At 37.8% G+C, this 51,084-nt stretch overlaps 2 protein-coding genes and 1 long non-coding RNA gene across 6 annotated transcripts; 2 read left to right on the top strand and 1 right to left on the bottom strand.

Annotated features, from left to right (window-relative positions):
- The first annotated feature begins 3,920 nt into the window (after positions 1-3,920).
- On the top strand, positions 3,921-25,663 carry LOC129767864 (uncharacterized). 2 transcript variants are annotated; one of them, XR_008741589.1, is made up of 4 exons: positions 3,921-4,178; positions 5,019-5,550; positions 25,148-25,376; positions 25,430-25,663. It is a non-coding gene; the product is annotated as an uncharacterized LOC129767864 (long non-coding RNA). The 2 variants fall into 2 exon arrangements; XR_008741588.1 differs by lacking the exons at positions 3,921-4,178; positions 5,019-5,550 and adding an exon at positions 24,843-25,044.
- Positions 25,664-28,472: 2,809 nt separating this feature from the next.
- On the bottom strand, positions 28,473-29,256 carry LOC129769474 (DNA-directed RNA polymerases I, II, and III subunit RPABC3). Its single transcript, XM_055771771.1, has 2 exons — positions 28,831-29,256; positions 28,473-28,773 (listed from the first exon to the last, which is right to left on the bottom strand). The coding sequence occupies exons 1-2, from the start codon at positions 29,039-29,041 to the stop codon at positions 28,532-28,534; spliced, it is 453 nt and encodes a 150-aa protein (XP_055627746.1). The 5' UTR covers positions 29,042-29,256; the 3' UTR covers positions 28,473-28,531.
- An 11,664-nt stretch (positions 29,257-40,920) lies between these two features.
- Positions 40,921-42,821, top strand: LOC129767367 (COP9 signalosome complex subunit 7). 3 transcript variants are annotated; one of them, XM_055768158.1, is made up of 5 exons: positions 40,921-41,025; positions 41,088-41,283; positions 41,343-41,816; positions 41,874-42,018; positions 42,573-42,821. In XM_055768158.1, exons 2-5 carry the CDS (start codon positions 41,089-41,091, stop codon positions 42,575-42,577), a joined length of 819 nt encoding a protein of 272 aa, XP_055624133.1. In that variant the 5' UTR covers positions 40,921-41,025; position 41,088; the 3' UTR covers positions 42,578-42,821. The 3 variants fall into 3 exon arrangements, with proteins under 3 accessions (XP_055624133.1, XP_055624130.1, XP_055624131.1); XM_055768155.1 differs by lacking the exon at positions 42,573-42,821 and adding an exon at positions 42,324-42,495; XM_055768156.1 differs by lacking the exon at positions 42,573-42,821 and adding an exon at positions 42,324-42,495 and having other exon boundaries at positions 40,923-41,009.
- The last annotated feature ends 8,263 nt before the right edge of the window (positions 42,822-51,084 follow it).

The following is a 51,084-nucleotide window of genomic DNA, read 5'->3' as shown; positions in this document are numbered from 1 at the left end:
CTTACGAGTTATTTTTCTATGGAAAAATTTTACTTTTGCGAAAAAATTGATTTTTTCATTTTTGTAATTATTGATTCAGTTAGTTTTTCATAGTTTTCTCGGTTAAAGATAGGAGCGCTATAATTTTTTATATTTTTCATGGAAAGCTGAGGATTATTTACCTAGCATATCTCGATATCAGAGATGCTATAATTCTCATTTTTAAGTTATAACTTTGTAAATTTAACATGTTTTAAGTCTTCGATCAATATTCCCGCTTCTAGAATCCAAACTTCCCGCAAGTGTGAAATTTTTTCAAATTTTGCTTATTGGCTTCCATTTAATATATCGATCATCTAAATCGGTTCAGTAGTTAAAATGTTATGATTTTTTGCAGAATGTTATTTTTGGACAAAGGGGGGAAAATGATTTTTCGAACCACCGGTTAACTTTGAAAAATCATATCTAAAAAACGAAAAAAATAGCATCTCTGATATCGATATATGTTATGTAAAAAATTCTCAGCTTTCAAGAAAAAATATAAAAGAATATGGCGCCCTCTAGTCCAAAGTCATAAAAAAATAAAAATACGATTACAATCAATAATTACTAAAACATAATCATTTTTTTCGCAAGTTAAATATTTTTCACTAAAAGGCTAGGTCATTAGTTCAATTTTATATGTCGATCTTCTAAATCAGTGATTCAAAAGTTATTAATTTTCATTTGTCATTTTTGGGAATAAGTGGAAAAAATTGATTTTTCGGGCCACTTAATAACTTATGTGTTGTAAGTGTGTTTAAATGTTTCAACAATCTACACATACATACATACACATATATACGCGTTGTTAATTTTTATAAAAATCAGTATTTCTTCGTTGATATATTGGACATCCACCAAGGCTTGCGGTCTTGTCGTTGATGAAATTTATAAGAAAATGCAGTGAATATTTTCCATCCGCCATGCAAGGCTATACAAGTTTTAGATCACCACACGGCCATGAACCATGTCTGTGGTAACAATATCGAACAGTAACCCATATTTCGTCATAAGCAGACCCGAAAGCGAATGTAAGTTGTTGAAAATAGAATGAAAATTTTTATTCGATGTTGTTTAAATACTTAGAAGACATAGTCCTGACCCTAACTTAACTATTCTTCAATAAATCTCCTTGCATTTCAGCAAAACAATCTTATCTAGAACAGAAAATAATTATCAGAGACAATTTTCATTCAAGATTTTTCCTTTCCTGCAGAGAATGCAATTTTTCATTAATTGTGAATAACCGTATTCTCTCTTTCGTCTGCAATGATGTCATGGCAAAAGTACGAGTTTCAAACTTTATACACACCAGATTGGCCAACCAGAAAGACTGCCGGGCCGCAGGTTGAGTATCGCTGGTCTAACGTCATGTGTATTGATATAAACTAAATATAATAACTTTTCTGTATTAAAACTATGGAAAAATGTCATATGGTGAGTCGAATATCTTTGATGTGATGAATAAAGCCTCTTATTTTTCAAAAACCTGTGAAATATTTTTGTATCCAAAAAGTCTACAACAAAAATGAAAAGTGTTTTACAGATGTCTGTAAATTTACAAACATATTTGTAAATCTGGCATCCCTGGTGGTCTGAGAATTTATTGCAAGAAATCGCTTGAAAACATGCATGAATTTGCTTGAAAATGAAGTGGATTGAGTCCGCACCACTTAGCTCTATATATACCAGGTTAAACCAAGACGGGTCTATGGTACTAGGTGAGGCCGTTTCGTCACTAAGTTGGTTAGGGGAGCGGTATATGAAAACAGTACGGAAGAAAGCAGAAGGGGAATTATTTCCTTGAAGCGTGAAAGAGACAGACTGATCAGGAACGAGCTTCGGCACTAGCGTATTGTGTTTTGTTTACAAACAAAACACAGTAGACTTCCAAGATGGCTGAAGAGTGGTTTTAGCAAGTTGGCCCACCTTAGGATATACTTCTACGCGCCTTGATATATACCATGTTAAACCAAGACGGGTCTATGGTACTAGGTGAGACCGTTTCGTCACTAAGTTGGTTTGGAGAGCGGTATATGAAAACAGTACGGAAGAAAGCAGAAGGGGAATTATAACCTTGAAGCGTGAAAGAGACAGACTGATCACGAGTGAGCTTGGGCGCAAGCGTATTGTGTTTTGTTTACAAACAAAACACAGTAGACTTCCAAGATGGCTGAAGAGTGGTTTTAGCAAGTTGGCCCACCTTAGGATATACTTCTACGCGCCTTGGGTTAAACAATCATATGAAATGCACTTTCAGCCATATTAGAATTGCTGTCGGTATTGTTTACAAACAGCATCAGAACGCTGCCGGCGGCTTTCTAGAAACTGCTACGACGCTTATTCGAACGATGCCTACTATGTTCGGCTTTAGCGAATTTATGTGAAAAAGAAGGGATGCGCTTCACCACCCTTAGAAAAATCCTCGATCAAAAACTACTAAATACATTTGGTAATGCAAAATTAGTAGAATGTACAAATTTTTTGTACATATTGTCAACAAACCCGCATCCCTACCAGAGATTAGTATATTTTACTCGATAACATTAGTAAGCTTGGATATTGTCATATCTGAAAATTGGTGAAAAAAGCGCGTATTAACCATTTTCATTGTTCCCATAAGGCAATACGGAGGTATAATAAGGATATAATTCTGATACGTGCATTTTCGGCGAGAAAATGTAGCCGATATTGGGCTTCCGAATCATGGTTCTGCTTGACATATGTGTTTATTAGTACGGTCGAAAATGACTATAGATTGGTAGTATTTACCAAAAAATTCGTTATATTTACTAATTATTTCTCTCAGTGCATATGTTTACCAAGGCGCGTAGAAGTGTATCCTAAGGTGGGCCAACTTGCTAAAACCACTCTTCAACCATCTTGGAAGTCTACTGTGTTTTGTTTGTAAACGAAACACAATACGCTAGTGCCGAAGCTCGTTCCTGATCAGTCTGTCTCTTCCACGCTTCAAGCAAATAATTCCCCTTCTACTTTCTTCCGTACTGTTTTCATATACCGCTCCCCTAACCAACTTAGTGACGAAACGGCCTCACCTAGTACCATAGACCCGTCTTGATGTTTACCAAGACGGGTCTATGGTACTAGGTGAGGCCGTTTCGTCACTAAGTTGGTTAGGGGAGCGGTATATGAAAACAGTACGGAAGAAAGCAGAAGGGGAATTATTTCCTTGAAGCGTGAAAGAGACAGACTGATCACGAGTGAGCTTGGGCGCAAGCGTATTGTGTTTTGTTTACAAACAAAACACAGTAGACTTCCAAGATGGCTGAAGAGTAGTTTTAGCAAGTTGGTCCACCTTAGGATATACTTCTACGCGCCTTGGATGTTTACATTCATTCATTCGTCTGAGATTCATTCTTAAGAGACATCCGCGTTGACGGCATTGAGCTTCGTATTACGAAATGGGGGAGCAGGCATGACAATATGGGTTTGCAAAAGACATAACCGTGCTTTTAAAATAAAAATTGTGAATGAAAATTATTTTTACCAAACCAAATTAGTACTCTAGGTAAACTAAAATCACTTTTGCTTGCAAGTAGTAAAAAAATATCATACACAAATTGTGTTTAAAGATAATTTTGTATTATAATGGCAAGTTTTGGTGAGAATATCTGAAAATTGATAGAAAATAGTTCAAATTGGGATCAGAACAGCGTACTTATAGAAGGCAAATAACGCAAAGAAAAAAATTTCATTCAAATTTTAGCAATTTAAAACTGCCTTAGGGTCGACTAATCTGATAGAGAATAGTTGACCTCATACAAACTAATATCGTATTCAGATGTCGACACCATTCCGCCGTCAACGCGAATTTACCGTTCATCTTTGCGGAGCGAAAATGAATATCATTCATTCGAAGGAACCGCTCTTCACATTCTGTGCTGGATACTTGTCTGCAGTGTTCGACTAGATAAACTTGTTTAGTTCATGTGATCTCATTGTCCTCGCAAACATCACATCACAGCAAATCTCATTGTACTTCCTAACCCTGTAGAGATTAATTATCACTGCAATTAATCAAGCAGAGGAATATAGGTGTAATTTAAAATAGAAAATTGCTTATATTTTCATACAGAACGTAACACAAAAACAAACTACAAAATGTGCAAATGTCTAGGCCAAAGTGTTGTCTGCTGGTGAGTTTAACAATTATTTAATTCCTATATCAGCTGAACAAGCTTGTATGATATGGATGAGGGGCTTTGTAAGCAATGACGCAGTTTAACGCAACGAACTTCACACCAACCGATCAGGATGTGATCAATTGCATCAAATTGTTGGACATAATACAGTAATAACATTACACTGTGATGTTTCAAATTAGGGGTTAGCAAAGTGCCATTTATAGGTTCAAAGACTTGAATAATTTCTGATATTATTACATATATTCGTTCAATGAACTCTTAAGGATACTCGAAAGGATAAGATAAAAAGATTTACGTCGCAGCATCTCAAACTGCGAACATAATTTCTTATTCGTTTCTTGTTTCAATTGTTTTTGTTTTCTAACAAGGCCAACATAAAAACCACTGTACGAACGAATGAAAGAAGGAGGAGAGCAGCCTGTCTGGCGTCATCCACTGCTTACCACCCACCCCCTCCTACCCACGAACTGTTAACATCCCTTGAAAATGCGTTCATCCTGAAAAAAACAAGGGTGGTGCTGAGATAATGGAAGGTTATAGCATGGGGAATAAGGGTGTTCATAAGCGATGACTAATACGCTATACGCTAGCTATCCTCTTTGGCACGTGGTTTTGGGAGGGAATTTTTGTAACGTAAATTCACGATTCGATTTGAAGGGCAGATAGACATACATCAAAGCAAGCATTGAAGATATAAGATATTATTCCGAGAATATTTAAGTCCATCAGAACTTCTTGTGTTCTAATATTTAACAACCAACCAAGATATGGCGTAACCATTTACGTGAATCAAGGAAATCAGTAATCTATCATTAATTTTTCTAATTTCAGTTGCTGTCAATGCGCCATGAGCGTCTTCATCTCCTTGCTATTCTTGGCCATATTGATTGCCATCGCGGTCGCCGCAGGAATCTACTTCGGACTGGTTAACGTGGAGGACAGCCAACCGGAGCTGTCTGATTTTATCCATAAGACGGGCGATTCGATCAAAAGTACCGTCAAGGACAAGATCAATTAAAACCCATACAAGTCTCATGCACAACGAAACCAGTTGAATGCAGAATCTCCAGAAGAAAATAAGCGCTTTATTCTGGATCTAAATTTTTGGGAAATCATATTGCATTTATAGATGTATTCATGTGCTCATTGATATACTTTCAATCCAAGCTATACAACCGTTGGAAATAGAAAGCATGTTTTAAAATTGTAATTTTTCAACACAAATCGCTTCAAGCATCACATAAGTTATTCCTCACAACGGGTTCATCAGGGATTTAATCTGACCAAATTTTACAAAGGTACAACGTTACAAGTACAACATTGTCGGTTTCATCGAGTGAAGATCGCCACAAATATCAAGATGGTAAGTGAGAACTAATAGAGTAGCAGTACAACAATGTGAGTCTATTGAATGTTTCTATCTTTATTGTTTATATTTGGCATACTTGTTTTCTATTGAATGTAGCTATATAAGACCGGAATGTAAATAAATAAGGGAATATTCTTGTGGAACACTGAAACTAGAATATAGAAACGGAAAAACAGAGATTGCCAATAACCGAAAAACAAGCGAAATTTTTCATTTCAATCAGCATCTGGACAAAAAGTGCTCTTATCCGTTATTCGTCTTATTATATGTAGTATTAATTCACCTGTATGACACACGTAGAAGTTTTTTCTCAATATAACTTACTTATTCAATGCTCCGATTCGTTACAATGGTACACATAAAGCCTTGATACGATCTGTTATGCCTCATTCCTATTCTAAAAACTCATACATTTGCCAACCTTTAATAGTGTAACAGTAACATGCAACGGTAAACCTAATTACACAGGCGTTCTACGAACACATACAAAACGATATATTCGAATTAGTCAGCCAGTACATTGCTTCTGTGTGCTTTTACCGTTGTGATATTTTCTTAATTCAAATAGAAGTGAACGATTGAACGATGTGTACCGTATGTACCCATATAACGCTCAGCTAAGACAATATTTAAAGATTGTACACTGTAAAAATTAATGCTTGCGCGTATATAATGTTACTAAACGTACTACTTGCCTGGAATTTGTTCCATTATTGTGCAATTCCAAATGAAATCATCCAAAAAATGCAAATTTAAAAACATGTATTTTTGATTCGAATGAAAGTTTGTATTCCGTTTGGGTTGGAGGAAATATTGCAATAACAGCAATAGGAAATTTTTTGACTCAAGCGAAAAGGGCGTATCGATTTTAGTAGGAGAAATCTTTAATAATTTATATCTAAAAAACTATGAGTCGTATCGAAATAGTGTCTTAGAATGAGTTATAGAGTATTGATGTCTAAACATGAAAAAAATATACACTGAGAAAAAAAATTAGTACTTTTTTTTTTATTTACAAAAAAAACTTTAATTTGCAATATCCAAAATACATATTTTTAATTTTTTTTTAAAATTTTTCATATATAATAGAAGTTATGTAGAAAATTTGAAAAATGGGTCCAAGATGGTAAAACTATTTTTGACGAACTTTGTGGAACATCGAATTTTTATGAATTTTCGAAACTTCGAATTTTTGTATGTTAACAATCATTTTTAGCCACAAATTATGATTTCTGATGTGATTTAAAACAAAAAAGCTCACTATAAATCTCCTTCTAAATGTAGCCATTCTCGAGATATTTAAAAAAACATTTTTAATTTATTGTCTTTTTTATAGTAAATATATTAAAAGGGAATATGTTTGTCGTGTTATACCGTCATGTTCATGAAATTTTATGAATTTGCTTATAATTTCCAACAACTTTTCCAAATATAGCATTATGGTAAAAATATATGTTTAGGAGTTACGTTGAAAAACATTTGAAGACATGTGGGTTAACACAAAACGTAGCGATATTAAAAAATGTTTTTTTTATCTTAATACAAACTTTTAACATATTATTCGTGTTACACAATCAAAACACGAACAGTAGAATTGAAATCCCAACAACAAATACACCTTGTTGATTCAACCGGACGTTATGGGTACAAATATAATTAACTTGTTTACGTTATGCCTAGATTATACCTGAAGTCAGGTATCTCTAAGCTACCTCTGTATAGGTATATAAAGTAAGGTATCTTTAAGCTACCTCTGTACGCAAAGAAGAGGTACGCTTTGAAAAATACGCAACTGGGTGCCATTTCCCGTCTTCCTGTTTCTGTAGCAATATACCACCGAAACCTTCGGCACTGGCATCACAATGCAACTCTGTTTCCTTATTAGGACAGTACAGAGCCAGAATCGGAGAAGAAACCAATTTATCGCGGAGATACAGAAAAGCGTGCTTACACTTCTCATCGAAGACAAACTTTACACCAAGTTTGACCAAATTACGCAACGGTTGCGAAATACTTGAAAAAGACGGAACCAAAGTTGCTCATCTCCTTAGCGTCCGACGGAAACGGTAAACTTTTAATAGCCTCTAGGTGTGCATTATTGGGTCGTATACCTTTTTGGCTCACCGTAAAACCTAACAACTCAACCTCAGTATGACAGAACAAACACTTCTTAAGTTTTATTTCCAATCTGTGTTCCGCCAAACGTCGTAAAACTCGACTTAACAACTGAAGGTGTTCTTTAACAGTATCAGTTGCCAGCGTCACATCGTCTAAATAAACCGTAACAGACCCTTCTTTCAGAAAAGGATCGAGTACTCTATTAATAAATCGTTGAAATACCGCCGGGGCATTACGCAACCCAAACGCCATCTTAACATATTCGTACTGTCCACTGGAAGTCACGAAAGAAGTGTGCGGAATAGACTCTTCAGAAACCTTAACCTGATGGAACCCATGTTTCAAATCCAATACTGTAAAGTACTTCTTACCCTCCAACCGCTCCAAGCAATCATCAATAAGCGGAATCGGGAAACTGTCACGCACAGTTATCTTGTTCAACGGCCTATAATCAATAAATAACCGTTTTTCACCAGATTTCTTAGTTCTCAATACAATCGGAAATGAATAGGGAGAATCACTATGCCGTATTATGTTCTCCTTCAAAAGATCATCTACTAGGCAACTTCCTTTTTGTCGGAATATGAAAGTCGACGAGGAGCATAGCTAATCGGGACATCGGAAGTCAACCTTAGCTTCATTTCGTAGTTATGCTTAACAGGTGGAATGGATTGCCAACCCGAGCAGTTTCGCTCAATTATTCGACGGATCGCATCCCGTGTACGACAGTCCAACTTCGGATCCATGTTGTAATCCTTTACCCCATCTATTGTATCAATTAGAAATATGTCACAATTATGAATTTGCGGAAAAAAATTCCCTCTAGGAACTGAACAAGTATCGTTATGGAGTGAAGTGTAATTTGGTATATCACGAAACTTTAACAACGGAGGGCTATGCTTTTGCGATTTCGAAACTGAAGAGTCTGAAGAAGATCGAACAGGGCGTAATGTTTCAGAAGTCGACATAGGCAATGGCGGACGTAGCGAGTAATTCACGATGGGCCGCGCAGTCGTATCAGCCGAAAAATCGAACGCACAGTGTTTCCACTTTTCCATCGATTTTCATTTGATTTTTATGTGGTCCAACTTCAACATTTGTTTTTACTCTACTAACATTAACATATTTCGTATCATACAATGTTACGCCAATTTTCTCTAAGAAACTTCGTCCCAAAAGTAGTGGGACGCAAATGAAGTTATCTGGCACTACATATACTTCAATCGATGTTCTTCGATTACGGAACGTCACAACTGCATTAACTATCCCGTAAGTGCATAGAGGGTAGTTGCCAATACTTTTATATCCGGAATCTGTCTTAGTTATTAAGCCGTACAACGAAGGAACCACCGAACGACGGACGAAATTAATTGGACTGCCAGTATCACGAGCCCTTGGGTCTCCTCGGCTCCTTACAATCACCAGACAGATGTCCAATACCCGAACAGTTATAACATCTTACTGCATCCACTTTCCCTCCTGGTTTTGGTTTCTCAACTGCTGCCGCAGGGTACATATCTCGCAGTTGAATATAGCGACGCGAAAGTTGCTTCAGTTGTGCCAAATTCCTGGCCGGATAGAGTACGGAAATATTTGCAGACCTGTCCCGGAATCCATCAATAATAAACTGGACAATCTGACTCTCCTCAATGTTGGCTCTTGACGCTATCTCCTGCATCTTAAGAATATAACCCGTAACAGACATATTTGATCTCTCGAATGTAGTCTTGCGTAATATGTCAATAATTTCTGCTAGTGAATAACGATATCCGAAGTTCTCGAAAAAACTCCCGGAATACTTGAAAGTTATCGGAATTATCCACTCGGAGGAACAACTCGGCCTCTGTTCCTGGTCCCATCAGCTGGCGTATGCATCGAAGCTTGAATGCATCATCGCCTCCTATCGCAGTACACCTAACCTCAAACTCGGCAAGCCACCGGTTGGTGTCACAAGAGTCTCCGCCCGAGGCGGCCCTGGGCCCCACTGGTGCTCTCGTACAACGTCCTTAGGTGAGTTAAGGTGGCAGACGAAAGAAATTCCACGTTGTTTGAGACATGCAATAAACGGATACACTCGGGAATTAAATTAGCTATCTGTCCTATAATTCTATTATTACAAATGCAAAGAATATATGGAAAAAATACTATGTAAAATATCAAATAGATCAAAATACTGTTACCTTCGTAAATGTAAAAAATGCCCAACAATGGACGAGTTTGGAAACTGGATTCTAGATGAGCTTCAGGAACGCAATTTAATTGAAATCACTTATGCACAATTTATTTCTACTGATCGATGCGACATTGAAACTTTTGTAAAACCGGTGGAAGAATTTGTATCGTATTTTTGGGAAAAAAATAGAAAAATTACTTACTCATGATTACATTAAAACACATCAGTCCACATTTCTTAACAATATAAAAGCTGATTTGCAAGAAAATGAAGTTGTTGTGATTTGCGATTTTTCCGAAAATTATTCATTTGTGCTTCAAGATGAAGTTCACTGTCATCACTGGAACAATGATCAAGCAACAATCCATCCATTCGTTGTTTATTATAGAGATGGAAAAGGTTCTCTGGTAAATTTAAGCTTTGTAGTTATATCTGAAGTTTTAAGTCATGACACAATAGCTGTGCAAGTATTCATTTCTAAATTGGTAACATTTTTGAAACAACAAATGCAGGTAAAAAGAATGAAATTCATGTCGGATGATGCTGCATCCCCGTATAAAAATAGGAAAAAAATTGCGAGTTTATGTCAGTTTAAATCGAAATACGACATTGACGCTGAATGGCATTTTTTTGCAACATCACACGGCAATGGACCTTGTTCCACAAAGTTCGTCAAAAATAGTTTCACCATCTTGGACTCATTTTAAAAATTTTCTACATGACTTCTATTTTATATGAAAAAAATTTAAAAAAGAAATGTATTTTGGATATTGCAAATTAAAGTTTTTTTTGTAAATAAAAAAAAGTACTATTTTTTTCTCAGTGTATATTTTTAGACATCAATACTCTATAACTCTTTCTAATGGCGGGTTTACATTAGGGAGATCTATAGCTATAGATGGATTTATTCACGTGAAAATAGGTGTAAACGGGTGAGAATAAATATGATACACTTATTCGAGGTATATATAACTTGAATAAATTCAGCATATGTAAACGCTTGTGAATTTCTCACTGGTGAGAAATCACTAAAGTTGGATGCAGTTCTACTTCAGGTGAATAAATTCACCTAAGATATGAATATATTCATTATAGAAGTTAGTGTAAACGGTTGATGCGATTTCTATAAATCTCATCATATTTCTTCACATGAATATATCACTAGTCTAAACCCACCCTAAGACACTATTTCGGTACGACTCATAGTATTTGAGATATAAATTATCAAAGATTTCTCCTACTTAAATCGATACGCCCTTTTCAAAAGTTAAGCTTGAGTCAAAAAACTCCCGATTGCTGTGGAAAACTCATATTTCCTTCAACCCAAACGGAATACAAACTTTCATTCGAATCACAAATATTCATGTTTTGTCATTTGATTTCATTTGGAATTGCTCTGTTGATAAACATACGGATGAGAACGTTGCTGCATTTATACTATGATGAAAACCAAACTTTTGGCTCTAATTTCTACCGGCAAAAACATCATTTTTTTCTAATTCAGCACTAATAAAGCTTCTAATTCCAATAGCCAAATTGTTATAACAATGAAACGATTTGACAATAATTTATGTTGTAAACAAGTTAAATGAGTTGAAATCAATAATCGAATGAATCACAGTAGTGATAGGTCGTTTATTTCTTTTTCTGTTATTTTTTTTGTTTGGCGACAAGTTTCAGCTCTTTTTTCTCCATCTTTCATCTCTTTTCTTTTGCTGTTCTTTTTCATTTTTTTTCTTGACTCCTTCGTTTCTGAAAATGATCAAATTATAGAATACAAAAACAAACTCACAGAAATTTTACATTACCTTCTGAAAATATGTCATCGAAGCCGTAAACTAATGAATCAACTGAAACTGCTGTGACTTATATACTTTTTACCCCACACATGATAAAGACTTGTAAGTACTAGTACTCCTTGCCACTCTCCAATGCAACGACAACTTTCGAAAATACTCAACTAATCTGATGATAAGAACGATTCGAGACGCTTTACAAACGATTCGTTGTTTTACTCATCATTGACTTCCGCTGTTTCATTTATTTCCATTCTTGGTAACTCAAATTGTGATGAAGATGCTTCACTGGGCTTCCCAATAAGATCTAAGTAATATACAGCATCAGGATATAACGGATACAATCCACATTGCCTGAAACCGTTGATCAATGACGATTGTAGGTTCGTCGTTCGGTGCACAGCTTGTTTCAAGAGTGGTCCAATTCCATTCCTCGGAAGCTGGGTCATGCGGAGTAAATAAAATTTATTTTTCAAGTGCATTTTGATTGAAAAATAAATTTCTTGCACCTTTTTCCCCATGCTTTCTTTTTCCGCATGCTGTCAGACGTTTCTCCTATAAAAGGAGCAAACGTTTTCGAGACTCAGGCTTTGTCTATTTATCTTTTTGGCCGAACCAGAGATGAAGTAAGCGTTGTAATTTGTGTAATTCATACTTTGACGTAGAACTACGCCTTTAATTAAGGGTGCCAAATCAGATTTTTTATAAAATTTTATAAAACAAAGTTAACATTAATAACTACTTTTGCCATGGATGGATTTAGACGCTTTACGTACCAAACGAATCGGAAATTTCCTAAGATATATATTTTTTGCTATATATTAAAATCCTATGATGTGTAAACAATTTAAATTCATGAAAACTAGAAGTATTTCCAGGGGGTCTCCGTAGCCACATTGGTTGCGCGTTCGCTCCGGTGGTCCAACTGGATAATGGAAGAACAGAAAGAATACTCTTACGCCTAAATGGCTACTGTGTGAATGTACCATATGTAATGGTATAGAAGGAATACTGGCGAATGGCAACTGTGTAATGTGCTAATTATAGATATATGATAACCATGTGACATGTACACGATTAAAATTCGGCTCTGTTACAGCTAAAATGCTAATGAGCTTTAAAATAAATAAATGGGATAAAAATAGAAGTATTTCCATTTTCTCATAAATTTTTTCTGCTCATTTGTGAGTTTTCCTACCCATGCCATCAATAACAAGCAACTTATCGACGATCAACGAAGTGGAATGATTTCAAGTCACCTTGAGCAATAAAAGGAAGAAGAACGAAGAGGAATATTTGCCTGGAGCATAAATATTGGATCTCGCCGTGGCAAACTTTCATTATCGTTTTAGATACGATGCAATAAGCATCCCTGTTCTTCCTTGTTTTACGTTATCACATGTCTTCATTACGGATTAAGCTGTGAACGCGACCAAATTACTCACTCGGTGATGTCTCTTTCATTGCCATCATTACATTAAACTGACGCCATTCCATTAACCTCTTTCCGTATGATTTAATTACCAACAACAGGGCCCAAACACGAGCACAGTGAGTCGTTTCGATACTCTGCTTAGTGTGTGTATCTCACTTACGATCGTAGCAGTCCTGCATCATCACACGCCTGAAGCATGTATTCGCGTTGACGACGGAATGGTGTCGACATCTGTATACGACATTAGTTTGTATGAGGCCAACTCTTCTCTATCAGATTAGTCGGCCCTAAGGCAACTTTAAATTACTAAAATTTGTATGAAATTTTTTTCTTGGCGTTATTCACCTATTAGAAGTACGTTGTTCTGACCCTAATTTAAACTAATTTCTATGAATTTTCAGATATTCTAACCAAAACTTGCCATTATAATATAAAATTATCTTTAGAAACAATTTTTGTATGATATTGTTTCACTACTAGCAAACAAAAGTGATTTTCATTCAAATAGAGTACTAATTTGGTTTGGGAAAACTAATTTTCATTCATAATTTTTATTTTAAAAGCGTGTTCATTTCTTTTGCAAACCCATATTGTCATGCCTACTCCCCTATTCCGTAATACGAAGCTCAATGCCGTTAATGCGTATCCATTTCACATCGATAGACAACGAGTGAGGTTCAATTTTGTACGTTCTGGCACAGTCTAATCGCCACGAGTGTGGTTCGACGTTATCCGTGAAGAGGTTAAGGTTCTGAACTAGACAATTGTGTGCGGAATCATCAAACTAGGCTATCATCGGCTCACCGAGAAAATAATTGTCCAGAAATGTTGTATGTGATTTGGTTTCGCATGACAGTAGCAATACTATCTCCACCTAGGATGACAGCTAAGCTAATTGAGACCGGAAATATTGTTCTGTTGAGAAGAGTGCAAAGCGGAGATAAGTGTGTGTTTGTAAATATATCCTAAGTTATTAACAAACGACTTGAATAAACAACAGCGTAGTTCTACGTCAACAATGTGGTCGTGTCTTGGACACAACCTCCTATAATTTTTTTAGTTGTTTTAATGAATGAAAAAAGGTCAAATAATATAATGATAGACGTTCAGAATAATAAACACCTAACATTTGGCGAGAATTAAAATAGAATTAAAATTAAGTTTATATATTAGGCTGTCAGAAAAGTCCTGCGGTATTTCCGCGAGGTGTCGTTCTAAGTGCGTAGTTCTAGTTGAATTCTCTGTATCGAGTCATACTATAGCTTGTTGGAAACGTATTTTTGTGCGCTATAATATAGTCCTTGGCAGTGTTTTGTTTGGTTAAGTCGTTCGTGAGTTATAGTGTCGCAAATATGGAGCAAAATAAAGAGAAAATCTGACATATTTTACAGTACTACTATGACAAAGGCAAAAATGCATCTCAAGCTACCAATAAAATTCGTGCAGTTTATGGACCCGATACAGTTTCCATTTCCACCGCACAACGATGGTTTCAACGTTTTCGTTCTGGTGTAAAAGTCGTCGAAGATGCGCCACGCTCCGGAAGGCCTGTCGTCGAAAATTGCGACAAAATCGCTGAATTAGCCGAGAAAGACCGGCATAGTAGCAGCCGTAGCATCGGCCAAGAGCTGGGGATAAGTCATCAAACCGTTATTAACCATTTGAAGAAGCTTGGATTCACAAAGAAGCTCGATGTATGGGTGCCACACACGTTGACGCAAAAAAACATCTTTGACCGTATCGACGCATGTGAATCGCTGCTGAATCGCAACAAAATCGACCCGTTTCTGAAGCGGATGGTGACTGGCGATGAAAAGTGGGTCACTTACGACAACGTGAAGCGCAAACGGTCGTGGTCGAAGCCCGCTGAAGTGGCTCAGACGGTGACCAAGCCCTCATTAACGGCCAGGAAGGTTCTGCTGTGTGTTTGGTGGGATTGTCAAGGAATAATCTATTATGAGCTGCTTCCCTATGGCCAAACGCTCAATTCGGACCTGTATTGCCAACAACTGGACCGCTTGAAGGTAGCACTCATGAAGAAGAGGCCATCTTTGATAAACAGAGGCCGCATTGTCTTCCATCAGGACAACTCCAGGCCACACACTTCTTTGGTGACGCGCCAGAAGCTCCGGGAGCTCGGATGGAAGGTTCTTTTGCATCCGCCGTATAGTCCGGACCTTGCACCAAGTGACTACCACCTGTTTTTGTCCATGGCGAACGAGCTAGGTAGTCAGAAGTTAGCCACAAAAGAGGCCTGTGAAAATTGGCTATCCGAGTTTTTTGCCAATAAGGAAGCGAGCTTCTATAACAGGGGTATTATGAAGTTGGCATCTCGTTGGGAACAAGTCATCGAACGAAACGGCGCATATTTGACTTAAAACAGATGATTGTAACTAATTTTATGAACAAATGAAAATTCAAAAAAAAAACCGCAGGACTTTTTTGACAGCTTAATATGTTTAGAAGTCAATAATACTGAAGTTTCAGTATCTGCCAAAATATCTGTTGGAGCCGTATGATTTGAAATCCTAGCATTAATTGATAAAAAAAGTGTAGTGCGTTCATTTTTATTGATTGGATTATTTTCACCTTTAATAACAATACTTTCTCTATGTAGTGGATTATTATAAGAATAGTATTGGATCTCTTTTGACATTTCTAATGGATCCTTTTTGACAACCAATTTGAATCTATCCGCATGGCCCAGCTCGGAAGTGTTTCTCCGTTATTGTCGATCCTCCAAAGGGCGCTTGCAGAGTGCATATTAGGGTGCCAATGAATGTATGGGAATAAATCGACCCTAAAATTTCTAAAAATTTAACGCATTGAAAAAACACCCTGTGCAAAATTTCAGCTCAATCAGGAGAGTGGCGCAAAGCGGTCAAAGTTTGAGTTTTTTGAAAAAACCCAAGGGGGGTATTAGAACAACTCCGCAGGGAACACGATTAGCCCTGTCGGAAAACAGAGTTCCTTAGACGTCAAATAGTGGACGAGTCAAAAAACGAGCTACGACTGACTCTTGGACTAGCAAGTTGTTAAATAGGTAAAAAACATAGAAACATCATGTTGAAAAGTACGAGTTAAAACACGTGTTACGAGTTGATAGGCAATTATTCGTAAATTTATTATACTAGCTAAAATAATATTTACAAGCGAATTTATTGAGCTATGGTCGTGAGTAATTATATACACAGTTTGAATATTTTATCTAATTAAAATGATAAACACAGGACACAAAATGGACTAAAACGAATAGCACGTGGGTTAAAGTTACAGAACAAGGCAGTTTCTGAAAAAGAACATTCATTGCAAGAGGAAGGAACCCAGGCTCCACTTTTCGTCAAAGGCCTCCCAATCCATGGTGGGATAGCCAATGTTCCAAGCTTTATCAGGATAAATCGAACGCATTTAAAGCTTTTCGGAAACGTGGAACCATTGGGAATTTTCAAACGTATTTGGACCTTGAAAATCAATTCAAAAACTTGATCAAAAGGGAAAAAACGTGCTTATTGGCGAAATTTCGTGGGAGGTTTGTCACGAGAAACGTCAATGAAAAAATTATGGAAAGTGGCTCGAAACATGAGAAATCGCTCTTCATCGAATGAAAGCGAAGAATATTCACATCGATGGATTTTTAATTTTGCACGGAAGGTTTGTCCCGATTCCGCTCCCGTGCAGAAAATTGTTCGAGATATACCACAAGATAGGTGCGATCTTGATTCTGAGTTTTCGATGGTAGAATTCTCTCTTGCTCTCCTTTCATGTAACAATTCTGCTCCAGGAACGGATAGAATTAAGTTCAACTTGTTAAAAAACCTCCCTGATGTGGCGAAACATCGCTTGTTGAATTTATTCAATCGGTTTCTGGAGCATAATATTGTTCCAGATGATTGGAGACAAGTGCGAATTATAGCTATTCAAAAACCCGGAAAACCCGCGTCCGACTTCAATTCGTACCGCCCAATAGCAATGCTGTCTTGTATACGGAAATTGTTGGAGAAAATGATCTTGTTTCGCCTTGATCATTGGGTTGAAACGAATGGCTTACTCTCAGATACACAATATGGGTTCCGCAGGGGCAAGGGGACGAATGATTGTCTTGCGTTGCTTTCTTCAGAAATTCAAATGGCTTACGCCGAAAAAAAACAAATGGCTTCAGTATTCTTGGACAAAAAGGGGGCCTTTGATTCTGTTTCAATAGAGGTTTTGTCAGACAAATTACACTCTCGGGGTCTGCCGCCTCTGTTGAATAATATGTTATATAACTTGCTTTGTGAGAAACAGTTGAATTTTTCTCACGGGGATTCGACAGTAAATCGGGTCTCCTACATGGGCCTCCCCCAGGGCTCATGTTTAAGCCCCCTTTTGTACAACTTCTATGTAAGCGACATCGACAATTGTCTTGCACAAAATTGCAGCCTAAGACAACTTGCAGATGACGGAGTGGTGTCTGTCGTAGGATCAAACGAATCCGACCTGCAAGGACCCTTACAAGATACTTTGAACAATTTTTCAACCTGGGCCATTGGGCTAGGGATCGAATTCTCCACGGAGAAAACAGAGATGGTGGTTTTTTCTAGGAAGCATAGACCTGCAAAACCAAAGCTTCAACTTTTGGGTAAACCGATCACTCATGCTATGTCATTCAAGTATCTTGGGGTCTGGTTCGACTCCAAATGTACTTGGGGGGCCCATATTAGGTATCTGAGTAAAAAATGCCAACAAAGAATAAACTTTCTCCGTACAATTACCGGCACCTGGTGGGGAGCCCATCCCGAAGATCTTATAATGTTGTATCGAACAACTATTCTCTCAGTGATGGAGTATGGCAGTTTCTGTTTTCAATCAGCTGCCAAAACACACTTAATTAAACTCGAGCGAATTCAGTATCTTTGTCTCCGTATTGCTTTGGGGTGTATGCCCTCAACGCATACCATGAGTCTCGAGGTTTTGGCAGGCGTACTCCCACTAAAAGATCGCTTCAATTTATTATCTCTTCGGTTCCTCATCCGGTGTAAGGTTATGAACCCATTGGTGATCGGAAATTTTGAGCAGCTTATCGAGCTAAATTTTCATTCAGGATTCATGAGCTCATATCATGAATTCATCTCCATGCAGGTTGATCCTTCTTCGTATACTCCCAACCGTGTTTGTTTTCCTGACTACATCAATTCCTCTGTACATTTTGATCTGTTCATGAAGGAGAAAATCCATGGAATTCCAGATTATCATCGATCGGGGATCATTCCTACGATCTTCAATGCAAAGTATGGGCGTGTCAATTGTGATAATATGTACTTTACTGATGGTTCCTCTATGAATTAGTCCACAGGATTTGGAGTGTTCAACGAAATTTTTAGCACCTCCCACAGTCTTCAGAATCCTTGCTCTGTGTATATTGCTGAATTGGCAGCAATACATTGGGCGCTGGACAGCGTCGCCTCACGACCTGTTGAACACTATTACATTGTAACGGATAGTCTTAGCTCTGTCGAAGCTATCCGTTCAGTGAGGCCGGAAAAGCACTCGCCGTACTTCCTTGAGAGAATACGAGAAATTTTGAGTGCTTTATCCAGACGCTGTTATGTCATTACCTTTGTCTGGGTCCCTTCACATTGCTCAATTCCGGGTAATGAGAGGGCTGACACATTGGCAAAGGTAGGTGCAATTGAAGGCGATATTTATCAGCGTCAAATCGCTTTCAATGAATTTTATTCTTTAGTCCGTAAAAATACCATCGCTAACTGGCAACGTAAATGGAACGAAGATGAATTGGGCCGGTGGTTTCACTCGATTATCCCTAAGGTTAGCCTCAAACCATGGTTCAAAAGTCTGGACTTAAGTCGGGACTTTATTCGCACCTTCTCTCGACTCATGTCCAATCACTGTTCGTTAGACGCGCTACTCTTTCGTTTTAATCTTGCCGATGGCAATATCTGTGCTTGTGGCCAAGGTTACCACGACATCGAACACGTTGTTTGGTCGTGCGAGGAGTATCTTGTTGCCAGATCGAATTTAGAAAACTCTCTTCGGGCTAGAGGAAGGCAGCCCAATGTGCCGGTGAGAGATGTGTTAGCTGGTTTAGACCTTGATTACATGTCCCAAATATATGTCTTCCTAAAAGCTATCAATCTTCGTGTGTGATTGTCCTTATATCCTTATATTCTCCTTTTCCTTTCCCTTCGCGAGAAATCAAATCCCTTCTTACTAACAATAGAATAAGGTGAAATGTAAATACATGTTAGATATAAGATAGGCTTAAGAATTGAGTATGATGAATGTGAGTGCGAATGTGAGTGTGAACATTGTCAACATATCCTTATATCCCATCCTTTTCCTGAAACAAAATGTCACCCTTCTAAACTCGAGCAAGCCGCGAGTAATCGGTTCTCTACTTCATTAACATTAGAATTAATAAAAAATGTTTATATATACTTGTAACTATACAAATAGGAGTTTGGCTCCTTTAAACTTATGTAACTGAGCCTGTAAACATAAACGATTTAATAAAAAAAAAAAAAAAAGAGGAAGGAAAACTAAATGTGAAAGGATAGAATGGGAATGGGAAGGAGAATAAATTTATTTAATAAATTATTATATTTGTAGCTTTGATCTACTAGCAGCGAAGTTGATCCAAAGAATTTCTTTCCGTAATCCGAACAGGGGGAGTAATGCAAAACGGGGTTTTCAAGAAAAAAATTATGCCAAATGTATTGAAATTGCATGAAACGTCGAGACTTCTGGGACTTAGCTTTCTTTGGGATTCCAGGCAAAACGTATGGTTTATGGTGATCATCTCGATTTTACATATGGAACTTCGTGTGAAATGTTGATTTACACGATGAAACACACAATGTAAAATATTAGTTCAATCGTTCATTGCGTTCAGTTTATTTGCGGTGTTAAGTTCAAAGATGCGGATCAAATACGAGCAACTAGTTTGTTGCGTTCGAAATTTATTAGCAGAACCTCGCGACTAACTGATCTGAAACGAAATGTATAGCATATCTTCCAAGTACAAGAGTTTATATGAATCTGCAAAATATACGTATTTAACTGGTACTTTTATTGACCCACTTTTTATTTTGAATTGGAAAGCATTCAGTTCTATACCTTCAATATTCATAGCTCGAAAACAAAATGAGATAAAAACCCCAAACTTTTATTGAAGGTATAAAAATAGAATGAACCAGAATGAACATTGTTGGCAAAATTATTCGACCATCTCTTCTTCACGCAGAGTCGAAAACGCTAAGGCGAGTCGCCAATCGCTGCAGCTTCTCGATAGAATTCATAAAGGTTGGTAATTCCAATGGGAACGTCCAAAGACGCACTCCTCCAACTGGACCCATAGTGAATAACCCGATGAACTGGTAAATGATCAATCATTTGTGGAGATGAAGTCTAGTAGGTTTGTTGCTAGTCTCGTTTTTAACCGTTCTAGGAGTTTTTTGCATCGTTCCAATCATATTTGCTACAATCTGAACGTTAATAAATGACTCAGACATCGATGTATGCATCAATTAATTTATACAATTCAATTCGACTGATGAACGCTTTAGTTTCCGGAGAGGATTGCGTTGAACGCGTTCATAAACAACATAGATAACATCAGCTGTTTCTTTATACTGTTGTAATGTACGGAACATGAATCGTTCATTGATAGAAAATGGTTTGAGCAGCTCGTACATCTGCTTTGCCGTTTTCCCGCACTTAAATAACGTGACAGTTGCCACACACTTCTCGTACAGACCGAACTTTATGTTGCTAGGAATCCGAACAAGTACTGATGGGACCACGAAACTTGGTGAGAGTGAAGGGGAACATCGAACTACACGACAGCACTTTCACCACTTTTCTTCACTCCAAATTTATTTGCTGAGTGCAACTTTACCACTGTTTACTGACAGAATTATGGCTATACTTGATAATGAGAATACGATTAAATTGGACGTTCTTTCAAAAAGTTTCTACAATATTTTTGTTTGTTTCAATATGGAAAATCCGTTAATACAAATATACTCCAACACCGTTTCGATTTCACTCGAACTACTTTTTTCAAGCCATTTGATCTAAATCAGCTTGAATGTGAGAAATATCGATGGGAAGTGTGTTTTCCAAATGACTGTCAGTGATTTTGTTCCTTGACTTTGATTTCACTTCTTTCATAACTGAAACAATTGCTCACAAATATTTGTGGATTCAAACAAAGAAGTTATAAAATGAGCATGTTTTATTAATTCGGTTCGGTTTCTGGAACAAATTTGAAGTAGAAATTCAAGACATCAAGGTTTCCAACTTTGTCACGCAGCTCTAAATCACACTGCGTTTCAATGAGTTCCATCTGCATGTTTTCAGTGGGTTGTACATCATCGAAACTGAATGGGATAGAGAAAATTGGAGAATTCTTCTATGTGCTTTGAAGTAAAGGGTGTGTCACATCAAACTGCATCACGGAAAAAACGCTGTAGAAATTCGCCCAGTAGACCGATCCTTTTGAAAATTTTAGACAGTAAAATAAAAACTATTAAACAACTTTTGGCATTTTCTTTTTATTCATACTTCGAGCCCAAGCCCGTATGCTCGCACCTTCCTCTTTACCCCGTCCATAAGGTTCTGTACAACGTCAGATTGTAGTTTTTTTTAACAGAAATCCATTTTCTCTTGAAGTCCGCCTCCGATTTGACAACTTTTGGGTTCTTCCGGAGGGCCTGCTTCATAATCGCCCAATATTTCTCTATTGGGCGAAGCTCCGGCGCGTTGGACTGGTTCATTTCCTTTGGCATCAAGGTGATCCCGTTGGCTTCGTACCACTCCAACACGTCCTTTGTATAGTGGCACGAAGCGAGATCCGGCCAGAAGATGGTCGGGTCCTCGTGCTGCTTCAATAGTGGTAGTAAGCGCTTCTGTAGGCACTCCTTAAGGTAAACCTGTCCGTTTACCGTGCCGGTCATCACGAAGGGGGCGCTCCGCTTTCCGCAAGAGCAGATCGCTTGCCACACCATGTACTTTTTGGCAAACTTGGATAGTTTCTGCTTGCGAATCTCCTCCGGAACGCTGAATTTGTCCTCTGCGGAGAAGAACAACAGTGCCGGCAGCTGAAGAAAGTCCGCTTTGACGTAGGTTTCGTCGTCCATTACCAAGCAATGCGGCTTCGTCAGCATTTCGGTGTACAGCTTCCGGGCTCGCGTCTTCCCCACCATGTTTTGCCTTTCGTCACGGTTAGGAGCCTTCTGAACCTTGTATGTACGCAGGCCCTCCCGCTGCTTGGTCCGCTGGACGAATGAACTTGACAAATTCAGCTTATTAGCGACATCCCGGACCGAACTTCTCGGATCACGTCTAAACTGCTTAACTACGCGCTTGTGATCTTTTTCACTGACGGAGCATCCATTTTTGCCGTTCTTCACCTTCCGGTCGATGGTTAGGTTCTCGAAGTATCGTTTTAGTACTCTGCTGACCGTGGATTGGACGATTCCCAGAATCTTACCGATGTCCCGATGTGACAACTCCGGATTCTCGAAATGAGTGCACAGGATTAATTCACGACGCTCTTTTTCGTTCGACGACATTTTTCCAAATTTACGAAAAATTGACAGTAAAGCATGGCCAACGTGATCTATACACTCTTATCTGACTATAAGCGAAAGCTGAAGATATAATTCCTAAAAATTAAATTTCTACAGCGTTTTTTCCGTGATGCAATTTGATGTGACACACCCTTTACCAAAATCTGCGAGAATAATCAGCATAAATCGACTGGAGTGCATCAACATTTATCCTAATTGTCGACACTTGAGAAAATTTCAATGTCAGAAAATGGGTAAAATGAAAATTTCCCATTTGTTGTTTGAACTTGAGTTTGTTTTCGAGTAAAAAAAAAAAAGGAAAAAAACAAGAAAAGATGCTTGGAACTCACGATGATCCAGTGCGTGCGAATTAATTGATGATTTGGACATTTAATTTCACGTATTGGGCAACTCGCAACCGAGCTACTTCATTACTTTTTACTGCATTTACTGCATACATGCAAATCAAATGTCAAAATTCATGGCATGAGTAGGTTCGTAATTCTTCGGATCGTTTGACGTTTACTCGCAACCGAGTAACTGACAACGTATAAAGCCGCTTTTACTGCAGTTGCTTGAACGAATTTATGCGAATGTGAACAGAACAGAACCGAAAACGTGATAAAGTCCTTCGAGTACTATCGAGAACAATTGTCGGAAGGTCAAATTAGCCCGGAAAAAACGGAAAGGAAAACAAAAAATGATCAGCTTGGACACACATGATAAACAAGAACTACTCGCAAAGTTATTTTTATTCAATAGTATGGAAAAAATATCAACTATTTTCATAATTTCGCTCGTGATTTTTTTTTTCAAATCAGGCTGCGGGCCGCATGAACAACGTAGGGGGCCGCTGGATCGCCACCACTGCTGTATATAATCGAGTAAAAATAAATTTTCGTTCGTTTTTATGCATATTTTTTTTTTGAATACAAAAGAATTTCATTTTTGATTCATCTCCTTAAAGTCAGAAAACACCTTTCACACATGAGGTGATAGAAGATATTTGATGAAAAAATCCTTCTACGCATATGTTCGAATTTCAACAATGACAGAGTTATAGAACTTTTTTTTTGTTTCGGACTCTGTTTTGTCTCAAACTGGCTCTACGGAAAACGTAGTACGCTACGGAAAACGATCCTGTTGCTTGTATTTGGAAGATGAAAAAAAATAGTACAGGATATAATAGTGGAAAATCTAAATTAGTGGATTTAAATAACACTTTGAAAATGGAAAACTTAAATGTTTGTAATGTTTAATGTGTTATTATTAATATTATCCAAAAAATTCATATTAAGCTTGATTGTTTCTATCAATTAAATTGAAGCTCTCTAACAGCTCTACAATTTGTTCTGACACCCAAATTCTATCTTTCTTAATTTTGATGGTATAAAATCAGGCATAATCTTCAAAAATCACGATTTTTACCCCACTGTACATATAGTGCCCACTTGAATCTCATCTTAACGTTGGAATGTTACATTTTTTTTCTTGAAACAAGCCATATTTTAAATGTAAAAATTACATGTTTGTGGCAAACTGTGTACGATACCCAGTTGGATCTCTTGTAGCAAAAGATTTGAAATCGGTGGTCTTCTTGTTCATCAATCTCCTGACCTCACTCTAATTGATCCGTAAAACACAGTCAGTTTGTATCATTCCGAAATTTCTCCCTGAAAACAGCTCACGGTGGCATCGATTGAATTATTCTAATGTAATGTGAGTAACAGAACGGCTGTTTGTTCAATGTTGAAAAAAAAATGTTTGCGGATCGAACTTTGAAAACAAATAGAAACACGAAACGGCAAATAGGAGATAAACCACAGCTGATAGAATTTCAAAAGTGAAAGTTTTTGTAGGTATTGTATTGTTTTAAATTCATGGAATATTAACGTATCTGAAGAAGTATTGTATATCTTCATGTAAAGTGAAAATTCAAATTGTTGTAGTTTTGTGGGATTCAGGTATGAGTAAATATACTATTGTTTCCGGAAATGTAAAAAGACTATCGGAGTAAAATAGTGAATACAGAGTCATGCAAACGTTCGAGCAATGAAGTTGTTTTCTAATTTTATACCTCAGCGTAAACAGTGTGTAAAGCAAAGATCCAAAACAGTCTTCCTCGTATATTCGTGTAAGTGTAACGTTGGCTACGAGCGTCTGCTCTCATCAAAGTTTATTGAATTACGGTACACAAGCAAAAAGATCGCTCATTTCATTCGGTTGCATAGATACTTTGTTCTGTTCTCACGTTACATCGCTGTCTAGAACTGTAATAATCATTCCTGATTCGTGATAGAAATAGTAGCTGCGCACTGTTTATAAAAGCGATTGTATTGCTTCCGTGAAATCTGTTGCTTCCAAGATGTGCTTAAACTGTGGAACAGTTATTGTTTGGTAATTGGCTTTGTTCATTCGATTCAAAATATCAATAATGTAGAATACACTGGAGATTTTTATTGATTGTACATTGATTTCTCTTCATTCATCTACTCCACAGTTGTATAATTTTCGCAATAGCCGTCGCGATCGCTATCTATTATGGCGTATTTAAAGTTGATGATTCAGCACCAGAGGTCGGAAATTTCATCAAAAAGACCGGAGATCAGATCAAATACGGCATCAAGGACGGTATCAAGAAGTTCGATGACTAGTGCTATAGATGGTTCCATCCCTCAACTACGAAAACGGCTCCGAAGAGGGAGGAAATGTACTCCGTAACTTGGTTGGTAGGTCAGACTGACGTAGATAGCGATTCGGGTTTAACATGGATTTATTCCAGGTATCGATGTATCTCATTCCAAAAATCAGTGAACAGCTGTAAAATCATCTGTGGGAAATAGTCTGATATAAAATCTCAAATATACCGAGCCGAACCGAAACTATACGTCATGAATTATTTTTTTTAACTAACCGTGGCGCATAATAGCTTTAATAATTTATGGATCTGAACATATTCAAGAATATGTAAGAATATTACAAGTGCAAATACAAAACTAACCTGCCTATCAGAAAACCAGGTGTTTATTGTAACTAGGAACAGTGGCAATATGGATATTATCATGCTGAGTAATCTCAGAATATCCGAAGTTCATTCGGGATATTACCATTCTTATTGAATACTGTATACACCATATTTTTTCACACAATGACAACATGAATCTGCAAGTAATAACGTATGAAATTGCTTAGTAAAGCCGATGGCGACTTCAGGTTGCCTTTTTTCAATATACAGTTAATCGCAAAATTGAGTGTCCACATACTACTTGACGCCACTTTCCATTTATTTGGTGTAAAAGATGCCCAATACGCGAACTCGGTTGATGCGAAGGAATCAACCTTGCGAATCTGGATTGGCACTTTACTGGGTTGAAGTAAGAAAAAGTGTCGAGTGAATTACCCTTGTTCCTGGAACAAACTGAATTGACTGCCTTCGCACTAATTCCCTACGGAACGAGCCACGAATGGAAGCTAACCAGTGTTATTCCTTTCAACAAATTGAACTGACTGCCTTCGCACTAATTCCGTACGGAACGAGCAACGAACGGGAGCAGAATCAATCTATTAAATATCAACTAAGCGGGAGTATCAACGAGTACAAGATCTTCACGAACTCCGAGCGCAAATTATACAACTATTGCTGCGGACGTTGGAAAACTTGAATCTGAAGAACTCTTATCAGTCGATTCAATAGGAAATTTCGGATTTAATCGTACGACACGATTCCAAAGACTACTTATTTTATTCAGTGAACCTTGGGTTTTTATACAATTTTTATCCTATCCTAACTCTAGCCTAAGTTCAAGTCTAATGTGTGAAGGAAAGAGAAAACTATACTCGTTTTTGCTCCTTTGCATATAAGTCCTTTACCTATCGCTTATCTGTGATTCACCACATGCAACCTGGTTAGAGCTTATCTTTGACTCATAACTGCATTCTAAGGGCAACGAACTTAGCACGTTGAAAAATGTGTACGATCTATTTGGTCCCTTTCCTTTCCGTTATTCTATTGCATTGGGTTTTATTACACCCGCTACCGATAGGTAAGATTGTTATCTTAGGATCGTACACACGGTTCGCTCTTATCGAATCATGTTTTCCTTCTGTCTTTCTCTCGATCGTTTTACTAAATTAAAATTGAATTCCCTAATTCTTTCGATTTCTTACATTTGGTACAAAATATTTTTAATACATTTATAAATTTTTAATTTTATTGATTAAATTTAATTACTCACGCATTTGATACAGTATTCATTTAACATATTAAACTATACACCCGTTAACCCTAAAAGACGAAAAAATCTCAATTCGAGGCATTGCAAAATTGAGTGTACACCCTAAATTTCTCCAGACAAACAAACCTTGTAAGCAAGTTAATTGAAAATTATCATATTGTTTCCTCAATGAGCAATCAGCTCCCAATCACTGCTTGGGCAGTGTTGGTTATTAGTTATTATAAAAATGGCAAGTAAAGAAAATAGATATTGTTACACAAACAATGATAACAAGTCAGGCTTGTTGAGGAAATACATTGCGGGAAATAACGGTTGCTGTCGAAAGAACCTACTCTACAGTAAAGAAAACCATAAACGAGTGGAAACACGATGGAACTATGGAAAATCTCCCAGGTAGAGGACACAAACGGATCCTGTCTGGTGATGAACCGGTAGTTGTGCGAGCATTTCGAAAGAACCCTCAAACAAACATTCCTAAATTGACTACCGAAGTAGCCGGCATCATTGGAAGACCTGTCAGCGCAGAGAGTAGCATACAGGAACAATGTGAGAGGTCGTGTTGATCGTGAGAAGCATTTCATCTCGAAGGTAACCACTACAGTTTGCTAAGGCATTTGTAAACAGACTTAAGGAGTTCAGTGAACAGAAATCTCGCTTTGGCGCTTGCAGGAAATGCTGGACGGCAAAGGGAGGCCATACCAAATACTAGGGGATTGATGATTTTTGTTATCTGTTAACATTTCTGAACTGATTTTTTTTAAGAAAAACTTGAACTGTACACTCAATTTTGCCACGTCTTAATTGCACATTTTTTGTTTGAAATATATTTGAAACATGAAGTAGAAATGTGACCATTTTATTTTTTTCTTATCACAGCATTAGAGTGAAATAGATCGATTTTACGATGAATATAAGTTGCATTTAATTATTCAATTTTCAACCCCGAAAAACTCAAAAATAATAAACCAGCACCTGGTGTATACTCAATTTTGCGATTCACTGTATGTATCCAAAAGACTTGATCCTACGTAGAAACCTTCTTTTTGTGTTTCTGGGCATTCACCTTAGCCCCGGCCATTTCCTTCCTCAGGCTTCGGTTTTTTCGATCGATCAATTTTTATTCGTCCATAAATCAGTGCCACCTGGTGGCGGGTATCGGGGTCCTCGGTGAGTTCATGTTTAGTGGAACATCGTCTCGTCCGTGGTGAAGACCCCGTTATCGCGTTAACACGTTGATTTTGGTCAACGTGGTCAAAGCAACCTGTGAAAATTGGCTCACCGAATTTTGAATGTTTTCATTTTTGTATACTCATTAGAGCGTCACGCAGAAATTATGGATTCAAATTTTCAACGCAATCCTTTGCAACCGGTTACATGCATATGGTAAATTCATCTTCATTATCATTCTGGAATCTGGAAGACAGAACATTTTATACTTCGTTTACTTCCAGCGTCTCTGCAGTTGTAACCATCATAGTTTTAATATTCGGTAATCTACTTCTCAACATATGGCTGCTGTATAAGGTGTTCAGCATCTCAGAGAGATAATCCATAGGAATATATCAACGCATAAAAACATGAAAGACCAACTTCAAAACGATATTTTTTATTCATGAAATTTTCCTTAATGCTATACTCAATAGAAAAAATCAGAACGCTAGTTTTTTCATCAGAAGATACATGTGCTGGTCCACTTCGAATCCGTGCAGATTATTTGCGTCACCTTGTAGTCGCATTAGCAAACCACCGAAGGAAACGTAAGCCGATAATCGGTTGGCAGATTCCGACTGCGCATCGTCACCCTCGATTCGGTATACTTTCCCGAACATAACATACTCGAAACTATCCGCGCGTGATCCCTCAATTTCGGCAGCATTATACTCCATACTTGCTGGAAGAAAATAAATTTTAAAAAAACCTAAAAATATGGAAAGCGTTAGAATCATACCAGGTGTTCCATCCTCGTGTAGAGTTGTCGCCAGCACCAGTCGGAATTTGTCCCCCAGCTCCATCGGATATAACCAGGAGTTTATATCCAGTATTAGGTCCATTTTGAACGATTCAGATTCACAGTGCAATCTGCTCGCACGATCGAATTTTTTTCCCTCCGGGTCCATATCTTTGACATTGAAAATATCTTCAAATAAAATGCCAGACATTTTCTTAGAATCTAGCTGACCGCGTACTCTGGATCGTTTTAGTTTAAGTTATACTGTTTCAACAAAGTGTAGAATTTTGATTCACGAGAAAAAAACATCCAATTACGTCTATTTACTACCAGTTATAGTAAATATAATATATCGCACAATTCACTCTGAAATTAAGCACGCCGGGACTTTTTGTTTATTTCACATTTGACGTTGTTTATGCCACATTTGACACTAGATAGATGGTGCCATAAAAGGCGTCTTACATTATGCCGACAGTTGATGCTATATAATTAGTTGCAACCGAGGTGAATAAAACGCTTAGTACAGGTGAGGTTGTATATTCAGTAATTTAGCAAGAAGAGCGGTGGTTGGCGAAGAGCGTGAGAGTGGATTGTTTTCAAAATAAGGAGAGTGGTGATAGCGTTTGAGATTCTGTGGTAATCGCTCTCTAAACGGCAGCTGAATTATGATGAATAATTATTGTATAATAAGCGAAGCATTGAATTATTCAATTACATCTGATTTCGCGGTTACGGTTGGAATTAACTTTAAAGTCAAGAAAATATGCATTACAAGCACGTAGAGTTGCAAATTAGGGTATAACATAATGAAGCATATTATCTGTGTCTGTTCGTGGAGGTGAACGTGTAAGACTCACGAAATTAGCGCGTTTCAATTCTCTATTTCCAATAATTCACCGTCGGGAAAATAACAAACGTAATAAAATTGCGTGAATTTTCACCGCTTCAAGCCTCACTTGCACCGTCTTGATACACTTGATACACGACTTGATACACTTTTCTTAACCGGAGATGCAATCGTTGCAACACAGATTAGAGGTAAAAGTATGCTAAGCAAGTGGGTTGTAAGACAACATAGTCAAACGTGACGTTTTCTCCATTGCAAATAAGAGAGCGTATGCCGACCCTGCAGCATTTTTAAAAAGGCAATTTTGCGCCGAGCACTATTTTTATTGAATGAACAGAACAGTACTGAACAAAGACGATATCACATAAGTACAACTGCCTATTATCGTGGTAAAATGGGTTTTATTTTCATGCATGACATTACAAGCGAGGAAAGCTTTAACTCTGTTCAGAAGTGGTGAGGTTGATATTGACGAATTTCATGCCAACTCATCTTAGGAGCTAGCAGCACAATCTCAGATAGTTATGAAACGTTGTGGGTGTAAAGACATGGGTCATTTAAGCAACTTTGTTTATTGTTTACATTGAATTTCTTTGAAATAAATTGTCTTAATGAACTTCATATTCCATCACTCAATTAAAGTTTAATCTTATAATTCTACTCAGAAATTCATTTGTGGATGTGTCAAAATCAAACGCGGATTCGAAGAATGTAAACAAATGAATGAAATCAACACAAGCTAATGGGTTGGTTGTATCCGTACCGAGTACGATGAAAGCTCGGTTGCATCAGGGACCGTTGTTTCAGCATCTTGCCTGACGCGCGAAAGCTCAGCAGCGACAGAAGATGAGGGCTATCAACTTCACTGACTAGCAGTTTACAAACAAAAGTAACCAGTTGTATCTTGCGCCTCCATTCGAGCGTTTCAAGACCAAGCAGTTGACATCTCTCTGGATACGCTGGAAGGTTCAAAGGATCGCGCCATGATATATTTCGCAAGGCCATACGTATGAACCTTTTTTGAACTCTCTCGATTCTTAGATTACACGTTACATCGTTTGGTGCCCATACAATTGAAGCATTTCCAAGAATTGGTCGTAAGATAGAGCAATATAACATCCTCACTGTATGGGTCCGTAAAGTCCCTGGCAATTTTATGGTCGATGTGGTTATTGAAAATAATCTGGTCAAAGAACGATGGAAGTTCATAACATGACATTTCGCGATGCTGATGATAAGTTATTGTTATTCAAATATGAACATTCATCGAAGATGTCAACTTTCTATCTTTCTATCGTTCCATCGCGAACATCAAGAAAATGTCAAACGCGAGAATTCATACACACAAATGTTACGCGTGAATATTATTTTTTCTGGAGTCTCCATACAAAAATGTCTTATATTCCAAAAACTATAAAAAAAGAAAGTTATTATTTTAATAAGATCAAAATCTTTGTCGAATACACTACATCGTTATCTTGACTTTAAACAAAATTAGGATTAGATATAAGATGATTATTTCAAAGCAAGCATAAAAAAGTTGTTGTTATATTTTTCTGTAAAAAATCAAGAATTTTTTTTAATTTTTTTTTTGAATATTTCAAGTATGCAAAGTGGCTTAAAAGACTCATATCCCAAAAGCGATTACTGCTATGCAAGATGGTGCTGCTAACGGCCAGTTGAGTTGGCATGAAATTCGTCTATTTGCTATGAACATGAATATCTCGCAGTAAAAATCAATGTACTATTAAAATGTTTCCTAACATGATAATGCAAATAAAGATGAATCCCAATTTATTCTGGTGGGAAGTGCGATCTGGAAAACGAGCGTGTAATATCTCTTAAACATGGCAGATGTTACGATCGCGCTTTAAGAGGTGGCTGTTCCGGATAGACCGAAAGAAATACGCGATACGTACATTAAACTACAAATTAAAATATGTGCGGGACTTTAAAACATGTGTTGTTGCAACTAATATAACACACTGACTGACTTGAATGACATACCGGCTGACGCACAGCTTCCGTTATAGAAGCGTCGACGTGATGACAGCTGAACTGCCATCAGTGAGCCTTTTATGGGAGCAAGGTTTCCACGTTCCCAACAGCAGACAGTTGATAAACCAACGCGATGCCTAATAAATCAACCATGTGTCATAATCTGAATATCAGAAATATGATTCATGTATTTGTTTCGAATGTACTTGCTCAAATTCACCAACACCATTTTATTATTGATGTGATCAGCAATCATTTTATTTAAATACAAAATTGTAACAGCGGAATTAAATTTGCATTTCAAGGTTAAATATAATAATAAAAAAGTTCTATTTAAACGCTGCTTTGGCACATTCCATGACACCATTTGGTTTCGTATCATTTTATATCTCGCATTTAACATGGAAATTGATGTTTCAATCGATTCGAGAATTTAATTAGTAGTTTCTTCCAGCTAACATTGTAAACTAAATGAAGAGATGAGATTGTATGATTTGAATTCACTTCCTAAATTCTGCTATACAATCGGTCGACAGTTTCAACAGCGAGCTTTCGGAGCGGCTCTCGAGAATATCATCCGAATTGTTACTACCACAGAAAATTCGGAACAAATGAAAGAACTGCCGAGAGCCTTCTCATTTCAAATATAAAAAAACAAGATCGATCAGATCAGCAATCGGTGACGGGCGAATGCGGCGTAGTTGGTTGATGCCGTCTTTTAATCCAAGATCCGACAACAGACTACAAATTTTTGGTTGGTATCGGTGCATGTTTATCACGCCAGAAACTGAAACCAACTCCAGGAATGAATTTTCTGCCGCCAACGATACCCGCATCGCTACTTACGGTATCGAAGTTTGTAATCAACTTTTGGTCTACGCATTTTTCCATGCCGATTCGTACTAGCTGACGTGGCAACCCAATAAAACGCTACGGTCTGATGGTGGATTAGTGAGCTAAGTGTCTAGTCGATAAAATTTCATTCTATTTATATAAAAATCTCGTGTCACAATGTTTGAAAGATATGATTGTATGATTTGAATTCACTGTCAACCGATTGTATAGCAGAAATTAGGAAAAAATATTCTTCGATCAATAAAAATTTCGAAAATTCGTCTTTATTTATCGTGTATTTAGCCGCTTGATGAATATGCTTCTCCCGTGCCAAATGAACTCGACAATTCAATATTAAGATTAACGAGATCAAGCTTGTTTCCACTGGAGAGAAGTCTGTAATACAAATGGTCGAATCGTATTACAATTGGTTGCTAAGCAACGTTTTGTTTATAAACAGAACCAATAGACTTTCAAGATGAACTCCGCCTGCGAATGACGGATCTCTAAGGAGAATGGTTGTAATCTGGGTGATGCGGATATAATTAAATTGGTTATTAAAAAGAATCCAAAAGAAATCTGAAAAGAGATCCAATAATCAGGAGCATTAGGAGCATAAACATTGAATAATCTACCAAACATTGTTCAAAATTGAGTTATAAATTTAAGCTTCCCCCAATATGATTGTGAAGACATACCATGTGAAGATATCTGAAAAAATCACCTGGCATCCCTGCTTAGCACTGAATTTCAAGGGGAATACTTTTTATAGCACGTAGTAATCGGTATAAGCAACTAGTCCCTTTTAGTCGCGAGAAGCACAACTAGTGATCCCCGATTTTTGAAATTAATCGTTCATCAGCTAATCGAATAGTTTTCAGCAGTTTGTTATTCGATACGATTAATCGGCCCAAATAATCGATTAATCGATTAATCGCCAAACTGAGGGAAATAATTAGTTGATTAGCATTTCTCATTTGCTAGAAAGCCATATGGAATCAAAAAAGTGTTCATTCCGCCTGAAAATCAATTATTATCTTTTACTCACCCCTAAAGTCGTAAACGAAGTTCAATTTACGTTGGCGGCATTGAGCTTTGTTTACGAACTTAGGGGAGTGTCAAAGATAATGATTTGTTTTCAGGATAAAACTGCCGAGGCGGTACGTTTTTTTCTCTCTGAGTTTGGATCGATTAATCGACGTAAATTATTCGTTCGCTTCGATTATTGGTAATGCAGTATTCGTTCGATTAATAATCGATTTCTGTAGGAAGTATTCGATTAATCGATTAATCGAACGATTATCGGGGATCACTAAGCACAACCAAGATGGTAGAGTTATGATTTATTCAAGGAATGCTTTGATCGTGGTACCACCACTGGGGCATAATTTGCAGCTTTGCTTTTTGTGCTGGTTCATAACGGCAATCAACCGTGCCGGCAAAACTGTAGTCAATGTTTAGTGTTGTTTGGATACCATCTATGTAAATAAGTTCAAACTTACGGAATACGTCCGAACCTAGGTAGTGCGGACTGAATCAAAACGGCTGTCAAAAAAGATCCAATTGAAATGTCAAAAAAGATCCAATGATCAGGAGTGTTATTTTTCTTATGATAATCAACACTATGAAAAAGGTATTGTTATCAAAAGCAAAAATAATTAAACTTATAAAATGAACGAACTACATTTTTCCGTCAATTTTTTAATTGTCCATTGCATCTCTGAAAGAGTATCTTATATTGCAAGGTATGACAGAATATAAACAACTTACGAATAAGGCTTAGTTCACTCCAAGATTTTAATGTACGTATCGAAATTCGCCAATGTCGAATTTTGCTCCCACATCTTTTTTGACATTTCAATTGGATCTTTTTTGACAGCCGTTTTGATTCAGTCCGCACTACCTAGGTTCGGACGTATTCCGTAAGTTTGAACTTATTTACATAGATGGTATCCAAACAACACTAAACATTGACTACAGTTTTGCCGGCACGGTTGATTGCCGTTATGAACCAGCACAAAAAGCAAAGCTGCAAATTATGCCCCAGTGGTGGTACCACGATCAAAGCATTCCTTGAATAAATCATAACTCTACCATCTTGGTTGTGCTTAGTGATCCCCGATAATCGTTCGATTAATCGATTAATCGAATACTTCCTACAGAAATCGATTATTAATCGAACGAATACTGCATTACCAATAATCGAAGCGAACGAATAATTTACGTCGATTAATCGATCCAAACTCAGAGAGAAAAAAACGTACCGCCTCGGCAGTTTTATCCTGAAAACAAATCATTATCTTTGACACTCCCCTAAGTTCGTAAACAAAGCTCAATGCCGCCAACGTAAATTGAACTTCGTTTACGACTTTAGGGGTGAGTAAAAGATAATAATTGATTTTCAGGCGGAATGAACACTTTTTTGATTCCATATGGCTTTCTAGCAAATGAGAAATGCTAATCAACTAATTATTTCCCTCAGTTTGGCGATTAATCGATTAATCGATTATTTGGGCCGATTAATCGTATCGAATAACAAACTGCTGAAAACTATTCGATTAGCTGATGAACGATTAATTTCAAAAATCGGGGATCACTAGTTGTGCTTCTCGCGACTAAAAGGGACTAGTTGCTTATACCGATTACTACGTGCTATAAAAAGTATTCCCCTTGAAATTCAGTGCTAAGCAGGGATGCCAGGTGATTTTTTCAGATATCTTCACATGGTATGTCTTCACAATCATATTGGGGGAAGCTTAAATTTATAACTCAATTTTGAACAATGTTTGGTAGATTATTCAATGTTTATGCTCCTAATGCTCCTGATTATTGGATCTCTTTTCAGATTTCTTTTGGATTCTTTTTAATAACCAATTTAATTATATCCGCATCACCCAGATTACAACCATTCTTCTTAGAGATCCGTCATTCGCAGGCGGAGTTCATCTTGAAAGTCTATTGGTTCTGTTTATAAACAAAACGTTGCTTAGCAACCAATTGTAATACGATTCGACCATTTGTATTACAGACTTCTCTCCAGTGGAAACAAGCTTGATCTCGTTAATCTTAATATTGAATTGTCGAGTTCATTTGGCACGGGAGAAGCATATTCATCAAGCGGCTAAATACACGATAAATAAAGACGAATTTTCGAAATTTTTATTGATCGAAGAATATTTTTTCCTAATTTCTGCTATACAATCGGTTGACAGTGAATTCAAATCATACAATCATATCTTTCAAACATTGTGACACGAGATTTTTATATAAATAGAATGAAATTTTATCGACTAGACACTTAGCTCACTAATCCACCATCAGACCGTAGCGTTTTATTGGGTTGCCACGTCAGCTAGTACGAATCGGCATGGAAAAATGCGTAGACCAAAAGTTGATTACAAACTTCGATACCGTAAGTAGCGATGCGGGTATCGTTGGCGGCAGAAAATTCATTCCTGGAGTTGGTTTCAGTTTCTGGCGTGATAAACATGCACCGATACCAACCAAAAATTTGTAGTCTGTTGTCGGATCTTGGATTAAAAGACGGCATCGACCAACTACGCCGCATTCGCCCGTCACCGATTGCTGATCTGATCGATCTTGTTTTTTTTATATTTGAAATGAGAAGGCTCTCGGCAGATCTTTCATTTGTTCCGAATTTTCTGTGGTAGTAACAATTCGGATGATATTCTCGAGAGCCGCTCCGAAAGCTCGCTGTTGAAACTGTCGACCGATTGTATAGCAGAATTTAGGAAGTGAATTCAAATCATACAATCTCATCTCTTCATTTAGTTTACAATGTTAGCTGGAAGAAACTACTAATTAAATTCTCGAATCGATTGAAACATCAATTTCCATGTTAAATGCGAGATATAAAATGATACGAAACCAAATGGTGTCATGGAATGTGCCAAAGCAGCGTTTAAATAGAACTTTTTTATTATTATATTTAACCTTGAAATGCAAATTTAATTCCGCTGTTACAATTTTGTATTTAAATAAAATGATTGCTGATCACATCAATAATAAAATGGTGTTGGTGAATTTGAGCAAGTACATTCGAAACAAATACATGAATCATATTTCTGATATTCAGATTATGACACATGGTTGATTTATTAGGCATCGCGTTGGTTTATCAACTGTCTGCTGTTGGGAACGTGGAAACCTTGCTCCCATAAAAGGCTCACTGATGGCAGTTCAGCTGTCATCACGTCGACGCTTCTATAACGGAAGCTGTACGTCAGCCGGTATGTCATTCAAGTCAGTCAGTGTGTTATATTAGTTGCAACAACACATGTTTTAAAGTCCCGCACATATTTTAATTTGTAGTTTAATGTACGTATCGCGTATTTCTTTCGGTCTATCCGGAACAGCCATCTCTTAAAGCGCGATCGTAACATCTGCCATGTTTAAGAGATATTACACGCTCGTTTCCCAGATCGCACTTCCCACCAGAACAAATTGGGAATCATCTTTATTTGCATTATCATGTTAGGAAACATTTTAATAGTACATTGATTTTTACTGCGAGATATTCATGTTCATGGCGAATAGACGAATTTCATGCCAACTCAACTGGCCGTTAGCAGCACCATCTTGCATAGCAGTAATCGCTTTTGGGATATGAGTCTTTTAAGCCACTTTGCATACTTGAAATATTCAAAAAAAAATAAAAAAAAATTCTTGATTTTTTACAGAAAAATATAACAACAACTTTTTTATGCTTGCTTTGAAATAATCATCTTATATCTAATCCTAATTTTGTTTAAAGTCAAGATAACGATATAGTGTATTCGACAAAGATTTTGATCTTATTAAAATAATAACTTTCTTTTTTTATAGTTTTTGGAATATAAGACATTTTTGTATGGAGACTCCTGAAAAAATAATATTCAGGCGTAACATACCATCTATACCATCTATGTAAATAAGTTCAAACTTACGGAATACGTCCGAACCTAGGTAGTGCGGACTGAATCAAAACGGCTGTCAAAAAAGATCCAATTGAAATGTCAAAAAAGATCCAATGATCAGGAGTGTTATTTTTCTTATGATAATCAACACTATGAAAAAGGTATTGTTATCAAAAGCAAAAATAATTAAACTTATAAAATGAACGAACTACATTTTTCCGTCAATTTTTTAATTGTCCATTGCATCTCTGAAAAAGTATCTTATATTGCAAGGTATGACAGAATATAAACAACTTACGAATAACGCTTAGTTCACTCCAAGATTTTAATGTGGGAGCAAAATTCGACATTGGCGAATTTCGATACGTACATTCATAGCAAATGAAATGTTTTGGAGACGTTTTTTTAACGTCGGTGGAAACAGCTTTGCTAGTGAAGCTGACCGAATGAAATCCGCCTTATTATGATCCGCTAGTCCTGGTGATGAATATAACGGTAAAGCAATCTGCGCTTCGTGTTGATGATGGACGTAATCTTCTGAGTCAACTAACGGCTTAATTGTGGAGAAGGCATTACGGTTTCTCACGAGGTTTCTTTTTCGGTCGAAATGTAACGATATATTTGTAATCTGTAAAAGTTTTTGAAAGGTTTGCTACACTTTTGGTTTTCAATAATTGAAACATCGTACTTACTCCACAGATACGGGAACCCTTATTCGAAACTATTTTGTCGCCTCCGCAAAAATCGACCCAGCGCGCCTGTAAATACGTTTCCGATAAAAACTAACGCGAACATTTTCACTCGTATTCGGCCAGCTTTTCACTGAGCATTTAATTTTTATTTTTAATGTGCACTTTCCCTGATATAATTTTTCTCCGAACGAAATAAAAACACACGAAATCATAATCACATAAATACGAAGTCACAGTCACGTAAATGTTTACTCCTCCGAATTGAAAACCCTCAATCAAAAGTGGAACGAAGAGTTGCCAGATGATTTTTGAAAAAAGTCTGTAAAAATATGTGAAAGTCTGTTAAAAATGTGGAAATGTCTGTAAAAGTGTGCGGATCTGTAGAAATGTCTTTTAACGTTAATCTTCATAGATTCATTGATATTTTGTACATCGCGATGCACGTAAGATTGTCTTTTGTATATTATTGTATATTTTGTATATGTATATTTTGCATATATACAGCCATACCATGCCAAACCGATATAGTGGTTCTCAGATTTCGATGAAAAGTGGTAGTTTTGTTCTTTATCGCAAAACATTAGACCCGTATTTTTGGATTTTTTCGTTAGGGTGATCATTTCCATTTTAGGGTGGTCCGAAAAATATTTTTTCCGCTCTCTTTCCTAAAACTGGCTTTTTTCAAAAAATCATAACTTCAGAACCACTGAGCCGGTTTAGATTATCGACATATCTAAATAAAGCCAATGAGCTAGCTTTTTACTAAAAAATATTGAACTTGCAAAAAAATGGATTTTATTTTCGTAATTATCGATTGCATTGGTTTTTTTTTTATTGTATTCATGATTTTGGACTAGAGGGCGCTATATTTTTTGTATTTTTCTTGAATGATAATGCTGTTTTACATAACATATCCCGATTTCAGAGATGCGATTTTTTTTTCGTTTTGGAGATATGATTTTTCAAAGTTAACCGGTGGTCCAAAAAATCATTTTCCCATTGAGAACGCAAAATTATTTTTTTGATCAAGGCGCCTACAAGTATATTCTAAGGTGAGGCCATTTCGTAACTAAGTTAGTTAGGAGAGCGGTATATGAAAACTGTACGGAAGAAAGCAGAAGGGGAAATATTTGCTTGATTTGTGAAAGAGACAGACTGATCACGAGCGAGTTTGGGCACAAGCGTATTCTGTTTTGTTTACAAACAAAACACAGTAGACTTTCAAGATGGCTGAACAGTGGTTTTAGCAAGTTGGTCCACCTTAGGATATACTTCTAGGCGCCTTGGTTTTGATATGAATTCTTTAGAACGAATTTCTGAACTTTTTCTCACCATAACATTGTTCTACGGGCAGAATACAACAAATACAACAAAATGAAAATGGCTCAAAAGGGACCTTTCCTTCATCGGATCTTGTGATTAGCAACACATTTGGTCTTCCATTTTTACCCTTTTTATTTATATAGATAGATGGATAGAAGATATATGAATGCGTTGTTTTGCCTGAAAATCCATTTCCACTTTCGAATGAAGATCAACTTCGCCAGCGCAAATATCGAATGGTCGAACAACGCTCATCATGATGTAATTTTCGGTCATATGGGAATTCAATTTTCCAAATTTTCCGACATTCCTTCAGAGTTTTCCGAAAATTTTCCGATTTTGCTCTCCACTATATTGATCCACGGGAAGAGACAAATACAACAAAATAAAGAAGGCTAAAATCGGGCCATCCCTTCTTCGGGTTTTTTGCTTACGAACATATTTGGCTTTCCATTTTTATTTATATAGATAGATATAGACTAACAGTGCGAGGTTGAAGGGATGCTAATGAACTGGGATGAAACAATCTCCGTTATCGCTTGGATGTAGTCAATCTTAATATTACTCAAAGATGTTCAGTTAGGGCTTTGAGAATAAACTCATTGTCGTTTGCCCAAAAGAGACCCCTCTAGGAGAGTCATTTTCAAGGAAATTAGCGACGGACGGCAACCACTCGTTTGCTAAAAAATGATTCGCTTGGCGCCGGTAGCGCTAATTCGGTTTAGTTGGTTTGTCGCCAGCCGTTCTTGGCATTATCGAGAAATTATAAGTTTTACCAATCTCATCGATAGTTCTCATAGGTTCTCGACTCTGTTCCCTCACTGTCATGAAATTTCAAAGTGTAGTATAGTAAATGTATAGTATGTGTAGTAAATGAATGCAATTTTTCATTCATCGTGAAGAAACGTATCGTCTCTTTCGTCTGCAATGATGTCAGGGCAAAAGTACTTATGAAATCATAAAAAACGTTGACGTGTACAAGTTATTGTTACCAAACAAAACACCAACAGAATGTAAAAGATGCTGAAGTACTGTCGTCGGTTACTGAGTGATACTATGCTCACGACTTCACTGTGGTGCGACCTGTTTTGCGCACGTAACCACTGTGTTTACGCTGGACGGCAAAGTGTTAATGAATGACTCAAAAAATAGGTCTAACGTCATGTGTATTGATATAAACTAAATATGAAAACTTTTTATGTATTAAAACTATGGAAAAATGTCATACGGTGAGTCAAATATATTTAATGTGATGAATAGAGCCTCTCATTTTTCATAAACCTGTGCAATATTGTTACATCCAAAAAGTTTGCAATTTGCAAAAATTAAAAGTATTTTACAGATATTTCTGTGAATTAACAAACATATCTGTAAATCTGGCATCTCTAGTGGTATGAGAATTTATTGCAAGAAATCACTTGAAAAAATGCTTGAATTTGCTTGAAAATGAAGTGAATTGAGTCCGCACCACTTAGGTCCGAACGGCGATTCTGACATTACGTTCTACCTTCCACTTCACTTACCTTGAGCACAACAACACCATTCGATAATAAAAGACAGAAGTTTGTAAGTGAAGAAAAAAGTACGCTTATCTCATCGAAAGAATAGTTTGAACAAAATAACTTTTATCCATAACATCTTCAGAATGACACCGGATTTGACTCTCGATTTTGAAAACTCCGCTCAACAACATTATTCGGTGCAGAACCCAATCGAGCAATATGTTCTGCTGTCGAAGAGTGCCAAGGGCGCAGCCTGTCTAGAGCTTATCAAACAGGTCCTGGAAGCATCGGGTGTATATGTTTTCGGTGAGCTGTTGGAAATGCCTAATATTGCTGAGGTGAGACGAACAAGATAATTTTTCTTACTGCACGTTAAGTTTTTCCTTCTTTGGCGTAGCTCCAAGGCGGTCCAAATGTCAATTATTACAACACTCTGAATTTGTTCGCGTATGGGACTTACCGGCAATATCTGGAGAACCAAAGTCAGTTGATTCAGCTGACACCGGTAATGAGAAAGAAGCTACAACATCTCACGATCGTATCATTGGCCATCAAAACAAAATGCATTCCTTACAAGGAACTCCTGGCTGAACTGGATATTAAAAATGTTCGCGATTTGGAGGATTTGATCATTGAAGCAATTTATGCGGATATAATTCATGGCAAATTGGACCAGAAGAATAAACAGCTGGAAGTAGACTATGCAATTGGTCGCGACATTCGTAAGGGGGACGTCAGTGAAATTGTGGGTACTTTGCAGGAATGGTGCGACTCGTGTGAAACTATTTTGGCTTGTTTGGAGAATCAGATTCACCGCGCCAATTCCGAAAAGCTGAAACGACTGAAACATAAAGAAATTATCGAATTGGAGGTGAGCACTCAGCTATGTGTTCTGTTGCATTGATAAACATGATTTTTTCTTTGATAGATCGCGAATCTCAAGAAAGTGATAAAGGTTCAGGCTGGAACCGATTCCGATGAAGCAATGGCCACCGATTCGGGGCGGGAAATGTCCGTAGGCAATCCGGATCAACGCAAGAAATCAACCAAGTCCAAGAGCCTGAAAGTAAGCGGTAAGTCGTGGTTTAAAAATTTTTCATGAGCGAAATGATTCCCCGCAGTGTATGCGTGTGTTAGTCCCCGAATCGAATAATTTCTAAACCAGAGCACATATAATACGTTCGGTAACAGATCGTGTGAACAAAAACTAACATACTAAGCAGAGAAGAAAAATATGTCCCAATTACAACTGTTGCAAAGGCTTTCAATTCTTTTCTGTTTGTTCATTTTTTTCGGGCAATGGGTGTTTTCGAGCTCTTTCTGTTATTGGAACGAAAGAAACACAATCCTTGTAATAACAATACTTTCACGTGTGTAGGTGCGGCCAAAATGCACTCGAGCAGAGCCCCTAAAGAAGAATGGAACTGATCATCCAATTTAGTGTCATTGGATTCGTTGTTTTGATACTTCAAACTCATATTAGGTTCCAACAATCTGTTCTCATGTCATAATCATTTGCCGTAAATAAAACTAACGATGTGATTATTGTATTTTGTTTATGTTTGCTGTTTTGTTCTCATTCTCGTAGCATTCTTTAATTGATTGATTTCTCAATTTTTCATTCTAGCCTAATGAGTTGAAAGAAATCGCCCTGAAATAATTGTATCGTAGAATGAAGATTAATTTGGCAATAAAATTTGGAATTGCCCGCTCAGTCTTGTTTGTATTTCAGTTTTCTAAAGTATCGGGAAAGGTAAGAGGGTAATAGGAATTTGAAACGCTTCGTAAAAAATCACACCATTAGAAATCCATATTTTGTATATTTGTTTTTATTTTGTTTATTTTATTAAAAGTGTTTGCTCTTCGCAGCTAGTAATTTACGTTAAATTTATTTACGAGCTAAAAGACACATTTAACTTCCATCCGTTAATCTCTAGCTGTTTGATTCCGGGCACTTTATTTGTGACCCCGACGTGTTCTACGATTTCGGCTATCACACCTGAGCGCAACTGGCTGTGTCGTTTTTTCTTATCGCCGAGACACCCATCAGTAGGGAAGAGATGTCGAATAAGCAACGCCTGGATGATGAGATTACCCGTTTGCAAGAGTTGTTAGGAACACAAGCAATCAATACGAACAACGCAGCTGCTACGACGGGGTCTGGGACCTTTCTGGAAGAGTGGCCGCATTACGCTAGCCGGAATTACTAGAGAGGATATTCGAATATACATTCCTCGCATGCTGCTTGGACATTATTCGAGTTCCACCGACTGACGATATATAGGGTAGATAGGGGCAATATGACCAGGCGGGCGAAATGGGCCACCGTTCGTTTGGGCTTGTTATTGAACCAATAACACTTATTTGCCAACAATTATGTTAGAAATCTCCGTATCTCCGTGAAAACCGTATTCAGATTCAATTGTTGTATAAAGATATTGAGAGAAATATCACACTGACTAATTGTCACGAAAAACATATAAAAACAGTCAATAAAATAAGCTCTGTACGCTCTATGCTGAAATTTATGACTCTGCTCTTTATATCAATTCGTACTGGTATTATTTCTGAACATTTTCACTGATTTATTGCGCTGCTTTGCCGTTCCATGTAAAAGAACGATTCATTTTTATTGAGTGTAAATGTACGGGGCGGAATGGGCATAACTGCTTGGGGCATTATGACCAGGTATTTTTTCAACATAATTGTAAAAACAGCTGTCAAAATTTGTAAACATGGTTAGAAACAGTTATATGTGGAATCGCGGCCACCGATGCAGCGAAGAGAAGTACGACAGTGTGACAAGCATCCTTAGTGCAGTGTGTCCCGCGAAACACTTAAACGTTATCTACGTTGTGCAGATCCTTTGCTGCTCCATATTTCTCACCCTTTCAATAGTCAAAAGCAATTAGCCGGAATAGATTCCCTGGCTGGTTTTCGAAAGTGTCACCCACAAATCTCACTTCGGACACCAGAAGCAGCATCCGCCGCTAGGACTAAATGATTCAATCACGTTGCAGTTGGGAAATTCTACGATTTACTGGAGGACGTACAGCAGAAATACAACACTCTACCAGAAAGGCAATTCAACGTCGATAAAACATCAGTGATTCCAGTAACTATCTTTGTTTCCATAGGAGCAGCAAGTAAACTAAAAATTATTATCTTTATTCAACAGGTGCAGACCAAAAATTCCAAAATCTCAGCAATGCGGAGACGAAGGCAGATGAGCGCAGGGTGCTGAGCAAGGAATAACCATTATAGAATATTCCACAGGACACCTTATGTTGCTACTGTGGGACACAATCCAGTTCCTCTACGGGTGGCGATAAACGGAACCAATGCTATCGATGCACAGATATTCTTTGTTCCTGATTTGAGCAACGTAAAATTGTAGCCCAATCACTTTGATCACATTGTTATTTTTTGTACATGCAAACTGAATGGAGTCCAATGGAATACAAGTAAAAGTTGCAAAATAGAATAATCTTTCGTTTTATGAACTCGTTACGTTATTCCCCTACGAAAACATGCTTAAATTATTGAATCAATAAACATGGTCATAATGCCCCGCATGGTGGCCCATTTTGCCCTGTAGTGTTTTCGATCGATGGAAATGGAACATATTTTTAAAAGTGTAATTTTTCCACATAAATCTTTTTTAAAACGTATTCATACAATCTACATCGATCAATAAAGTTTAAAATCGCGAGGTTTTAATATGTAGCATAATTCATAGGTGTTTCAACATGATTTAGGACGTTTCGTTCTTAGGGGGACCATATTGTCCCTATCTACCCTACACTAAAATCAAGTGTTTATCTGATGGTACTAAAGATATAGGCTTGGCGGAACTACGTACACGAATTTCCGAAATTTCAAACGAGCTGGCAGCATTCCATCAAGAACGCAGCAGATCTCGTAGCAGAAGTTTCAACAGAGAGCTTTCGGAGCGGCTCTCGGGAATATCATCCGTATTGTTACTACCACAGAAAATTCGGAACAAATGAAAGAACTGTTGAGAGCCTTCTCAGTATGGTTTTTTTTCCTTTATTGATTTAATTAGGCTCAAGTGGATAAAGAGCCACCATCAAGCAATACATTTTAAAACTATTTGAATATATTATAACTACATAATTATTAACTTAAGTCTAATTAGCTAAAATTACAGTGCAATATAAAAAATATATAATTTATTCCTTCGTTGCCTCGTCGGTATTATCCTTGTCTTGAACAGTGCCTGTGGTGGGTCGTAACAACTACATCGCCAGTTGATGTAGCAACGGTATCCTTTGGTAGTGAGTGCCTCCTTGTTATGTTAATAGCTCCTGTAATGATCTTATCTCAACGGGTACTAAGTTTTGTTTGTGTAATAGGAAAGGAAGGGAGAATGGACAGTGGGAGTAGGAGATGTGACCTAAATAATAACATTAGCGCTTCTTAGGAAGGCATATATGGGGAACATAAAATTAGGGTCGCGAGTAGCTAAGATATTGCGAACTGTCATGCGTGAGTGTACTCCTTGAGCCTCTAAATCGGCAACCAGTTTAATTCTTTCATTGCAAAATTCATTACATGACCAAACAACGTGCTCGATGTCATGATATCCTTGACCACAATTGCATAAATTGCTAGTAGCAAGACCTATGCGGAAGAGATGCGCATTTAGCGCGGAATGATTGGACATCAATCTGGACATAGTTCTAATAAAATTTCTGTCAAGATCTAACCCTTTAAACCAGGCCTTCGTTGAAACTTTGGGGATAATAGAGTATAGCCATCTCCCAAGGTCATCTCTTGTTCCATTGGTTTTGCCAACTGGTGAGTGACTGCTGTCGGGAAATGGAGAAGAATTCCCGATACGCTATTTGTCTTTAAAAAATGTGCCCTGCATACTACCCATCTTTGCGAGTGTATCCGCTTTCTCATTACCAGGAATAGAGCAATGGGAAGGAATCCAAATGAAAGTGATTCGAATAAAGGGTGTGTCACATCAAATTGCATCACGGAAAAAACGCTGTAGAAATTCGCCCAGTAGACCGATCCTTTTGAAAATTTTAGACAGTAAAATAAAAACTATAAAACAACTTTTGGCATTTTCTTTTTATTCATACTTCGAGCCCAAGCCCGTATGCTCGCGCCTTCCTCTTTACCCCGTCCATAAGGTTCTGTACAACGTCAGGTTGTAGTTTTTTTTTGAACAGAAATCCATTTTCTCTTGAAGTCCGCCTCCGATTTGACAACTTTTGGGTTCTTCCGGAGGGCCTGCTTCATAATCGCCCAATATTTCTCTATTGGGCGAAGCTCCGGCGCGTTGGGCGGGTTCATTTCCTTTGGCACGAAGGTGACCCCGTTGGCTTCGTACCACTCCAACACGTCCTTTGAATAGTGGCCTAAGCGAGATCCGACCAGAAGATGGTCGAGCCCTCGTGCTGCTTCAATAGTGGTAGTAAGCGCTTCTGTAGGCACTCCTTAAGGTAAACCTGCCCGTTTACCGTGCCGGTCATCACGAAGGGGGCGCTCCGCTTTCCGCAAGAGCAGATCGTTTGCCACACCATGTACTTCTTGGCAAACTTGGATAGTTTCTGCTTGCGAATCTCCTCCGGAACGCTGAATTTGTCCTCTGCGGAGAAGAACAACAGGCTTTGACGTAGGTTTCGTCGTCCATTACCAGGCAATGCGGCTTCGTCAGCATTTCGGTGTACAGCTTCCGGGCTCGCGTCTTCCCCACCATGTTTTGCCTTTCGTCGCACTTAGGAGCCTTCTGAACCTTGTATGTACGCAGGTTCTTCCGCTGCTTGGTCCGCTGGACGAATGAACTTGACAAATTCAGCTTATTGGCGACATCCCGGACCGAACTTCTCGGATCACGTCTAAACTGCTTAACTACGCGCTTGTGGATTGGACGATTCCCAGCATCTTACCGATGTCCCGATGTGACAACTCCGGATTCTCGAAATGAGTGCGCAGGATTAATTCACGACGCTCTTTTTCGTTCGACGACATTTTTCCAAATTTACGAAAAATTGACAGTGAAGCGTGGCCAACGTGATCTATACACTCTTATCTGATTATAAGCGAAAGCTGAAGATATAATTCCTAAAAATTAAATTTCTACAGCGTTTTTTCCGTGATGCAATTTGATGTGACACACCCTTTACTTTTATCAACAAGAGAATTCAATGCATTCCTAATTTCGATAAGAATGATGCTTTCGTCTGTTGTTTCAAGGATTGAATGGCTTGTATACTGCTAAGACTATCCGAGAAAATAAAATAGTGATCAGGTGGTAAGGACTCAATGGTCTTAATTGCATGATATATTGCAGCCAGTTCGGCAACATACACTGAACAAGGGTCTTCAAGTTTATGAAAGCTAGTGTAATGTTTATTAAAGAAACCAAAACCAGTGGATCCGTTGATTCTTGAACCATCAGTGAAAAACATTCTTGAAGAATTGATATGGTTATATTTTGAAGCGAAAATATTAGGGATTAACGATGATCGAAGATGATCTGAAATGCCTCGAGTTTTGTCCTTCATAGAAAGATCGAAATCAACGGAAGATCTGCAAAAGTTCGGAAAGCTAACATTATTGACTGCTGAAGGTTTTATTTCTTGAGAAATGTAATGAGAGTACAGATCCATGGATCTCGACCGTTGGTTCAACTCGAGAAGCTTCTTACAATTCTCAATTACTAATGGGTTCATGAGTTCGCTTCGGATTAAGAAGCGATAGGATAGTTCCCAAAACCGAACCTGCAATGGTAAAACACCTGCCAAGACTTCAAGGCTCATGTTGTGTGTTGATTGCATGCACCCTAAGGCTAAACGCAAGCAACGATACTGTATCCTCTCCAGTTTAATGATGTGGGTTTTAGCAGCCGAACGGAAACAAAACGAACCATATTCCATGACTGACAGTATTGTAGTTTTGTACAGCCGTATAAGGTCTTCTGGATGAGCACCCCACCATGTTCCAGTAACTGTCCGGAGAAAATTTGTTCTCTGTTGACATTTTTTATTCAGATACGCAATATGTTTTCCCCATGTACATTTAGCATCAAACCAAACCAGTCTAAATATTCCCAATTGTGGAAAACTCATATTTCCTCCAACTCAAACGGAATACAAATTTACATTCGAATCAAAAATACAAGTTTTTTAAAATCTGCATTTTTGGGACGATTTAATTTGGAATTGCTTGGAGTGAAAAAATGCATGCGGGTACAAACATATCCCAATTTGCATTGTAACCCGAGTCGGTCGGGTCTGAAAAATGGGATAGTTACCAATGAACGCCTCTCCCGAGGGAAGCCGTTCACCACTGTTTCTGTGCCCAGCTGAGACTCTGCCAAAGGGCTGGTTTTTTTTTGAATCCCCCAAACAAGAGAAGATTCGAGTTCGACCGTCCCAAGCACGTTGGGGAACGAACTAATTGCTGTGGTTACTCGCAACAATAGACCTCAGATCGTTAAAATAGATTCCAGTCTGCCTGCGTTATCACCACAGGCAGTAACTCAAACAATCCACGTTTTCCCTTCACGCTTGGGAAACCAGAACCAACCAAAAATCATCAAAAAAAAATACTAACGGGGAAAGCAAGGCTTGCTTTCTTGTGGTTCTGCTGGCACCTGATCGCTGCACCGTGGGGTCCGGAACGGCTCTAGCTGCATACGGTGTGTCGGGATATCGCAACTGTTGGGCATAATATATTTCCACTTACGTGGAATGTAAGCATATATTTTATCTCGGTATCAAAGCAAGCACACATGTTACTCGACGGTTTGACCACGATGAGCACGATGTCACTTCCTAATTCTGTTGAAAAGAGCCACTAATCTAGTCACTATTTGAGCCACTAATTCTCTTTATCTATTCGAGGGAAAAACGTTTAGCTCTAATTATAATGCCTAAAACTAGTTCCAAAAAAATGAAAAGAAATCCGCGACTCACTAACCTAAGCTAGCACACCGAGGCTCTTGGTAATGCCCATCCTCTTCCACGATCCAGGATTAAGTGATCGATTAGAATTCAAAAATCCTCAGATCAGCCAGGCGGAGATTAGTTTTGTCTCAGTTATGTAATTGCCACAAAAGTGAGCAAGTACATAACATTTGCAAAGTCGATTATCGCGGGCAACAATTGCATCAATCTTTAATGAAATGGCCATCCACAATTATTTTCGAAAAAATGGAACAATCTGGATTCCGTCCAGATCAATACGGACAATGTCAACCAGGGGAAAACAAGTACGATTCGTGAGACAACTGATCATCACCGATGGCTGCACAACAGTTTCTGAATAGGTTTTAGCGATAGAAGAATATCCTAAGCAGAATATTGTGCAAAAGCCGAGGCGCTTCCTAGTCGTAGTAAATTATTATTATCGACTATTTCTTCCACATGTCGCCGTTCAACTAACTGTGTAAACTGATACCATCAAACAAGAAGAATGATAAAACAACGATCATTTGGACCCTGGAAAATAGAAATCCAATGGAATGCGTTGCATCTTGAACATATTCGACCGTTTCAGTAGACGGGCCGGAGGCAGTGGCAATCTCCGATATGAACACAAAAAAAAAAGGTCGCCAAAGTTTTCATCGAGGTATGGATATCAGGATTTGGAATTCCAACAAAGCTGACATCAGATCAAGGTTGACAGTTCGAATCGCAACTAGTGAAATAGTTGTGCGTATTATTAGGCTTAGACCAAATTCATACTTCACCTTACCACCTGTGCAACTTGATTTCGCCGCTGAGAATCACCCATTGCACCCGGATCACGAATGCACATCTTACCTTGTTGGCTGTTTGACTCTCTCTGACGAGAGCTGCGGTTGTGATAATTGATCGAGCTCGAGACGGCATATAATATATGGTGGAATATGAGACGGCACGTCTTGCCTCACACATCCTCCTTCCTCTCCGGAAAAAGAATTTCAATGCCATAGAAAAAAAACTTGTAATTGAGCACTTAACAAGTATTGAAGCTGTTAATTTGGCTGCATGTATTGAAATGAATTAACAAAACAACAGATTAAGAAAATTAAATGGAGCGCTTTTGGTTGGCAAAAAAAAATCACAAAAGTGTGATGAACCAAGTGCCCACAGGTTTCTATGGTAACTGTTTCTTTCTATTATCTATATTAGTAGTTCATTAAACGTTTCACATTCCGCCTACCATTCCTCAAGGTTATTTTCTAATTCTTCTACTCAAACGCGTCGTGCTGAATTTACCGTCGTCTTTACTTTGAGATCGCCCAGTCTCATCCTATTCGCGAATAATACTTATCATAACTTTCACCGTCAAATGGTGATCATTATCAGAATTCATTGTTCTTGAGAAGTCTTCTTGATCAGCATCCCACAGCACCCAACACTGTACTCTGATGCTCAAACTTTGTAGATTTAACAGGTCGTGCAATGGTGCACCTGATTGGATGATCTATTATTTGATTATCGACATCCTGATATTCCGATAGTCATCCAAGCTTCTTATATGGACCGGTCATGCCAAGAGCAACGGTTTCCATACGCATTTTGGATAAAACTGTTATACATTTCCTTCCCGATTCATTACGGAACAAATTGCAAATTATTTTACCCACTTGTTTGCGTCATAAGCCATTCCAGGTCACTAAAACTGTCAACGGAAAAAAATCTCCAACGTGGCTTTAAGTGGATGTTTTGCGTGAGCTATCCCCAATGTTTAGCCTTGAAGCTTTTGAGGGATGGCGGCACAACCAGTTTCCACTATGATTCCTCCTATGGAATCTAGATCGCCGCTACGAATTTGAATTTCATCAAGCTCATCGGCCACGTTTGAGTTTCCATGGCATGAATAACGTTTCGTCTCGCTTCGTGCGTTCACAAATTTCCTCCTCGGTAAGAAATTCATTGTCCCTTAAATCTATGTTCATATGGACTTATTTTTTTGAAAAATACATTATCCACCAAGTGCCTTCCCAACAAAAAGTATGAGAATTATTCCACCGTTTTCACTGCCGTGCTACCCCTCCTACTCCTACCCTCCTACTTATTTTGAGCATATTTTCTCTCAGTTGCTGTGAATGATTTTCATACAAAACTTATTATTAGTGATGTATCTTCGCTGTTAACTTGAATCAATACAGT

The sequence above is a fragment of the Toxorhynchites rutilus genome, chromosome 2 (genome assembly GCF_029784135.1).
Source record: "Toxorhynchites rutilus septentrionalis strain SRP chromosome 2, ASM2978413v1, whole genome shotgun sequence".
In the NCBI taxonomy this organism is placed as follows: domain Eukaryota; kingdom Metazoa; phylum Arthropoda; class Insecta; order Diptera; family Culicidae; genus Toxorhynchites; species Toxorhynchites rutilus.
This window is presented reverse-complemented; position numbering and strand designations above follow the sequence as displayed.

Bases quoted from the DNA above. Each gene is read 5' to 3' on its own strand.
- LOC129769474 (XM_055771771.1), bottom strand. From the start codon at position 29,041: ATGTCTGGCATTTTATTTGAAGATATTTTCAATGTCAAAGATATGGAC. The intron at 28,774-28,830 runs GTATGATTCTAA...ATTTTCTTCCAG, and splicing joins ACACGAGGATGGAACACCTG to CAAGTATGGAGTATAATGCT.
- LOC129767367 (XM_055768155.1), top strand. From the start codon at position 41,089: ATGACACCGGATTTGACTCTCGATTTTGAAAACTCCGCTCAACAACAT. The intron at 41,284-41,342 runs GTGAGACGAACA...TCTTTGGCGTAG, and splicing joins AAATGCCTAATATTGCTGAG to CTCCAAGGCGGTCCAAATGT. The intron at 42,019-42,323 runs GTAAGTCGTGGT...TCACGTGTGTAG, and splicing joins CAAGAGCCTGAAAGTAAGCG to GTGCGGCCAAAATGCACTCG.